The sequence below is a fragment of the Neltuma alba genome, unplaced genomic scaffold (genome assembly GCF_004799145.2).
Source record: "Neltuma alba isolate B1F8T4 unplaced genomic scaffold, ASM479914v2 tig00011274_pilon, whole genome shotgun sequence".
Taxonomy (NCBI): domain Eukaryota; kingdom Viridiplantae; phylum Streptophyta; class Magnoliopsida; order Fabales; family Fabaceae; genus Neltuma; species Neltuma alba.
Window position 1 is genome coordinate 125,650 of NW_021635984.1, and position 72,089 is coordinate 197,738.

Consider the following 72,089-nt stretch of genomic DNA (forward strand, 5'->3'; position numbering starts at 1 on the left):
TACAACAGATTTTTATGGTCAAAACATTCAAGAAACAAAAAAACAATTAAAAAGATTGAAAGAAGAGTATACTCACTCAGCACGACAATTCAAAGGCACGAAGTTGGGTGTTCAAACGGCTGTGGACGGCGGCAAGACACCACAAACTAAATGGAGGAGTTTAAATGGTAGGAAAGGCTGGGGAATGGCTGGTAATGGAAGTTCGTTGGTGTTGGGATAGTGGGCGACCATGGCGCACTGATACGAAACTGTAAAAATGAATAAAACTGAACCCTATCCTCAGTTATTTTAAAACTTTCCATGATAGTTATTAAGAAAACCACTATGGAAAGTATTTTTAATGGCGGTTATTTAATAACTACCGTTAAAAATACTTTCCATGGCGGTTTTCTTAATAACTGCTATGGAAAATCAAGAGTCATGCAACTTATTTACAAAAATGCCACCGCTTTTATTTTCATGACGTTTTTCTTCTTAACCGCTGTTATTTTGCGAAGTTAAATGTCGTTTTTCTAGTAGTGTAATTGCAAATTTTTAACCTATGGGCTTGTTTCGTGAATCGCTTAAATCATAACACTTCCAAATACGTACTCTAAGAGGTTAAAGGAAGAATGTTTCAAACTACATTATTCAAGTTGTAAAAATTCTAAAAAAACAAAGTTGCTGGCCACTGGTGGCCTACCTAACCTCCTATAGCTACCGCCATCACTAGAGCTCTAGCAAATGGCTGGCTTGTGAGGGTGCTTGGTATTCTTTTTTTTTAAAAAAATAAAAATAAAGGGCAACATGATCATTTCAGTAAATTTGTAAATTCTAATTTGGTCACCTATACTTATATTGAAAATTTGCTTATTTAAGCGACCATTTGGGGATTTTTGAAATTTAGGATTCATTTTTATGTCATTTTCCCACATATATTTGGTGATGGGTTTTTATTCAGTAAAAGAAAAAAAATTTTATAGTTGAAACTGAAATTAAAGGTCGAACGTGATCAGCACTATGTGTTTCCGACCAAGTCAGTCCAGGTCCAACGATCATACTTTTATTCCTGCTTGGATGAAGAGAAAATTAAAGAGAATAGAAAACTGAGAAGAAGGTAGAGGAGAAATAAGTTTTCCCTAGTTGGATGGGAAAGAAAATGTGGGAAGAAGAAAAAGTAGGAAAGAAAATAAAGTGGGTCCATGTCTCATTTTCTTTCCAAATTTTCTCTCTTTGTATATATGAACAGATTTGGGGAGGAAACGAGATTTCTGTGACTCCTCCTCACACCTACTTGAGTTTTTTCTTTCTATATTTATCTTTTTTTATTATATTTAAAAAAAGTTATTCACTTTTTTTAATCTTAAAACAATATTTTTTAAATAATTTGGTGTTAAAATATAATAATATGAAAATATATGAAAACCAAATAACTTGATTTTAAATTATTTGATGATGCTAATGTTAGTATAATTTTCCTATTCCAATAATTAATTTGATTTAATTTTAAATATGATATATTTTGATAATAATATTTTAGTCATTTAAATATTTGCTCATTTTCCCCCTATTTTCTCTCATCCATCCAAGTAAAAGAGATGATAATATTTTTTTTCAGTTTTATCTTATCTCTATTTTCTCTCATCCCGTTTTCTTTTCTCTCAACTTTTCTTCTCATCTACGCAGAAAACAAAGGTCCAGCGTCCCATTTGTATCATTGAGAAGCACACTTTTGTAAAAGAAAAGCTTCGGTAAAAAGAAGGAACAACGTTAGTTTTTGTCTAAATTCAAGACAATATTTTCATATTTAATAGAAAAAAATTAATCTTTTGGTCCTTCAGCTATTTACTCACCTATAATTCAGCCTCTCAACTATGACTTGATGCAACTCAATCTTTGAATTTTTCACTCGATTATGACTCAGTCTCTTAATTTTTGTATTTTTTGTATTATTGTCATTGTGATCTCCAACTAATTATGACCCATCCTCCGTAGCAAGAATGGCACCTCCAACTCGGCTTCACGTAACCAAAGAAGATGGGATGACCGGAAAAGAAGGTGAAGACGGGAAAAAAAAAAAAAAAAGATGACGGGAAAAAGAAGACGACGATGCAACGAACCCTGTATAGGCGATGAAGAAGGAGCTGAACTGCCGAGAACCCACTATAAAAATGCTGCAAACTTTTTAAAAGATTTTGGAGCCCAGTACAGTCATCCTATGTGGCCGAACGGTACAGACTTTTTTCCGCGAAGTACTCGTCTTTGGTTTAATTTGTAAGGGCAAGACATGCTACCATGGAACGTGAGGACAACCAGCTCCGACACATGTAATATCATTTTTAAAGATTTTTTTTAAAATCAATCTTCTTTTTTTTTTGGGTTTTAAAGAAAAATCTGGGAAATCAAAGATGTAATGCGATGAATGGCCTAGAAGTGTCACAACATGTGACAATGGGAGATGCCATTTGGTTCGTCATTTCGAAAAACATGAAGATGCAAGAGGAGGACAGGTATAATAGGTGGCTTGTCTTCTTTGTGTGGTCGTTCGCAATTTGAATGTTTTTTTTTCTTTTTCTTTTTTTTTTTGGTGCAATTATATGGCGACTCTTGTTTGTTTCTTTCAGAGATACCTCCCACCATCTTCCCATCTTGCTCAATTCCATATTTGACGGACTTTGAAATTTCTTTACTATTTACTATCATTTTCATCTCATTCCCTCTCTCCCTTCTAGAGATTATTCCCTTTTTTTCTTCCAAACACCCCAATTTGACTCGTCTTTATCAACTCAATTCAGATTCTTCTTCGTTTCCTGTGCTGGGTTCATGGTGTGTTTTCTTTTTATTTTTCCCTCTTCACCTCTTCTCCGGTCCTCCCCCTTGGTTGCTTATGTGGTGCTGAGTTGGAAGTGATTTTATTACCCATTCTTGCCATATAGAATGACTCATGATTTGTTGGAGATGACAAGGATCACAATATCAAAAAAGGCAAAGATAATGGATTGAGTCATATGTGAGTTCAAAGTTGAAGGATTGAATCGTACTAACTCATAATTGAGGGACTAAGTTACAAGTGAGTCAATAATTGAAGAATTAAAAGATTAATTTTTCCTATTTAATATTTAAAGAAAAGTGATTTAACGATAGGAGTAACAGAATGCTTTTATTTTTCGCTTTCCAAACCAACCAAACAAAAAATGGAATCGAAATAATTTGGTTAATTTAATTTGGTTGTTTTCTCTTTTTCAATTTCGGTTTGGTGTTAAAAAATGTACTCAATTCAGTTTTTCAGATTTTACTGAACATCAAACCAAAAACCAAATGCTCACCCCTAAACGTCAGACTTCTGGTTCTTTTAATAGCCAGTAAAGCAACAATATTATATGGTTGTTGGGACAATCTTCGTGCAGAATTTTATATTCAGATTTCGATTCGCGACACAATCTTTTGCAAAAAGATACTTATCATCATTGTTTTCATAGTCATATAAAATGACGCCTTAATCTCGCACGACCACGTAGTTCCTTTTTATTTTATCGAAATTAGACAGGAAATCATATGCTCACGGGTCGCATAGTCCCATGAAACTCGTTAACCACTTGACCCTATAAGTCTCAGTCCCAATGTAAACTTAATTAATTAATATAAATATCATTGACTTCACCAATCTTGTTTTAAATTATTCGTTAAAGTTCTCTCTCTTTCTTTTTCTCTCTATTAATACCCACTGAACCTTGTCACTTAATTACAACAACCTGTGATTAGTTGTCTTTTGCCATCATCTTCAGTTTAAATCGTTTTGCTTTTCAGCATCTCCTGGAAAAGGTGACAATGCTGTCTGGTTTCTTAGGCAGCAGAAAGGGCAAAAAGATCGAAGGGACTGTGGTGTTAGTGAAGAAGAAGAACTCCTTCGACTTTACTGACATTGGCGTGTCTTTTTTCGGTCGTGCAAGTGAGTGCTTAGGCCGAGGCGTGTCAATCCAGTTCATCAGTGCTCCTAAATTTGACTGAGGTTAGCTCTTCCACATTTGATTACTTAGCTTTCTCAATTTTGTATATATGATGCCTTCTAGAATGATTAATATTTTTAGATTAGCTTTTTGGAAGTAATTTCATAGTATTCTGAGATAAGTATATGTGAGGAGTTTTGTTTAGACTTGTGTAAAAACAATTTAAAAAAGTGATTCCCAAACTTCTGTTAAATCACTTAAAAAGTTATTAATGCTTATTTGTCAATTTTACCTCTATAGTAAATGCTTAATCATGTGGGTTTTTGTATTTTCTTTCTTCTTTAAAACTTCATTGATATGGGGTAAAGTTGAAATATTTTATTAAGTTAAAATAGATTCAATGAGTTGACTTTCACTTCTTTCTTCTTTGTGTGAATTAACTGAAAGCATAATCTATAATTAAAAAACGGAGGGTACCGTAGATAGTTTTATCCTATGTTTGGAGTCAAAGTAAAGAAGGGGGAAAACTAAAGGAGAAAAGTTCTCTATTTAGATAATAATATGAAGTTAAAATTTTCATCTTTCAAAACGATATGTATAGTGAAGGGAAAATTTCTTTTTTTTTTTTTTTATTCCCTCCCTTCCAGTCCTTTTTATAGGGTCTAATTAACTACTTTATACAATTTTAATAAGTTAATTAGTTGAAGTTACTTTTTTCTTGGAAATTTCAAAATTGCCCTAAATAAAAAATACTAGTTAGAAAGTTTTATAATTAATTAAGGGTTAATATAATTTTTGGTCCCACAAGTTTATCCTCATTTTAGTTTTGGTTTCTCAAATCTGTTTTCATTTAAAATATTGGTCCCTACAATACAATAAACATATGGACAATTTTGCCTTTAGAAGAACCAAAATCTATAGTTTGAAATTTGAGAAACTAAAACCAAAATGAGAACAAATTTGAGGGACTAAAAATTACGTTAACCCATTAATTAGGCATATTAGGTAGTAAAAATTAATTCTTTAAATGAAATATGTTATATTATAAAACACGCAAAAGGTTCTAATTTCTTCAATATTTTAAATTAAACTTATTAAAAATTTTCTCCTCTCTCCTTCCCTTATAACATGAATATCTTTTTTGGCCAACCCATATTATCGACAAACTGAATATTGACTTGAGCGTTAAATATGCTTTAGCATATAAAATTACTAGAACACCCTCTACTGTTTGTAATTATAATATCAATATATTCAATATGAAGCTTCAGTTCATGGTTCGGAAACTTTTATTTTTGTAGAAAGGGAAGCCAAAGGGAAAATTGGAAAGCTAGCATATCTGGAAAACTGGATTACTAAAGCCCCAAATCTGACGGCTGAAAAATTTGAATTCAACGTACACTTTGAATGAGAAGAAGAAGTAGGGATTCCAGGAGCAATTCTGGTGAAGAATAAGCATCCCAACGAGTTCTTTCTTATAAGTTTGACACTAAAGAATGTTCCACTCGTGGTTGAAAGTGAAATCTACTTCCCTTGCAATTCTTGGGTTTACCCCACAAATGGATACGAAGACGGTCGCATTTTCTTCAGCAACAAGGTAATACCATTTCCACTTAAACTGCAGTAGACTGTTCATATATGGTTCTGTTAATTATTCTGTTGAAAATTTATATGGATCAAAGTTCATTCAACATCCTGAAGTATTTTTCTAGGTGTGTCTTGCATTTGAATATTACATAGTTTTAGCACTCAGAAGTATTTTTTTCAAGATACGTTTAGCACCTTGAAGTATTTTGCAGCGCAATTTTGCCAAGAATATTAAGGTGTTGAGCATGCTTGAAAGAACACGAGGCTACTAAATAAAGTACAAAATATTTCAGAGTGTTGGATATGTTTGAAGAAAATACTTCACTGAATGAATGTTAACCCAAAATATGTCTAACGAGAAATAAAGTTTGTTCAATGTATTGCAGACATATCTTCCCGATAAAACACCAGATCCGTTTCGAAGATACAAAGATGAAGAATTATCCAAATTGAGAGGGGATGGAATTGGAAATAGGCAACTTGAAGAACGTGACAGGGTCTATGATTATGCTACTTTTAATGACTTGAACTGTCCAAAAAAGTATGAATGTCCGATTCTTGGAGGAACCGTTAGAGGGGAAATTAAATATCCTTACCCTCATCGAGGACGAACTGGAAGGTTGTCAGTACAGAAAGGTTAGGTTTCTAGAGATGATTTTCATTGAGATAATTATTATCTGTAATTACATAGGTTATATTGCACAGAAACATCATTAAATTTTGGATTATGAGCAAACAACTATGCCTCGATCTAAAAAAAATGGCAACGAAACATCCTTGCATACGTATTTCTATGAAAAACCTTCTTGGACTTGATTGGTTTGAGGTTTCTTTTCACATAACCTAAAATACAAATTATGGAGTTGTCCTCATAAAATCAAAGTTTGAAGGAGATGTATTTTTTCTTTTTCTTTTGTTTTTTTTTAGGTGAAATGAAGCAGATATATTGATAACCAATGATTATCTCTGCGTCTTCGATGTTGAGAGGAATTTTATTCAATAGCCAAATCATAGTCAATGATTTTTTGACCAAAAAAAAATTCAATGATTCTAATTTGGTAGTTTTCAAAAAAAATTGCCATTCTTATAATTGACTTATAAATACATCATTTTACTAGATCAAGAGAGCAGAGTGACGGTTTTGGGAGCAAATTACGTTCCAAGAGATGAAGAATTTTCTCCATTGAAGAATGCAGACTTCGTCACTTTTGGACACAAAGGTTTTCAAACCTGCTTTGAACGCTCGTCTTGCTGAAAAGTTTAATAACTTTGAGGAGGTTCTTAATCTCTAGGAAGGTGGATTTAAGTTGCCAAAGGCTTTGTTTTGGCCGTAAGTAGCGTTCTTTTACTCCAAAAATTAAAGGAAGTTTTCCGAATTGATGGAGATGAACTGCTCGGACTTCAAAAGCCTCACGTGATTAGAGGTATGCCATCTGTATGAGTGTGTGAAAAGTCTGTATCATTTGATGAAGCAGAAGCATTGAGAATTCTGGATCATGTACATAATGGCAATAAAATAAGTGTTTCTGAGAATCATCGATCATTCCCTTGCAGATAATAAAGATGCAGTATGAAAGTTGAAGAATTCACAACAGAGATGCTTGCTGGAGTGAATCCTATCAAAATTTGCTGTCTCTAAGTAAGCCTAATCAGTTGATGTCAATAGTTAGATGGCACCATGCATATGCAAAACAAGTGAAGATGATATATCAATTGAAAGAAAATGGAGTTCTTGTGGATTAATAAAAGCTTGCTTTAAAGTCTAATGTGTTCAATTATATGTCAAGTACCATGCATATGATAACCTTGTGAGGGAAAGGCAGATGGTACCTTTAAAAGCAAGGTAGATGGTACCATTTGCAAAATCAGGTTTACAATGGAGACTTATCTGTTTCTTTTGCAGGATTGGCCTATTAAAAGCAAGGTGGAAGGTACCATTTGCAAAATCAGTGAAGATGATCTCCAAAAAAATCTAGAAGGGTTATTTGTAAAACAGGTAATCAAACCTAAAAAGTTGTTCTCTATTCCTCTAGAAGAGTATTTTGCTTTAGAATTGGTCGAGTTCAACTGATTTCCTATTCATGTGGTCTCTATATATTAAGAACAATTTTTCTGCATTGATTGGTCAGGCAATAAAAGACCAGAAATTATTGGTACTGGATTACTATGATGATTTCATTTCATACTTGTGGCTTATAAACACAACCGCTGCTTATGATATCAGTTCAAAAGTTCACCCTAGAGCATATGCTACTAGGACAATTCTTTTCTTGCAAAATGACGGCACTTTAAAACCTCTAGCAATTGAACTAAGTTTGCCTCAAGAGGGTGATCATAATAGGACTCCTCAAGTCTACTTGCCTACTGAACAAGGCGTGGAGAAATGGATTTGGATGTTGGCTAAAACCTACGTTGTGACCAATGATGTAATAACCCAAATTTTGAAGCTACAAATTTATAAGATGTTTGAGGGGCATAAATATTTAGTTAAGACCTCAAGAAAATAATTATTCCATGAAAGTCTATTATTGAGTAAGAAATATAGGAAAATAAAGAAGGAATAATTATTAAAAATATATAGTGACCTAAAATAACTAAGAAAAAACTATAGATGACTATTTTGGGAGATAAATGTGCTTATGGATAAATAAAAGGGTAGAGATAATTTAAAATCTATTTTCCTAAATAAAAAGCTTATTTTCTTGAGAAATTCAAGAAAAATAGTTATAGGTTAATTTTTAGCCTCCAAAATTTAGGAAAGTTATTTAGTGAGCCAAAGAAGCTAAAAAGAAAGAAAACTCCTGCAAAATGCTGAAGATCAATTTTAAAAACTATTTAAGATTAAAGTAAAAATTTAGAAAAAGGTAGAATTGAGATAAGATTTATCTTGTGAAGGGAAAAATAACTTTTTGCCTTTTACCCCAATTATACGTGTCTTTCCCCTCGATGGTCATTCCCAAATTTTTACCTCCGTGTCACGTTCTCTGCCTCCTTTTCACTACCTTTAGGCACCTGTTTCCTTGCATCAGATTTCCTTCAACACGCTTCCCTTCTTTTTGTTAGACAAGAATCGTATCCAATAAGCTTGATGGTGTATATTGGAGTGAGAGTCTGAGAGACAGTGGGAGGCCGATTGAGAGATTGAGAACGAGAGAGAGATCGAGAGAAGAGGAATCAAAGTGTGCAGCAGAGAAGAGAAGAGTGGCCGAATTCCACATGCAATACTAGAGTCTAACCAAGGTGAGCCCCTGATTCTTCCTCTAACCTCCATTTCTTCAATTGGGCATTGATTTGAGGGGGAGAGACGACTAAAGTTGAAGCAAGATAATAGATAGGATATCTGAGTAAATTAAAGAGTAGGTACTGTTTGAAATTTGGGCTATTTTTCGGGAATGAATCTTCAATGGCTGATTAATATATAGATAAATGAATGTTATGTAATTGATTATGTTGAGAATGAAGATGATTTATGAACTCCTACTCTCTGTTTTTGTGGTCATAGCAACGGGTTCTGTGAATTTAGTGCTAAGGGGGGAAAAAACGATAGCTTAGTAACAGATGTAAAATCAGTGACCTGCATCTGTTTTGATGCCCAACGTATGATTGCATGTTGATTATTGTGTCTTATTGATGACCTCTGAAACAGGGGTTTGTGTTCTTTGTGGGTGTAGCTTTGTGTTCTGATAGGAAAACGTGAAAGAAGCAAGATTCATAAATCTGATATATGAATGTACATATGTTCACCCGTATGTGTGTGGTTGGATAGTGATTGATGAATTAAAGTTTTGAATATGAGAAATTATTAAGGACTTGCTATTTGCTATTCTTCAACGTTTATCAAGTGTTTTTTTTAAATGGTTAAATTTGTGCTGTAAGTGTTGGAAGCTGATTTTTATTTAAAAGCTGGGAAGTAATCTCAGAAAAAGAAAAATGGTATTGTATATGATTGTATGGCGTTGTGGCCTAATTAATTGGGCCCTTGAAGCTTTAATATTTTTATATATAACTTTCAAATACTACTATTATTGATATTATAACAGTAGTTTAAACTGTTAAAATGCTGCTAGATTTCTTAAGGGAACCCGTGAGTCTGTTGGATGATAATCAAGCTAAGTAAAAGTGATGATAGCTAGTAAATGAGGATGATAATTCAGATTTAAGAAGGATGCTGTCATGAGGCCAAACTGAACCATTGAAGCTTGAATAACTAAGCTGTGTGTGTGTGTGTTATATTATTGTTGCTAGATGAGATGGATGCTGAAAATTGATTTAAACTTGTTAATTGCTGTTTTGGAAGCTGAAATATGTTGGTGAATTTTGCTGATTCATGTTTCAAATTGGATTATTTTATCTGTAGACATTTGAACTATTCTAATGTTTTGAGTTTGTAATTGAAGCAAGAAAAGTGGTAATAAATTTCTATATAATACCTGAAATATTAGATGAGTATTCAGATTGTTAAATATGCTGCTGGTAGATGATAATGACAGCTTTGTGTGTTTGAAGATATTAAAATGGGTGCTCTTCATGAAAGAACTAACATTTAGAAAACTAAAATATATGACTAATTGGCAATTTGAGGAGTGATATTAAATCTGGAAAAAATTTCCTGAATAATCTGGAAAATACTTCATGAATGAGAAATGTGCGATGTACTTGAATGAGATGATTATAGAGTTGTATGAATGTAATAGAATGGATGTGCCGATACATGCTCATTATATTTGAAAGTTGGAAATTGATATAAACTTGTTGTAGCCATTACTAAGGTTAAATGTTACCCACTGTTTATAATGGTTAGAGTGACAACTGAAAGTTAGGAATTCTCAATTCCATTAAGAGTAGTCATGATTGCTGCGTGAGAATTGATTATGTTACTACTACAATCTCATGTTCTGTAATTTAAAGATTAAGGACATAAAAAAGTTACTATTTTATTAAGAATTACAATGTGTGAATTATTAAAGGCTTAATATAATGAAGAGAATAAAAGGCTTAGAGCTAAAGATCCAACAGAAGTTGCTGTTTGGTATTTACAAAGATAAAGTTGCTGATATATAGTGTTAAACAAATGCTCAAGTATAGTCGCTGAATTATATGTTTAGATGTTAAACTGTTATTCTCAGCTATGTGAGTGAGATTGAATGTTCAAAACAGATAATAAAGGAAACCGAAATGCTTGATGAAACCATCCATGTTTGTTAAATGTATAAGAGTGAATTAGACCTGAGGAACTAATTTGAATTTCCTTTTAAATATCTCTAAATGTCAGGTTAATGTTCTATATGGCTATTTATGATCGAAGAGTATTTGAATGATTATTTAAGTTTATTGTTTTGTGTTCCTGCGTACTAAGCAATTATTTAAGAAGCATGAAGAGTTAATAACTAAGTTAAATCCTAAATAGAAATTTTGGGCCAAGATGACCAGCCACCTTAAAGAGAAGAGAGTACACCTGTGCGGGGGTTATAAAAAGGTTTAGCTAGTTATGGGTTAACCAGAATCCCAATTTTACCTATATATGTACTTGTAATGTTAGGATTTAATTGGCATCCTAGCTTATCAAGAAGAAACCAAGAGCACGGTACCCGCATAGGAGAGTAGGCGGAAGGTAGCTTTAATCATCATTTTATATGTTTTGTTTTGACTGCATGTCTATTTGTGCTATAATGCTATAGTTAAGCATGAGAACATGTAAATTGTTTTACTAGTTATTGCCATGGCCATGTGCATGCATTTCGCTGTCCAGTATAAGCACATTTAATAGTTAATCAGTTAACAGCTGTACAGTTATTCAGTTAATCAGATAGCAGCTGCACAGTTATGCAATTAATCAGATGGAAGTTGCTCAGTTATTCAGTTATCAGTTAGCAGTTGTTTAGTTAATCAGTATGTATATGCTCAGTTAACCTCAGTTAATCAATTAGCAGATGCTCAGTTATTTAGTTAGTCAGTTATGCGCAACAGTTGTATGAGATTCAGTTAAATGACAATGAATATGCCTCAGTTAGTTGTTCAGTTCAGTTATTTTGTAAGGTGTTGTTTTCCATGGCTTATTTTGCATGCTCAGTTTTATACCATGCATAATATATGAAATATGATTACTGTTACTAGGATTTTTTGAATCTCACCCCTCCTTTCAATATGATTACCGTTACTGGGATTTTTTGAATCTCACCCCTCCTTTCTATTTAACCATAGGGCCCAGTTCATCCAAAGGAAAAGAGAAGCTGGTGGAAGCTTAGCTAAGGTGGAAGGAGAGAAGAGCTTAGTGTTTAGTTAGTTAATTAATCTTGAATGTTTTATGTGTTTGTTTTCCCTTTTCCATTTGTGATGCTTATATTTCAATTTTGGTGAGGTTATGTAATTTCTACTAATGGGATGTATGTACCTCCATAAGGAGAAGTGTTTGGGGGATAGCTTAGCATAACTTGGGACTTAGCATACATATATATATATATATATATTAATGACCTGTCTATAGTATGAATGGTTTAGGATTTACCAAGTATGATTTATTAGAGCTAAAACAAAAAAGTAGAGTTTTCTAAAGTAGCATCCGTACAGCTCTGATAAATTGTTGTTGCTATTGGATCAAGGTAATACAAATTCAGGTCTTATTATACTGTATAAAATTTTCAAAGTTTAAAGTGTTGAGTCAAAGTAGATAAAAATAAAGTTTTAAAAATACCACCTTTTTAGGGTAAACTCTCAACTATAGTTTTTAAATCTGTTTTCATAAAGGTGTATAGAGTACGATGTTACAAATGACTCGAATTATCATCAACTAATCAGCTATTGGTATTTATAATTTCTTAGTTTTTTGCATGCATGTTAATTTTTCTCCTTTCCAAAAATGATCATTCTAATGTTTTTACGTCAATCACATAGGTTACACATTCATGCTGTCATTGAGCCTTTCGTTATCGCAACAAATCAACAGCTTAGTGTGATTCATCTTGTTACAAACTTCTAGCTCCACACTTCATAGATACTATGAAGATAAATGCCCTTGCTCGACAATTTCTCGTCAATGCAAATGAAATTAGAGTCAACATTTTTGCCAAGAAGATATTCTATGGAGCTTTCATCTAAGGTTTACAAGAATTGGGTTTTTACAAATCAAGCACTGCCAGTTGATATTCTTAAGAGGTAAATATGCTGGAAAAACACTCGTTGATTCTATATCGTATCATATATAATTTTGATTCTATTTTCTTGCTTGATTTAGGGGAATGGTAACTGAGGATTCTACTGCTCCTCACAGCCTTAATCTTGTCATTAAGGACTACCCCTATGCTGTTGATGGACTAGATATATGGTTTGTGATCAAGACTTGGGTCCAAGATTACTGCTGCATTTATTACAAGTCAGATGAAACTGTTCAACAAGACACTGAACTTCAATCATGGTGGAACATGGTGATAAGAAAGATGACCAAAGGTGGCCAAAGATGAAAATCCATAAAAACTTGATAGAATCCTGCACAATTCTGATATGGATTACTTTAGGCCTTCATGCAGCTGTTAATTTTGGACAATACCCATATGGGGGCTATATCCTAAATCATCCTACTATTACTAGACGCTACATGCCTCAAAAGGGTACTTGATAAATCCTGATTTTAATATCTTATTTGATATCTTTTTGGAGATATTTATCAATTAAAGTGGGATAAATTGCATTAATTGTGGGTATTTTGAATCAAATACTGATTGCACAAAATTAGAAATTTAAAAGAAAATCTTATCATATTTTATCTCTTTTTAAATAATTGATTTTGGGCTTTATAATAGTATCTCAATTTATCTTTTGCAGGTCTCAGAAAAGGAAATAAACATAGAAGGAAAGTTGAAACAAAAGGAAAAGAATTAAAAAAAAAAAAAGAAAAAAAGGAAAGAAAAGGATGGAAGAGGGAGAAGGCATGGATTTTGGAAAGATATTAAGTTATATATTAAATCCATCAATTGGAAGAGGGAGGCGATATACACACAATCACGCCGCCAACGCCTATTGCACCACACGCATACACAGCTTCCAAATCCATTTATTCAATTCCATAGACCACGCCGCCACCTCCCCCCACTCCTTTCCTATATATACCACCGTACACACACTCATACACCACCGACTCGCACTCACACACCCTCAGTTCCTTCATAGCCGCACGCAATATCACGCCGCCGCACACTGCAATTATCCACCTCCAGTCTTCACCTATTCTTTTCGGTCAAGAACGTGGCAGCTGCACTCTTTATAATCTTCCATATTCTTCTCTTCCATCTATCCTCCATGACTACTGAATCTTTGGCACGAGTTGTAGCTTGGTTCAAGACTATGAGAGGCTGAGTTCGCTGTGCTCTTTGGGATTGAATTCAATGACTTGAGTTTGGGAGCTACAAAGGGGAGTTTAATTCTAGTCCTTAGTTTAGACTATTTTGTTGATGATTTCTGGTTTGAAGTTTGTTATATTTGGTTTAAAGCTAAGAATTGCTAGTTGTAATTCTTGGTTTGGATTGGAATTGCTGAGATTTGGATTGGTATTTATAAGTTTGAGTACTTGGTTTATACATATATTTATGTTTATGCCTTTGTTAAGTCATTGTTAGTGTGATTTTTTATGCGAGTTGTATAGAAATTATGCTTGAAGTGAATTTAACAAGTAATTAATGTTCTAGTTGAGTATTAATTTAAAAGGAATAACTTATATAAACCAGTCTTAACCACTTAAGTTACTCCCATATCATTAAACAAGCTAGGATAGTCATTGATTCATTCCTCAAGAGCATTCTTGTTATTGATTTCTTACAATTCAAATTTGCATTTTTCATTCTTTCTTAAAAATACCAAAAAAAGTAGTTTAGATTTATTTCTTACTCTCTTAATTAGTTTTATTAATTGAAAAATCCTTTTTCAACCCCTCCTTTCAATTCTTTGTCACTTAGTTAACTAAGGAATTAATAAAAAGCTCCTTAAGAGACTCGACCCGAGTTGTGCTTTACTGCATAATTTGGTTTTATTTTTGATTTAACCCAAGGCGACTAAAAAGGTTCAAATTAGTACTCCTGAATATGAAGAGCTTGAGAGTGACCCAGAGAAAGTTTTCTTGAGAACCATTAATTCCAAGGACCAAGCAATCAATGTGATTGCAATGCTAGCTATCTTGTCCAGGCATTCTTTTACTGAGGCATACCTTGGACAAGCTGACAACTTATCTGATTGGATATCAGATAAAGAGGCAATAGAGGCATTTGAGAGATTCAAAGAAAGAACAAGAAAAATTGAGGAAAGAATTGAAAGAGACAACAATGATGTGAAACTCAAAAATCGATACGGTCCTATTAATATGCCCTACATGTTGCTTTATCCTAATAGTGAACCGGGGCTCACTGGCAAGGGTATCCCAAAGAGTATCTCTATCTGAGTAGGTGATGTCATGAAGGTTTGGCTGTCAGTTATGATGATTATGGTAGTTGTGTCCCAAGTTACTATGTTTTATCTGGTCAACAATTTATTATAACAAGTTGATGTTTGGTTTATGATGCTGTTTTTTGTGTGACTGTTTGTCTCAACCGATCTTTCATATAAAATAATTGACTTTTTTGGCTAAAAAAATTATAATTGACTTTTTCCTTAAGAATTAAATGCAAGAACGTGCTTTATTTTTTCAATATGGGCATGGAACCGGAGGCAACACATGAGGAATGGGCCAGAGACTTTATCAATATAGGACTACAAAAAGTTTTTAAATGTGGTATAAAATAAAAGTTTTTAAATGTGGTATAAAATTGAACACTCGGATATAGATAGAGATAGGGGATTCGTTGCCTAATTTTCCGTCTGCATTTTCATTTCTGCTTGTTAATTATTTTCTTTTGTTGTTAAACTTATTAGATTGTGGCCTATGACTGTCTAATAATTAATAAATATGTAAGTTCTTAAGATAAGAACTAGTTGAATTTAATTCTGAATATAGATCTCAATTCATTTTTTCACTCAATTTTATAATGTTTCCTCTAAAATATCTCTATTGATTATAAAGGTTCCCATCAAGAGATGGTTCTAATACATATGATTAAAAGGAGGCAGCTTATTATGATTTATAAAGGTCAACACACATTTGGTATAATTTTTAGGATAAAGATACTATTTTGTTCTTTATTTAAGATGGCGTAGCTTATTATTTTTTCAAAAGGTATATATATTAGGGATAAAGTTAAAAAAATTATCATATTTTAGGTAGAGTTAATGCACTTCAAAGTTTTAGTTGTGTAATTTTCTACCCATGTTCTTTTAAATTTGGTGCAATCTCACCCTTTATTTATTTATTTAAAATCACCATTTTTCTTTTATTCATCTTAACCATTAAAATTAAAAATTTTGTTTTCTTTTATCAAATTATTGACAACTTTCAAACAAAGTAATCAAATTACAATCACGTCAGAAAACTTAAAAATGAGTCAGACTCTTGCACCAAATTTAATAGATTATGAGTAATATTGCATTACTAAAAAAATTAGGATGGTGCCTAAGAAATAAAACTGGGGTGTTGGATACATCATTACCCAACAAATAATCATATCCATGATTTTTTTTAGACTTTATGTAATTTCGTTTGTAGATGCTTGGCGTCCGCCCTCATCTCCTTTCTAATATTTTGACCCCATATATGTTTGCTTCACATGCGCTTTAAATTGTGTTTAGTAGTTTTTTTTTTTTTTTTGGGTTTCTAATACCTTCAGAGGCAAAGCCTAGCCCCTCTCCTTTGCTCCTGTTTTTATCAAATATTGTATATAAGGCTTCATAAAGAAATATGGTAGTTGGGACAACTTAAACGAAGAATCCTTTTTTGTTGGTAAAGGAGGGAGCCCAAGGTCTAATAAGCAAGCAAAGGATAAGTAATCAAAGTAAAGGCAACATTATCACAATACAAACGAACCAATGTTCAAATCTTGCAAAGAGATCTGGTCATAAAAAAAAATCTTGCAAAGAGAAGGGGACTAGACTCCTCTCCTTTCCTTTTTTCCTCCGCTGCCTCTTTCATATTTTTTTTTTCTTTCTTTTTCTTCCTTCTCAACTCTCCATCAAGCCTTTCCACGTTGCCTCCTCCTTCTTCCTTTTCTCTATCTTTGGCTCTTAAAAATAAATCTCATCTATGCTCCAGGACAAAATAACAAAATCGAAAAGAAAAGGTAGCTGCACAAACACATCTTTATTTCTATTATTTTGATATAATTGATCTTATTGTTAATTCTTATCAGTTTTTCTCAATCAAAAACATTAATTCCTGTACTCATAATCTGTTAATTATGCCTAATATACATATCAATTATATAACATATAAGTTGCAAAAAAAAAAAGAAAAAACCACATAACTTATATTTAGGAACAAATTTTTTCCTATAAGTTACTTATAAATAAAAACAGAGTTTTACCTAACATACCAAGTGCAAATCACACTGGTTGCTTGCAGCTCAAGAGCTCTGGAGTGGCTGGTGTAGTGGGATCACAGGCACATTCCATGGTCATAGAAAAGATGAACATAGAGTGTTTATTTTAATTTGAACCATTTGAATTGATTTTTTATGAACTAAATTTAATTTAAATGTTTTTATATTTTAAATATTTTTAACAACTCAAAAGAAAGATAATCTTATTAATTGATACTTCTTAAAAAATAAATTTATTCTTGCAAAAATTGAAAATTAAAAAAAAATTAAATGTCAACCGTTCAAACCATATTTTTTAGCGGTTGAGATTTTAGCGCAACAACGCCTCTCATGGCTCACCACTGTGATGATGAGTACCGAACTAGGATTGGCCAAGATTATTTAATTTTCTACTAATCTCTCTGAAAGTGGATGATATAACCATCACAGCTCCCCGCCTTTAACTTTATTGACCCAATAGGTAGATGCCACGTAGCAGCATATGACGCAGGCAAAAATGATGGAGATGACGTCATTCATGGCACCTTGGAGAGGAGCCAAGCCCTCATGATGAACCCAACGACATGGAGCCATGTGGTGCCAAACTATTCTTTCTCATTTAACAAGGAAGTCCCGAACAACTTTTCCAAAGTAGACTTTGAAGGATTTTCTCACTCTTATTATTATTATCGTTTATGTAATTTATTTTTAAAAAATGAATTAATTTAAAATATGAGTCGTCTTGAAAATAATTAATGTTTATTTGTTAATTCTATTTAAAATATGAGTTTTTTTTGGTACATATTTAAAATATATGAGTTGTTTGAGAATAATTAATGTTTATCTGTCAATTCTGTCCATATATTTAATACTTAAATGTAACTATTTTTCTTTTTGTTCACAATTTCTTTCAATATGGGTAAAGTGGAAAAAATGTTTAATTTGAAACAATTTTAATAAATTAACAATTAGTTAATGTTATTTACATTGGAGAGAATATATATTTTTTGAAGGGGGACACAAGCATCCGCCCTCCTTAAAACATGAGATTAATTGGATGATTAGAAACCCTCGAACAAATTATTTTTATATTTCATTTGCATACCTTTTTTTTTTAATGTATTTATTTTACATAATTTAAAATTGCTTAAAATAAATAAATTTAACAACCCGTACGACCTATCTTTTTTCTTTTTTGACCACCATTCAGAAGTGGCCCACCTATTTTGTATAGCTGGCGTTAGATAACCAATTTGTGTATATTAAAAAAAATTAAATCAATTATTTATAATAAATATATGTTGTTTTTCTAAAATATTTTTATTAATCATATAAATTAGAATTATCATTTGATTAAAAAAAAACCCTCAATAGATGCAATTACCATGAGAATTGAAAACCAAATGGGTAGATATGAGAGATAAAATGATTAAAATCTTAAATTTAAAATCAAATTAAATATACAACCGAATCTTATATTAATAAGGACCAAAGGTTGTATTTCTTATTTTTAAATATGCACAAGTATATTTTTTGGAAAGATAATTCTATTTAAAATATTATTGGATAATAAATTTAGATACCTTCGAACTTTAGTTTGCCGCTAATCCCAATTTTTATTGGTTATTGGTCAGTTATATTTCCATTTTGCGAGGTGAGGCCTCCCATTGAGGCTTAGCCTATGATTACCCTTGTGTGTGTCTCTCTCTATCTGATTTCATTCTTGCCTTGTGCGGCCACGTTGCTCCTTTTTGTCGATGTAAAATTAATTAATATTCTTTGATTTCATTCTTGCCTTGTGCGACCACGCTGCTCTTTTTTGTAAATTGCCCTACAAAACAAATAGTGTATTAAGGATCAGAGGTAAGATATTATCAAGAACAAAGTAATGATATTATCAAGAACAAAGTACATCACCCTTCTTTCTATTTAACTTAAATTATAATATTTTAAAAACCTATATGAACCTTCTTAAAATAAAAATATATGTTGTATAAACCTCCCTTCTAATTTTAATATTCAACTGTCATCCACTTAATCGTTAGTTGACTGTTAAATCATAGCGTTGACTTATTATTTTGACCAAAATAGCTCTCCTTAGCACACATATTATTTAATAATGATCATTTTATCGCGTATGACATATTTTTATTCAAAATTAAGAAAACATATTCTAATATTTTTTGTTGTGCTATTAAATCAATCACCATACTATAAATTTAATTAATTTTATAATTATAAAATTAAAACTTACTTATGATATAATCTTTTAAATATATGTGTTGACTAACAAGCTATTAGTTGGGGTGGTAAGTGGCCTTACCTTCATAAGGAGAAGAATACAAGTTTGAATTTCAAAAAACATACTTGTTAGGAGAGATGAAAACTCTTTACGTTTTAAGCTTGATGGGAAAAAACATTTGATAAAAAAATATGTTGGCTAAAAATATTTTGCAATTGTATATATGTATTTTTAATTAAATTATAAAGCCGTAAAAGATTCTTTTATTAATATGTTATAATTAAAATTTTTTAAATATATTTCAGCAAACATATCTTTGTTAAAAAACTTACTCAAATTTTCAACTAAGTTAGTAATAATTGAAGTTACTTTCATTTTGGCTAAATTTAGTAAAAATATTAAATTGATCATTAATAAATATTAATGCTAAAAGATAAATTAGATATAATGAGGAATAAATTAGTGAATATAATTTATTTTAGGAAAAATTTCTTCAGAAGACACTCAAATAACTCAAATTCTTATTTGGGTCATTGAATTTGTCAAACTCCTAATCAAGTCACATGATCTATAAAGGGATTTTGAAATTTTATGAAATGACTCTAATATCTATTTCATCATAAGCCAAAAGGGAAACCTAAATTAACATATTCTATTTTGTAGTTAACACATTTCAATTCTAAATTTATAATTTTCTTTTTCATAACACGCTTGCAATAAATCTTTGAATAAAACTTGATGACAATATAACCTTGAAAATTAATAAGTTCAATTACATGGTTAACAAGTTTTAGTTCTAAATTAATAGCTTTGTGTCCCTTTACCACTTGCAGTAAGCCTTTCAATAAAACTTGATTACAATATAATCTTAAAAATCAACATATTACATTTTACAGTTAACATGTTTCAATCTAAATTAATAATTTTCTATTTCCAAAACACACTTGTAATAAGTCTTTGAATAAAATATATCACGATATAACTTTAAAAATTAATAAGTTCAATTACACAGTTAACATTTTTTAACTCCAAATTAACAACTTGAAAATGATAAAGAATTCTCACTTCTTTTAGTTTCTAACGAAAAGGATATTAGAATCATTTTATAAAATTTTAAAATCTTTTTTTGGGTCATGTGACCTAATTAGAAAATTTGATAAATTCGATAACCCAAATAAAGATTTGGGTTATTTAAGTATCTTTTTAAGGGATTTTTCTTTTATTTTAATATCATTTTTAATTACAAAATATACTTAAAAATCTTTTTAGAATATTCCTTAACGTTACTAATGGTCTGGGCCATAATATATATTTTCAAAATAAAAGAGAGTTTTGTGTAATTAAAATAAAATAGAATGCTGAACGGAGTATTTTACTCTATTATCAATGACTTCTAGTTTTTTTTTAATTGCCAGAAAGCAACAAATATGGTTGTTAGGAGAATGTAATTAATTAATTATCATTAAATGAATTTTATATTGAAACTTCTGTTAAAGTATATCATGCGTGGTTCTTTTTTGTAGAAATTAGACCGCAAATTAAATCGCGCGCTCGTAGTCCCACACGCAACTTGTTAGACACTTAGACCTATTACTTTTTGTTAAAAGGCAACGCTGTGATTGAGACTGGGGACAATTGCTTCGCTGTGATGGTACAACGCTGCTAGTCCCCCCGGTTCACGGCAGAAGAGGTTCTAACTAAATCATACGTACTAATAAAAATAATCGAAAGCATTAAATTTATTATAAAATTTAAGTAATTCTCAATTCATTCTTATTAATCACATTAAATTCTAACATTATTTTTTTGACCAGCCATTAAATTCTAACATTATACCACTCTCTTTTTAAGTCACTTGTATTTTAAGTCTGCAAATCCAAAAATATATTAAATTGACAATTTTTTCTTATTTTCCCTTATTAAAGAAAGAATATTAAAAATATGTTTGATGTTTTTTCTCATTTATTTAAGTTAACAAGGGTAAAATTGAAAATCGAACATTAATTACTCTACAAATTACTTATATCTAGAAACGAAATAAACATTAATTACTTTACAAATGACTTATATCTGGAAATAAATTTTTTCTCTACAAATAATTTATAAATAGCATCAACGCGGTGTTGATTTCTATTTTCTCCCACTATTCTTATTAAATATCAGCATATATATGGAAATAATAGTCAATGCATATTGAGACCATCAATCATAAAAAAGATATAAAAAAAAAAAACCCTCTAGAAAACTTCTTGTGATATCTGCCATTGGGAGTATTTCAGTTTATCTGTTTTTTTTAACCGTTTTTTATCCCCAAAAAAAAACAGATGATCATTGACTTGTGGTCTTTTTTTCTTTTTTTTTTTAACTCACTAAACTAACTCTCACTCTCTCTCTCTCTCTCTCTCTCTCTCTCAATCTGTGGCTCCATTAATACTCACTGAACCCTGTCAGTTGCGGCCGGTGTGACAAGTCTTTTGCCTTCTTCAGTTTAAAGCGTTTTGTTGTTTCGGTGTCTTCGAGAGTAACTTGAACGAGGAGGTGACAATGCCGCCTGTTTTTTCATGCCGCAGAAAACGCAGACAGATCGAAGGGACCGTGGTGTTAGTGAAAAAGAAAAACTCCTTCGACTTTACTGACATTGGCGTGTCTCTGTCGGATCGTGTAAGTGAGTTTTTGCGTTTAGGCCGAGGCGTGTCTATCCAGTTCATCAGTGCTTCTAAATTCGACCGAGGTTAGTTCTTTCACATTTCTTTCCTTTCTCTATTTCAAACTTCGTACCATGGTCTTATCCGTGTTTGGATAACAAGTAAAGAAGGGACAAGAAAAATCTAGAGGAGTAAAGAGGAGGGGGAAATAGATCTTTCTCTATTTGAATAAAATAAAATAAAATAACAAAAAAAAGAAATAGTGCAAGAGAAATAATTACAATAGCAATATATTCAATATGAAGCTGGTTGATGATTCACAAACTTTTATTTTTGTAGAAAGAGGGGTCAAAGGGAAAATTGGAAAGCCTGCATATTTAGAAAAATGGATTACTAAAGCCCCAGGACTGACTGCTGAAAAATTTGAATTCAAAGCACACTTTGAATGGGAAGAAGAAGTAGGGATTCCAGGAGCAATTCTGGTTAAGAATAAGCATCCCAACGAGTTCTTTCTTATAAGTTTGACACTAAAGAATGTTCCACTCATCGCTGAAAGCGAAATCCACTTCGCTTGCAACTCTTGGGTTTACCCTACAAATAGATACGAAGAGGGTCGCATTTTCTTCAGTAACAAGGTAATACCACTTCCACTTTAAGGTGAAGTATTGAACTGTTTAATTATTCAGTTTCCGATAAGAAACAACGTTCGTCCAATGTATTGCAGATATATCTTCCTGATAAAACACCAGATCCACTCCGCAGATATAGAGAGGAAGAATTATCCAAACTGAGAGGGGATGGTATTGGAAACAGGCAGCTTCAGGAACGTGATAGGATCTATGATTATACTGTTTATAATGACTTTAACAATCCAAAAAAGTATAACCGTCCGATTCTTGGAGGAACAATTTGGAGGGGAAATTAAATATCCTTACCCTCGTAGAGGACGAACTGGAAGGTCGTCAGTAAAGTCAGGTTTGGTTTCTAGAATTGCTTTTCATTGAGATTTATTATTTTTAATTAGATTAGATCACACATAAACATTATTAAGTTTTGGATTGTAAGCAAATAACCGCCTTGATCTAAAAATGCATTTTGCTGTATCATTTTACAGATCCAGAATATGAGAGCAGAGTGAAGCTTTGGGCCCCAATTTACGTTCCAAGAGACGAAGAATTTTCTCCATTGAAGAATGCGGACTTCGTTACTTTTGGATTCAAATCTGTGACTAAGGTTGTTAGACCTGCTTTGAAAGCTCGTCTTTGTGAAGAGTTTGATAGCTTTAATGAAGTTCTTGCTCTCTACGAAGGTGGATTTAAGTTGCCAAAGACTTTACTTAGGACCGTCAGTCACTTTATTCCACTCCAAAAATTAAAGGAAGTTTTCCGAATTGATGGAGATGAATTGCTCAGATTTCAAAAGCCACAGGTGATCATGTTGGAATGGCTGAACACCCAAGAGGGGGGGTGAATTGGGTGTTGATTAAAATTAAAAATCTTTTCGCAATGTAACGAAATTCATAAGAAATTTTGAGTATAAAAAACAATGAATCGAGATAAGCATAATCACAGTAGTAAAATGGTTTAGCTGGAAATATAAAGAGGTAAGGGAAGAGAAGATGCAAACAATGATTTATCCTGGTTCGGTCCTCACTGACCTACGTCCAGTCCCCAGGCTCCCCCTGAGATTTTCAATCGACTATCTCCCTCAAGTTTAACACGGGTACTTGAGAACCACTACAATCACAAGTTTGATCCGGGCACTTGTGACGCCACTTACAATTCTTAGACTAATCAGTCTATTCAGCAGCAACCTCACACCGAGATAAATACTCCCCCTTACTCACCGTAAGGATACAATCTACTAATGATAATGAAGATTGAATATTTCTTCTCTCAAAGAAGTGATAGACGACTCTTTAAGCACGTTTAGGAAACTCTCCTCTCTATCTTACGAATACATAAGTTTTAATCTATGAAGTACAGAGACAGGGAGTTTTCTTTCGGAGCTCTAAATGAGAATACGTTGCTTCGGCATTTTAGCACTTGATGTTGTAAGCTCAGACTCTTCTTTTTTTTTTACTTGTTTTGAATGCTCTTCTATTTATGGATGATGTTGGGTACTTGACCGTTGAGCATTTTCTTCCCGTTTGGCTTGAAGAATATGACCGTTGAAACTAGCCGTTGGAAGCTTCTGACGAAAGTCGATTCTTCACCTTATAAATTCGTTGTGGCTCTTTACTTGATCGATGTCTTGATCGATAAAGCTTTGATCGATTATATTATCGATTAATTACATGAAGAAAAGATATAGCAGATAGATGCAATTATCGAATAGATTATGGATCATATGATGATCGAACAAATGATCGATAAATGATGAAGCATGAATACAGTGACCCAAAAATGATTTATGCAAGAATAAGCCTTTTCAAGTTATGTTTGCCTTCGTATCCTTTTAATAGAGAGTTATGTGTAAAAGGAAGGCTGAGAAAAGCTTTGAAGATAAAAAGATAAAAGATTTCGAAATCACCGTGAAATGCTGTTATGAAATAAACTTGTACAATGATCGAGCAAGTGATCGAATACTTGTTGATCGAACAGATTATCGATAATCCAAGTGTTACAGAAATGAAACTTCAGTCATTGATGATCGAACAAATTATCGATAATTGGATGATGGATAAGGTTATCGATAAACAATGAGTAAGAATATATTCAGCGAAAAACACAGACTGTGGATTAATCGAACAGGTGATCGATCAATGAATATTCGATCTAGTGATCGATAAAATGAAAAACAGAGATTTAATCTTGTAAGGTAAAGAAACTGATTATCGATCACGTTATGTGAAAACAGGAGTTTCAGGAAATTGAATGATCGATCATTTTATCGATAAATCAATGATCGATTAGGTGATCGAAAAAATGATTCAACATAAGTTAATGCAGTGAAGATAATAATCGATCATTTGATTGATAAATGTTTGATCGATCAATTGCTCGATAAAAGATTTTGAACGAATGGTTTTGACAGAGCACTATATCGAGTAAGAAGACATGTAATATTCGAACAAGTTATCGATAAAGGTCTGATCGATTAAGTGATCGATTATTTCCTGCAACATCTTATATTAAGCAGCTATACCAATGATCGATTAGTTGATCGATCAATCTAGCAAGTTATTGAGCAGACTAAATTATCTATCACATGATCGATAAAACTTGACAGTTATCGATCAAGTGATCGATAAACATATTCATCTATAACGCTATCCAAAAATCATTTATCCAACATGTTACCGATGAAACCTTAATAATATGTATGAAGATAAAAGAGAAGAATTGAGGAGATAATACCAGTAACTCGATGAGTATGTAGTCGCTTGATCAGGCTCGAGTAACATATGATAATGGCTTTTCATTTCTTCATCTCTTCTAGAGCTTTTACTCAATAACATGTTTGAGTAGCATGTTGCTTGAGAACTTAATCGTTCAGTGTAGAACTTCTGGTCTTTGCCTCAATAAATTCGAAGTCTGATTCCAGCAAAACGAAGGTCAATCTTTGAGTGATCATAACTCTTCCAATTCAGCTCCAAATTTTGCAAATGACCTATCTCCAGAAAGCCCTTTGAGTCTACTTTCTAACGCAACAAGAATCACCCCAAAATTCGTTGTAGTTACAAAGTTATCTTCATCACAGTGACTGAAGGTCGGAATCAAGGCGTTAATCCTTACTGCAATGTTTCGAACAACATATCTCCCTCATATGAAACTCTTTGAAGGTGAATTTGGTGTCCACGAACCGTGTTCTGAGTCTAGTTTCATAGGAATCAAGTTTCACCTCAAACGGATTTGTGATTTGAGAGATATTGAAGAAATACCGAACCTATGTCAGAGCTGAACGAAGAACAGAGCATAACAGAGGATGTATTTTATCGATAACTTGATCGATAAATGGATGATCGATCAAGTGATCGATAATTGCCCATGAAAATCACCTCTGAAGCTTATTTTTCATGTTTATATGAAGGGTGACTCAATATATGATGGTATAACTTCCCGGTTGTATATTTTAGCTTCCGACTGAGCCATCCAAACTTCTGATTGAGTATAGCAACGTTTAACATCAAATCTATGAACTTGAATCTTGATATTTTCATTTGATCTTGCAAGTTCTTCTTTTCTCAATCTCTCTTCTTCTTCTTCCTCTTGATCATTCTCCATAACTCAAAGTGTAACATAATATCTCCTTTCTTTTCTTGAGGAAACTACATAAGATAGCAAGTATGATAGTTAGTCAAAATATGAGATAAATAATTTATGTAAACTTTTTGCTCTATTATTTGACATCATCAAAACTAATCATATCTAACAGATCAGAGGTATGCCCCATATATATAAACATATGTATATGTAAGTCTATCATTTCATAATGTTCAAACATTGAATATTCTTATAGATCATATGCATAATAGGAATTGTGAAATGATTCTCTGAGGATCATCATCTATCCCCTTGATGCAGTACAAATGTGAATTAGTGAAGCATTGTGTAGAAAGAAAATGGTTGACAAGAATTTATGTGATGATTTTCTCACTAGTATTCATTGCAAGGGCACTAAATATTATTGAATGGAGTTTTACAGATAACAAAAATGCATGGATGAAAGATGAAGAGTTCGCAAGAGAAATGCTTGCTGGAGTAAATCCTGTCAAAATTTGCTGTCTCCAAGTATGCCTACTTATTTGTAGTCAATAGTTAGATGGAACTATCAATTGAAAGAAAATGGAGTCTTGTCAAATGATAAAAATTTTCTTTAAAGTCAAATTCATGCAATTGTATATCAAGTATCATAGTCATAATAACCCTACGAGGGAAAGTCTTACAATGGAGACTTCCATTTCTTTTATGTATGTCCATTTCTTTGCAGGATTGGCCTGTTAAAAGCAAAGTAGATGGTACTATCTGTAAAATAAGTGAAGATGATCTTGAGGAAAACCTAGAAGGGCGATCTGTACAACAGGTAATCTAATCTAAAACCATGGTTTTTATTCATCCAAAAGAGCATTGTGCTTTAAAATCCATCATGTTCAATTGATTTCCTATATTAAGAAAAAAATTTTCTACATTTGATTCATCAGGCAATGGAGGACAAGAAATTATTTATATTGGATTATTATGATGATTTCATTTCATATTTACGGCTAATAAACACAACTGCTGCTGACGATATCAGTTCTAAAGTTGACCCTAGAGAGTATGCTACTAGGACAATTTTGTTCTTGAAAAATGACGAGACTTTGAAACCACTGGCAATTGAATTAAGTTTGCCCCGAGATACTGATTGTGATGGGACTCCTCAAGTCTACTTGCCAGCTGAAGAAGGCATGGAGAAATGGATTTGGATGTTGGCTAAAATCTACGTTGTCGTGAAGGACTCCAATTATCATCAACTAATTAGCCATTGGTATATATATATTTTACAGTATTGCATGTTTTTCTCCTTTCCATAGTTGTCTATTGATATTTTTACTTACATAAATCACACAGGTTATGCACTCATGCTATTGTTGAGCCTTTCGTCATTGCAACAAATCGACAGCTTAGTGTAATTCATCCTATTTACAAACTTCTAGCTCCGCACTTTAGTGATACTATGAAGATAAATGCACTTGCTCGCCAATCTCTCATTAATGCAAATGGCATTATAGAGTCAACATTTTTGCCAGGAAAATATTGTTTGGAGCTCTCATCTAGGGTTTACAAGAATTGGGTTTTCACAGATCAAGCACTGCCAGTTGATCTTCTGAAGAGGTTAATATCTATCACCAAAAGAAGTCATCATCAATATTAAGAACTTTTTGTTTCTATATTGTATCATATCTAATTTTGACGCTGTTTTCTTGCTTGATTTAGGGGAATGGCAACTGAGGATTCAACTTCTCCTCACGGCCTTAATCTTGCCATTAAATATTACCCTTATGCTATTGATGGACTAGATATCTGGTTTGCGATCAAGACTTGGATCCAAGATTACTGCTGCTTTTTCTATGAGTCAGATGACACTATTCAACAAGACAATGAACTTCAATCTTGGTGGAAAGAACTTGTTCAGGTTGGTCATGGTGACAAGAAAGATGATCAAGGTTGGCCCAAGATGAAAAATCGTGAAGAGTTGATAGAATCCTACACGATTCTGATATGGATTACTTCAGGCCTCCATGCAGCTGTTAATTTTGGGCAGTACCCATATGGGGGCTATATCCTCAACCGTCCTACCATCACTAGACGTTACATGCCTCGAAAGGGTACCCCAGAATATGAAGAGCTCAAGAGTAATCCAGAGAAAGCTTTGTTGAAAACCATTAATTCGAAGGACCAGGCAATCAATGTCACCGCAGTGTTAGCTATTTTGTCCAGGCATTCTTTTACTGAGGCATACCTTGGACAAGCTGACATATCTGATTGGATATCGGATAAAGAGCCCTTAGAGGCATTTGAGAGATTCAGAGAAAGTATAAGAAAAATTGAGGAAAGAATTGAAAGAGACAACAATGATGTGAGACTTAAAAATTGATATGGTCCTGTTAATATGCCCTACACGTTACTTTATCCTAGCAGCGAACCTGGGTTGACTGGGAAGGGTATCCCAAATAGTATCTCTATATGAGTGCGTGATGTCATGAATGTGCTTTTATTTTTTTCCTTTTACTCCTGCTGCTGAAGGTTGTTGAACTTTTTTATCCCTTTATAGTGGTTGTGTCCAAAGTTACTATGTTTTGTCTCATGAACTTGTTGATGTCTGATTATGATGCTGTCTTATGTATGATTATTTTTCTGTATTAATCTTTCTTATAAAACAGTTGACCTTATATATCACTACTACAAAAAGTTAAATAAGTAGCGCATGTTTTGTAGCACTTTTTTGAACTAGTGCTTCAAGTCCTATTTATATTTTTATTTTTTAAAAATATTAAACATCTGTAGTAGGTTTTTGAGGAAGTGCTATAGCAAACTATAAGTCTTTTGTAGCACTTCTTTAGGAATACGCTACATGAGTTTTATTTTTTTTTATTTTTTAAAAACATTAAACAGCTGTAGCGCTTTTTCATGACAGGCTTAAGTTTTTGTAGCATTTCTTCAAGAATGTGCTACAGGCGTTATATATATTTTTTATTTTTTAAAAATATTAAACAACTGTAGCATTTTTTTGAAAAAAGTGTTACGATATGCTATAAGTCTTTTGTACGGCTTTCTTGAGAAATTTTCACAGTTATTATATTTATTTTTTGTTTTTCAAAAAGCATAATATAGTTGTAGGATTTTCTTAAAAAATGTTACAGAAGACAATTATTTTTTAAAAAATAATTATCTTTTACTGCATACGGAAGTGAATAATAGATATCAATATTAGTGGTATAAATCTGAGAAAAACATTTTAGTGATATAAGTGAATAAAAATCAGTATTAATATTACCCAAAAACTATCAGTATTAATAATTATATAATATATTTATGATATGAATATGAATCTTGGGTGGAAAAACAATAAAAACAAAGAGGCAAACTGATATAAGGAACGGATACGGATCGGCTAGAAACAAGTTAGGAAACTAGACGAACGATCGAAGGTAGGACCTTAAGAGAACCTGTCTCTTACAACCCTAGCTATGGAGACACCACAAGGATGATCAGTCCTTGATACAGTCGAGTATTCTCATGAGAATACGAGGCGGCAAGCAAAGCTCACTCAAGAGAAATAAAATTCTCTAAAATTCATTCATTCAAATCTGATCCACAATTACAAAAAACGTAGCCTTACATAGGCAGCAAAAGAACAATCTAGAATAAAAAAAACCTAGGTCATAAATGCCATAAATGTGCCTTAATGATGAAATTAAACCATAACTAATACATAAAGACGCCTTCTTGATGCTTCTTGAATATTCTTGGACCTTCCAAATGGATCTTTATAATTACTATTCACGTCCATAAGCATGCATGGGCCTTTTAGGCATCCATTTGGGCTTGAATATATTTGAATCACGTTCTGAAACTCCCATGGTCCATAACAAAATGCATTTGGGCCATAATTTAAAAGATTATAGCTCTAATGGATTCCTCCAGGCACATATAATTGTGTTGGGCCTTTAATAACATGAGAATTGGCTTCAAATGCTCCTTTTGGGCTCTTAAAACACGTACTCTTGTCTTGCTCAAGGTCCAAGTATTTATACTCCAACGACTCACATGCCATGGTGGCTTTCGGGGTAGCCTTCCATATGTCACATCAAGCTCCGCACGTGTCCATGTCATCATCCAAGAAATGATCCATGTCCTCCTCTATGTAAGCATTCTTGAGTTATAAATTTCTTGAATACTCTGGAGGGCTTGTTGGGCCTCTAATTGGATGAGTGCTACTTGGGCTTCATAACCTCCATATTGTATGCTATCATTCGATACATACGGTGATGGAGGGTTTGGTTTTAGTTTTAATTTTCTAAAAGAAATGAAAAAAAAATCCCGTGGTGTTTTTTAAGAATGAGCTATAGGTGTATTTTTTTTTTTTGGTGAGAAAAATAGAATCACCTGTAGTGCTTTCTCAACCAAATGCCACCGGATGTGCTTAATTTTTTTTTAACCTAATATCTTCTCATGCCCAACTCTAACCCTACCTTCTTTTCTTGTGGCCGCCTTGCTCTTTTCCTCTTCTCCACTTCTCTCTAAAAGTCTTCATCCTTCCTTCTTCTCACTTTCACGCCTTCCTTCTTTCTCTCAGTCCACCATCTTCTCTATCTTTCTCTCTAATGCCTCCATTCCGCTCGGGGCATTTCACTCCACTCTATGGCTCTCCTCATCTTGTCACATTCAGGTTCACTCTCAACCTCTCTGCGTTCTTGTATTCGCATTTGATTGCCTGTATCACTTATTGTTCTTTGTGAATCTTTGTGTTTTTGCCCCTTAATGGAAGATCTGGAAACATAGGAAAGTATTTTTTGGAATTGTGTTTATTTTTTTGTATGATTTTTCATACAAGTCTGAAATTTTAAGCATCTGTGCGTTTTTTCTTTCAAGTGCTTGAATTTTAATCCTTGAATTTTTTTAGGACGTATCTCTTTATAGAGCAAAGATTTCAACATATTATGAGCAACTATACTCAAATTGAAACATTTTCTTTTTTTTGTCTTTTGCTTTTACAAGTTTTTACTCTATGAAGATACGGCAGATTGAAGATTCAGAATGAAAGAATATGAATTTCGGCAGAAACCAACCAACAAAATACCTGGGAGATGAATAGCAATCTCCTAAAAATGGATTATATTTTCTTTAAAAAAAGAGAGCAGCTGTAGCGCTTCTTCAAATAAGTGCTACAACTTATCTTTTTTCAAAAAAAACATAAAGATATATGCTATAGCGCTTTTCAGTAAAAATCGCAAACCGTAGCACTAATTCTTGTGGCGTTTTGAAAATGCTGCCACCTGAACAAAAAAAAAAAAAAAACGCTACAACCTTCTATTTGTGTAGTAGTGTGTAAATATATATATATATATATATATATATATATATTTATAAGAACGTGCTTTATTTTTTTGGTATGGGCTTGTACCGGGAGGCAACATAGGAGGAATGGGCTAAAGGCTTCATCAATTTGGACTGTGAAAAGCTTTTAGGTTTAATTAGAGGTGTAGAATTTGTTGTCTAATTTTTCTTGTGTCCACCCTCTTGTCTTTCCCTCTGTATACTCTTTTGTTGTTGAACTTCTTAGATCGTGGCAGACTTTCTTATGATTAACAAATATGTATGTATTCAGTAGTTTTCTTGTTTATTATTCCTTCAACTGTTGACTATTTGCCAGTGATCATAAGAGGTGGCCAAAATGTTAATATTGTTAAATTCTGGTCCCATGTAATTTGCACCTAAAAAAGTGTCAGGATGTAATCCTTCCTCTTGTTCACAACCAATTTTAGTCCTTTTATGAAAGGAGAATTTGTGTTACTCTTGTGTATTATTTTTCTCTTATTGATATTTGTTCACAGACAATCATAACCCCCCCCCCCACAAAGTCAGTTTGTTTATTTAATGTTTTCAAACCAATAATTTCAGAATTACAAAGCCAATTAAGTTGATCTGATTAATAAATGAATTGAAATATTAGGTTATTGGGTTACACATGAATCATCTCGAAAAGAAAAATGAGAGGGAAGTGCCTAATGCGTGTGTTTGGCCAAATGAGGGATTTTACAAGTACCTCCTCTTATATTTCTCTCCACCTCTCCTACCTCAATTTTCTTCCCCTTCTTCCCCTGTCCTGTTCTACATCACTTGTCATTGTTCATTTTGATTAATATTGAAATCTAAATTGTTAAGCTTCTAATGAAAATTTACTATTTACTCAACAAAAGAAAAGAAAGAAAAAATGTGGCAACATAAACGAGCTTTTTTCCCTTAATGACAGAACGCTACGATGAGACATTGAAAAGAAGAACCGAAAGTCCTGAGTCTTAGAATACAAGTCTGAAATTAAACAACGTAGTTCTACATCCAGCGGGTAGCTCAATTACTAAACTTCCAACTGAAATAAACGATAACATGCAACTACAAATATAGCTGAGTCAAGAAATATATAACATGTTTGGCATCTAAGAAAAAAAGCCACGAAGAAGTTTGTAAAAGTTGAGCATCGTATATATAAGGATAGCGATGCCAATCACAGTGGAACTTGTTCTCCAAGTGTCTCGGAAGTACCCCAAATTGAGAGCAGCCATTGCATGATTCCAGGGGCTTTCGTAGTGTTTATTCAGGTCATCTATAACACCCTTATAACAGGTCCCATTGGTCATGACATTCTTGTACAGATCATTAGCTAGGACGGCCACTTCTTTGTTGCTCCCAAGTTCATGGACAATGACTTCCTTCTCAACCAGCAATTCCACGTCATCTCTGTTGTGTATGAGAGAGTCAAGGAGAGAGATATAATTGCAGACATAGGGTTTATCTTCATAATGACACTGTTCCAGGGCCATGAGGTTCCTTAAAACACATTCTGTTGTGTGGTCTACTTTGAACTGGGGCATTCTTAAAGAGGCTTTGAAGCATCTCAAAGCTGGCTTGCAACCCAAGCAGAGAAACCAACTCAAAATTGGATGTTTCCTGAATTTTATACGAAGTAACCCCTTTTCCTTAACTGTTTCAAAGCTTACTCCTGCTCCTCGCAACTTTGCTGCACTCCTTCCATTTGTGGAAGGAAAGGGCTTGAGTTCCAAATCATGACATAGAAGGACCTATCATATTAGTTGCCATCCAGAATGTGTCAGTTTGTGTGTTTCTCATCTTATAGCCATTTTCATTGTAGATAGCATTCCCATTGATCCCTGATAGATATAAAGTATTGATCCCTGATATATATAAAGCTAGATAACTAATTTGCAAAAATTAATAAAATTAGTTAAATTAATTATTTATTAAAAATATAAATTGGTTTTCCCAAAGGATACCGTCTTTAACCATTTGTACTGAAATTACGCACTCCTTACTAAAAACCCTCTTAACATGTGCAATTAATATGGAGTATATAAAACTAATTTATTGAAAATATGCTATATAATATTTGTTTTCTTATATGTGAACCAAAATGAATTCGTATCCATAACAATACGACTAAAAATAATTATCATATGCAGCATCACGACAAGTAAAATAAGCGACAGTATAATAATAGAAATAACAACAATATTGATGGGGGTAAAAGCTTATTACATAGAAAAAGTCAGAGACATTTGTAATTACTATTGTTTATATATTCGCTTTCACTATTGCATGCAAAAGACTTTTCTTTTTCTTTTTTCTTAAGATATTAGGTAAAGCTGTAAATACCTGATCAAATCAGTGAAATGTTTCGCATTATTGGTCCCGTACTCCTGCAATCTTGCAGAATACCTCTTTTGGGGGCCATTAGCTGAACGATTATTGCCACTTTTTGATGAGATCTTGGAATCCTTATGAGAAAAAAAAAAGTGGTTAAGCTATTAATTTAGTCTTGAAATAAAATATATTTTTACTGAAAAAACTTAATTAATGCCCCATCAAGTGCCTTTAATAACAAGTACTACTTTTTATCCTTGTTATAAAATCTAATTTATAGTTTAATTTGAAGTACAAATTAAATTTTATATTAATAACCGTATTATCTATCTATTCTAGGATGTGTCTAGTTGGAGCGACAGAGGGAGTACTAAATATGAAGCTCCTAGATTTTTTGTTCCAAAACCAGTAAGAAGAAGAGGACATAATTTACTCTATCTGGAATGAGTTGTTGTATTTCAACTCAGAAAATGGCCTCTTTGCATTGGAAAAGTTGTCTACTCGATGCGTGTTGCAGAAGGAGCAGCTTTGATTAAAAGGTTGAAAAACAAAACTTGCAGGGACCCTAGGCTAAGTTGTATAACACACACAGACACGTGTATCACGTTCATTAATGGCTATTTTTGTTGATGTGGTTTTTGACTGTTAGCTAGTAGGTATGACTTATGACACTCGTCTATACAGATTTTGGCTTTTGTACATACTAAAAGAAATGGGAAAGTTAAAAAAATCATTTGGCATATTCAAATATTTAATTTGTTAATGCATGTGTTCTCCCTGATTGTTTATCAACTAACAAATTACTATTAATTAATGTATAGGGGTGACCATTGACTTTTTCGTCATCCTCGTTTAGATTGTGGTTGCATCACACTTCAGCTGGTTATAAGTCTAAGAAGTGGGACAGGCTAAGAATACAAAAAACTTAATGTAAATATTGTCCTTATAAATATAGGATATTTAAGTTTATATTTAGCTCTTTAATTTTATGCAATATTAATTTTATTTTAAACTTTTAATTTTATAAAATGTCTTTTCAATTATGATATAACACTGTTAATAAAATGCTGACAATGAAGTTTCAAATATTGACAAAACAATCTTAAATAATAATATATTAAGTTTAATTTCAAAAAATAACAATAATTGCCGCAAAAATCGTGGTTTAAAACAAATATTATTAAGATTAAATGACTGAAAAGTAGAGAAAGAACCTAAGGTTTTCTCATGCCGTTTCTTTTTCTTTTTAAATGGTACACGCCCATAATTTTAAATGAGCTATTAAGCACGTGTAGCAACTGCAATTACAGGTGTCCGCCTCAAATAACCCTACTTCTGATCATAAATAATTTACTATGGCTAGTTTATTCTATCAACATTATTTAAATAGCACAATTATCAGGGTAACTTTTGTAAATTGAAAAAACAAAACTATTATTGACCTTTCTTTTCTCAAAGTCTAACGAAGCTTATCCATACCTACCAGGACTTCGACACTAAATTTGCCACGCACAAAAGTAACTTAATGCTACCCAGATCTTTGGCATTATAATAATCACCACATGGGTTTTGCTTCCCCCAACATGATTAGTCACTAACTTTCTGGGAAACGAAATCTAGGTCTACACCTTAGTCAGTCCACTACAATCCGTTTCCCCATATGTTCACATTTGTTGATTTGAACTATGTGGGATCGTTCTTTGGATGAATTATCTTTGGGTTAAGCTACAAATTTACTTCAAAAGTTTTCATTTAGGAATACTCAGAACCCAAAAAAAAAATTTTGTGCAAATTAATTTACTCTGAAAGTTTAAAATTATAGTAATATTATCCCCTACTGTTAAAAATAGTAATAATCAATGTTACTATTTTAACTATTAATGTTAGTTTTTTAATAGTAAGAGGCAATATTGTTACAATTTTAAACTTTCGTAACAAATTTGCACTCAAAATATTTTCAAGTGCCCAACACTCCTAAGTAAATACTTCTTGACAAATTTGCATCTTAATCGATTATCTTTTCCAAAATAATTATGTAACTTGTTACCTCCCTTGATCATATACGCATGATCATGTTGATGAGGAAACATTGCACACTTAAGTAGATAAGTATATCATTTTATTCATGAGGAAACATTGCACACTTAGGTAGATAAGTATATCATTTTTTTCTCTTTTTTTCTCATCATTAGAGGAAGCTAATAAATGAAAGAATTTTTATAATACTCCAAAAGCACTTATTCACTTAATTCAAAACAAAACTCTTCTCACATGCTTAATCTATATACTTCATAAATTATGATTAAAAAAAATACTTTTAAACAATCCTATAAAAGTCAGTTGCAATCAATATCCAAGTTCTTGATAAGGGGATATAAAATGCATGTGGTGCTGAAGTCCTTGTGGTACAGCGATCTTAGGCTCACCCTTTGAGGTGCAAGGTTTTGGTCAATCCCGCCTTGCCAAGCGGTTTCGCTTGTCAGCTCAAAAGACTAAAAAAGTGCATATCGTTCTCTTTCATTTCTATGGTTCTATATGGTCAAATACATATTGCCAAAACCATTTCAGGAGCGAAAAATTAAAAAAGTTAAAAACCCCTTTCGACATTGTTGTGGATAATACTCAGCAATATATACAATTCGGCAACTAAACAAAGCAATCCACTCAACCTAACCGAAGCAGCACGAATAAAGAAATGCTAAAGGAAAATACAAACCACTCCACATTATTATATTCCAACAACTCTTCCATTTCATACGCTCTTTCTCTTCTTTGGCTCAATTAATCTTCATCATCATCTGCATCATGATCAATACAACCATTATTCACCATCTATCCTCCTCCTCCTCCTCTTCTTCCTCCTGATTTCTGAGAGCTGAAGCTTAACATGTAATAAACCCAGACCGGCTTGTTAGAAGACGCAATTAGTTAATGTATATGCATTAAAAAAAAAAAAACATCATCTGTATATCTTTATTTGGTAAGATTATTGAGTGTCATCCGCGGATTGTGAAGACTATAATCTCCGTTAGGTAAGACTATGAATGAGTTTCCAACATCGAACGAAATTTATTTTCAATGTCGTCATATGAAGTTATTTTTTACCTCTTACAAAGTTACGTCACTCGACTGCACATACCCTTTAAAACAAGATTAAAAGGCCTCCCCAACGTTAAAAGTGTATTTTAAGAAAGTGAAAGAATCACTCATGTGAGGTTTTTTTTTTTTTTTTTGACCTGAGAATCACCCGTGTGAGTTCAGAGTTATATATTCTTGCATTTTACCAATATTAAAGTACTGTTTGGTATGAGGGACATCAAAGGGAGGGGAGGGGAAGAAAAATTTTAATGAGCTCTATTTAAAAAAAATTAGAAAAGTGGGGCTTTAAAATTTTAATAAAGAGAAGAAGTAATATGAAAGAGTAATATAAATTAATTAGGAGCTTTTAACCCCACTTCTTTAATTTTTTAAATTGAGCTTATTAAAATTTTTCCTCCTCTCCCCTTCTCTCATTTTCCCTCATACTAAACGGACTCTAAGCATCAAAACACAGAAAATAATGGGCAATGATTATTGATTATGCATGCAAATGGCTTCGCACAATGCTGAGTAGGGATTATGGCATTATATATGGAAATGAGACATATTTGGAAGGAGCAGGCAAATGGTCGATACCAGAGGTAGCTTAACGGGATTCCAACACAATATTTTCTTCTCCTTCATCATCGGAATGATCTTCTGGTCTGTTAGCTCCTTTCAGCATATCAACAAAAGATAGGTTGTTCCTTTCAGAATGAGCTTCCTTAGCACCAAGCTTTGGCCCTTGATCCATTCGTGAAGATTCTCCTACCTTCATCGCATGGATCTTAATCATTTTAGAGCTTCTCCTAAGCAAATCATCTTCCTCAGTAGAAAGAGAGGCATGAGAGAAAGAATTCCTATCAAAAGCACACCAGAGCCATTTCTCTCATCGACCAAAATAGACTAAAATTATGGTAGTTGGGACAACTTAAAGAAAGAAATTCTTTTCTGTTGGTGAAGGAGCATGCCCAAGGCCTGACAAGAAACCAAAGGATAAGAAATCAAAGAAAAGGCAACACCAATAGAAAGGACTTATCTTCCACAATATAACAAATCAGGGTTCAAATTTCCATTAGGAGAGATGGACTGGGCTTCTCTCCTTTTCTTTTCCCCTCTGCTGCCTCTTTTATTTCTTCCTCAACTCTTTACCAAGCCTTGCCATATTGCCTCTTCCTTCCTCCCCCTTAAACATTTCATCTATGCTTTTGTCTTTGGCTCAAAAAAAAAAAAATCATCTATGCTCCAACCTCTTTAGTCGGTCTAATATATTTGTTGAGACAATTGAAAACGGTATTTACATGTTCCACGATCCGTTAGCTTTTCCTTGAATCATTGGGTTTAGACGTTATTTTGAGGATCTTTAATCATCTTTTAAATGGGAGCAATATACCAATTTTTTTTTAATTCCTTTCCATCAAAGAATTGTACAACTAGATGGTTGATTCCCAACACAATAACCAAGCCAAAAGAAAAAAAAAAAACAAAAAAGAAAGGTAGCTTCGCAATCACATCTTTATTTCTGTTATTTTGATATAATTGACCCCATTGTTAATTCTTATAAGTTTTTCTCAATCATCAATAATTAGTTCTTATACCCAAGAACCATTTAAAATGGTTTATAAGCAGTTTTTTAATCATGATTTATAGAATACAAAGCAAGTATATGAAAGGAGTTTTATTTCGATTTATGTAAAACGTCTTTTTATAAGAAATGTGATTAGAATCTGTTAATTATGACTAAGGTAAATATCAATTGTACAAGATATAAGTTACCAAAAATACCAAATAACTTATACTTAAGAACAAACTTTTTTTTTTCTATAAGTGAGTTATTAATAGAAATAGAGTGGTACTAAATATACTAAGTGCAGATCACATTGGTTGTAATACCAAGGTGCCCCATCTTGCAACTTATAAGAGCTTTGGAACGGCTGGTGTAGCGGGACCACAAGCCCATTCCATGCTCATAAACAAAAAGCATAGAATGCTTATTTTAATCTAGACTACCCGAATTGATTTTGAATAATTTAGATTTAATTTAAATAGTTTTTATATTTTAAATAATTTTTTAGAGTTTAAAATAATGATAATGTTATGATTAATACTTTTTTTAAAAAATAAATTTAGGTGGTGTTTGACAACCATAAAACATGTTTTTTTAAAAGCACTTTTTTACAAATTAAGATAAACTCCTTCATATATTTATTTTGTATACTATAAAAGTACTTTTAAAATTATAGTTTTGATTCCATCCAAACACTCTCTTATTATTGCAAAAATTACAAATTAAAAATATTAACTTTGAACCATTCAATTTATATTTTGACTGGGTGAGATTTTATTATAATAATAATGACTCTCATGGCTCACCGCTGTCATGGCGGGTAGGATTGTGCGCGATTGTTGTTGTTTCTTGACTCCAGCTTTCTACTCATCTCTTGGAAAATGGGCGGTGAGAATCATGAATGCTCCCCACCTAAGCTTTATTGACCCAATGTGTGTCTGCCACGTTGTATGATTTGTTGACGTCATTCAGCTGATATAATAATAATGGAGAGGATTGGAGGACCTATTGCCCTAAAAAAAAAACCAAACAACACGCACAGCACAAACTGTTCTTTCTCTTTTTACCAAGGAACCAAACCACAAATAAGAGCAAAGGCACACCTTTTTTATATTCAAATTTTGACTAGCGGCACAAATTTTGGTAAAAATATCCTATTCTGTTAAATTGTTTTCGAAAGAATGACTTGATTTAAAATATAAATTGTTTTGAGATTAATCAATATTTATTTACTAATTTTGTTTCTATAATTAATGCTTAAATATAATTTTTTGTGTTCTTTTCTTTTTTCTACAACCTTTTTTAATATTGGTAAAATTCAAAAAAATTAATTTGAAACAATTTTAACGAATTAACTATTATTACATGATTCTGATTAATTAGTTAAAGTGATTTATATTATGAATTGGGAAAGAATATATATATATTTATAGAAAACAATGCCTTGATTGTTTTTTGCGAAAAAAAAAAAATTTACTCCTGGCCTAACCCAGTTTTCATGAGAAGGGGGATGGACTTAAAATATGAGATTAAGTGGGTGGTTAGGAAACCTCCAAAAAAGTACTGCTGTTACTTTTATATTTCATTTGTATAACTTCTTTTCATGTATTTATTAAAACGGTTGGGCCCCAAAAAATTTATTTATTAAAATGACTTAAAATAATTAAATTTAACAACCCGTATGACCACGCTTTTTATGTATTTTTTTAAATTCTAAAAAAACTCTTAATGAATGCAATCACTATAGGGATTACTGAAAAGCAAAATAGATAAATATGAGAGATAGAATGGGTTAAAATCTTAAATTTAGAATCAAATTGAATCTACAACTAGCTCTTATATTAAAAACTGGAGATAATATTTCTATGTTCTTTTTTTAAATATGCACAAGCATTTTCTTATCAGAGATAATCTTTCTTGAAGCATTAGAAAACACTAAGTTTAGGCACCTGTCAAATTCAAATTTTAGTTTACCAGGTTATAGGTGCTATAATGGAGAGCTAATCCCAAATCTTATTGGTTATTGATGAGTTATATTTCAACATTGAGAGGTGAGGCCTATCATTGAGGCTTAGTTTATCAGTATTAGTCTCTCTCCCTCTCCCTTTCTCTGGTTTCATTTTTGCCACGTGCGACGACGTAGCTCCTTTTTGTCGATGTAAAATTAATTAATACTACCTCCGGTCCTAATTATAAGACCCAGTTGACTTATTTGAAGAGATTAAGGAAGTAAGTTAAGTTAGTTATTTGTAATAAATGAGTGTTGTCATTCCTAAAATATCCTTGCTAATTAAGTATATTGGCTAGAACTATCATTATTAGAAGGATTATCTTGGAAAAAAATACATAAATATGAGAGACAAAATGGATTGAGGTCTTATAATTAGGACCAAACAAAAAGTCAAATGGGGTCTTATAATAAGGACCGGAGGTAGTACACTATTAATACCTCCGATGTTTAATATAAAAATTGAACTATAAAATAAATTCTATATTAAAAATAAGAAGGAGTATTATCAATGACATCTGGTCTATTTTTAATTGACAGAAAGCAACAATGTGGTTGTTAGAAGAATATGACTAATTATCTTCATATGGAAATTTTCGCAAAAGCATATCATGCGTGGTTCTTTTTCGTGGAAATTAGACCGCAAATCGGGCGCTCATAGTCCCACACGCGACTTGTTAGATCATTTTTTTTTTGTGAAAAAGCAACGCTATGATTGTGGGGACAATTACTTAATTGGCCCAAGGTTCAAGAACCAAGGATATATAGTATTGCTCCCTCTGCTTCATGGCAGAAGAGGTTGTAACCAAATCATACGAAATATTAAAATAATTGAAAGCATTAAATTTGTTTAATTACATTAAATTCTAACACCATACCATTCTATTCATATTTATATGTTATTTGTACCTCAAGCTCACAAATAAAAAAATACGCAAATAATTTTTTTTATATTTTCCTTATTAAATAAAAGATGTTATGAATATTTTATATATTTTTTCTCACCTATTTAATTTAACAAGGGTACAATTGAAAAAAAAAAAAAGGCATTAATTACCCTACAAATGATTTATATGTAGAACAAATTTTTTCTCTACAAGTGACTTATAAATAACAAAAAGACCGTATTAATTTCTGTTTTCTCTCACTATTCTTATTAAATATAAGCATAGAGTATATATAAAAAATATATTTAATGATCAAAGCATATTTTTTTGTGATAGTTTTTTTATCAAAAAAAGGACAGATGATCATTGACTTCTGGTCTTTTTTTTATTCATTAAACTCTCTCTCTCTCTCGCTCTATTAATACTCACTGAACTCTGTCACCTGCGGCCTGTGTGATTATTAGTCTTTTGCCATCTTCAGTTTAAATCGTTTTGTTGTTCAGTGTCTTCGAGTGAAACTTGAACGAGGAGGTAACAATGTTGTCTGGTCTGTTAGGCAGCAAAAAGGGCAGACAGATCGAAGGGACTGTGGTGTTAGTGAAGAAGAAAAACTCCTTCGACTTTACTGATGTTGGCGTGTCTCTGTTGGATCGTGCAAGTGAGTGTTTAGGCCGAGGCGTGTCTATCCAGTTCATCAGTGCTTCTAAATTCGACCGAGGTTGGTTCTTTAACATTTCTTTCCTTTCTCCGTTTCAAACTTCGTACTGCAGTTCTACAACTATTTTTCTCGGAGATTTTTTCAACTTCATGAATAAGTTTTTTAATGCTATTAACAAGTTCGGTATAGTAAAAAAATTTAAAAAAAGATGACATTTTTACAACTTTAGTAACGTGGTTAATAAGTATTGTAATGCTATTAACAAATTCAATATGGTAATTAACAACCAGTTTTCTAGAAAATTCAAAAAATGACATTTTTACAACTTTAGTAACCCGATTAACAACTCATGTAATGATATTAACAACTCTTTTAATGCCATTAATAACTTTAATAACAAGTCATGTAATGATATTAACAACTCTCATAGCTATAATGGCTATCTAATAAATGAAATTTTTTTTTATGTATGACCTTCATAGGGAAATTTTGTTAACGGCGCTATGAGAGTAGTTAATATCATTACATGATTTATTAACCACACTACTGAAGTTATAAAAATGCCATTTTTTGAATTTTTTTGGAAAACCTATTATTAACTGTTATATCGATATTGTTAATAATGTTACGAAACTTCTAAATCGGGTTATTGAAGTTTAGAAAATGTCACTTTTAAATTTTTTGAAAAACATGTTGTTAACTGCTATACCGAACTTATTAATAACATTAAAAACCTTGTTAACCACATAACTGAAATTGTAAAAATTTTCTAAAAAAATAGTTGCTAGTAGTCAAAGCTTCGGTGACCCACTGTCGGAGCTCCAATGATGGTGGCCAACACGATATCTGGTAGCCACCATAGGCACAAGAACTCCAATGACCGGCTGGCCAGTGAGGGTGTTTAGTATTTTTTTTTTCAAAAAGAAATAAAGGACAATATAGTCATTTCAACAAATTTGCAAATCTTAATTCGGTCACTTATACCTAAATTGAAATTTTATTTATTTAAATAATGATTTGGGGATTTTGAAATTTATGAATAATTTTTTTGTCATTTTTCAAAAAAAAAAAAAAGAGGCATGGGGCCTCATTTGTTTTCTCCTGAAAATTTTCTCAACTATTGTCTTCTCTCCAATTTCATCCTCAGTTCCCATTTTCTCTTCATCCAATTAAACCTTCTTTTTTTTATTTTTGCTCGGAATATCAGCTGCAACATTCGTTCCAAAGAAAGATAAAATATGTCAAGGATGGTCTGTTAATCTCTCATCAGCTCCCTAGCTACTCTCCAAATGCAAGGCTGATGTTGATAATAAAGCATTAAGATTAAGTTTCATGTTTATTTTGATAACGCAACTTGTGTTCTTAAAATTGTCAGTTTCTGAGAGCTAGGCAATATGGGATGCATCTATTACTTTTTTACATAGTAGAGCACTTTTGTTCTTCTATGACAATTTCTTCTATTCATGTTTTAAGTTTAACAGTTCCTTTTTTTCCTCCCTTTTTTTCATTTGTTTATTACTTGTTCTAATTAATTATTTTGCATAAGTTAAAAAAAGTTAGCCCACCTCAATTGTTTATCGTAAAATCTCAAAATTTCACTAAATAAAAATAATTACTTAGAGGAGTTTGCTTAATTAGTTAGAAAGCTTGATTGTTAGGTAAGGATATTAGATTAAAAAATTAATGCATGTCACCAAAAAGAATTAATGCTTAAGACAAAGCATATTATATATTATGAACATGTAAGAGTTCTTTATAATGAGGATCGGGCATAGTATAAATTTTGCTTTGAGCTACAACAGTCTTAAAAGAATAAATGGTAAAGGTGCATTCAATACCCCGATATTTTTCATGGTGCATCCAATACTCTGATCTTTCTTTCTTTGTCTTTTTTGTGCACTTGGCATCCTAATTTTATTTTTAGTGCGTCAAGCATACTAATAACGTCTTATAAAAAGCACCAAAGGCAATCTAAATTTCATACTCTTATAAAAAAGATTAGAGAGAGTATATGATATCACCCTATTAACACATAGAAAATTGGGCATTATATACTAACCTGGTTCTATTTATAAGTTATTTCCAATATGTTTCACATAAACAAAGAAAAACCTTAAAATACATTAACTCTTCATTAAAATATAACTTTTCAACTTTACCCCCATTTAATATTTACAATAAAGGACAAAATAGTACATTCACAGTAAAAATTTTATGAAGTAAGTTATATTATAAATAGGACCAAGAAAAACATTCTCTCTATCTTATAAATAGGACCAAATGAGTATATATATAAAACATATAAATTTACCAAAACACCTCCTATTGCTTAATAATTATAATATCATTATATTCAATATGAAGCTTGTTGATAATTCCAAAACTTTTGTTTTCGTAGAAAGGGGAGCCAAAGGGAAACTTGGAAAGCCTGCATATCTGGAAAACTGGATTACTAAATCCCCAGATCTGACAGCTGAAAAATTTGAATTCAAAGTACACTTTGAGTGGGAAGAAGAAGTAGGGATTCCAGGAGCAATTTTTATTAAGAATAAGCATCCCAATGAGTTCTTCCTTATTAGTTTGATGCTAAAAAATGTTCCGCTCGTCGGTGAAAGTGAAATCCACTTCCCTTGCGATTCTTGGGTTTACCCTACAAATAGATACGAAGAGGGTCCCATTTTCTTTAGCAACAAGGTAATATCACTTCCACTTTAAGGTGAAGTAGACTGTTCATATATTGAACGGTTTTATTATTTAGTTTCTGACAAGAAACAACGTTCGTCCAATGTATTGCAGATATATCTTCCCGATAAAACACCAGATCCACTCCGCAGATATAGAGAGGAAGAATTATCCAAATTGAGAGGGGATGGAATTGCAAATAGGCAACTTGAAGAACGTGATAGGGTCTATGATTATGCTGTTTATAATGACTTGAACAATCCCAAAAAGTATGACCGTCCGATTCTTGGAGGAACCGTTGGAGGGGAAATTAAATATCCTTACCCTCGTAGAGGATGAACTGGAAGGTCGTTAGTAAAGTCAGGTTAGGTTTCTACAATTGGTTTTCATTGAGATTTATTATTTTTAATTAGGTTAAATCACGCATAAACATTATTAAGTTTTGGATTATAAGCAAATAACTACTTCGATCTAAAAATGCATTTTACTTTATCATTTTACAGATCCAGAATACGAGAGCAGAGTGAAGCTTTGGGCCCCACTGAGCAGAGAGCAGAGACGAAGAATTTTCTCCACTGAAGAATGCAGACTTCGTTACTTTTGGATTCAAATCTGTGACTAAGGTTGTTAGACCTGCTTTGAAATCTCATCTTTCTGAAGAGTTTGATAGCTTTGATGAAGTTCTTGATCTCTACGAAGGTGGATTGAAGTTGCCGAAGACTTTACTTAAGGTTGTAAGTCACCTTATTCCACTCCAAAAATTAAAGGAAGTTTTCCGAATTGATGGAGAAGAATTGCTCAGATTTCAAAAGCCACAGGTGATTAGAGGTATGCCCCATATATATATGTAGGTCTATCATTTCATGATGTTCAAGCATTGAATATTCTAGGTCATATGCATAAAGGGAGTTGTGAAATGATTAAAATAAGTGTCTCTAAGGATCATCGTCTCTCCCCTTGATGCAGTACACACATGAATTGGTGTAGTGTGCAGAAAGAAAATGGTTGACAAGAGTTTCTCTAACGATTTTCTCACTAGTATTATGCAATATATCGATCATTGCAAGGGCACTAAATATTATTGAATGCAGTTTTGCAAATAACAAAAATGCATGGATGAAAGATGAAGAATTCGCAAGAGAAATGCTTGCTGGGGTAAACCCTATCAAAATTTGCTGTCTCCAAGTATGCCTAATTATTTGTGGTCAATAGTTAGATTGCACTATCAATCGAAAAAAATGGAGTTTTTTTAGATAATAAAATTTTTCTTTAAAGTCAAATTTATGCAGTTGTATATTAAGTATCATGGTTATGATAACCCTGCGAGGGAAAGTCTTACAACAGAGACTTCTATTTCTTTTATGTATATATCTATTTCTTTGCAGGATTGGCCTGGTAAAAGCAAGGTAGATGGTACTATCTGCAAAATAAGTGAAGATGATCGAGAAAAACCTAGAAGGGCGAATTATACAACAGGTAATCTAATCTAAAACCATGGTTTCTATTCATCCAAAAGAATATTGTGCTTTAAAATTCATCATGTTCAACTAATTTCCCATATTAAGGAGAAAATTTCTACATTTGATTCATCAGGCAATAGGGGATAAGAAATTGTTTATATTGGATTATTATGACGATTTCATTCCATATTTGCGTTTAATAAACACAACTGCTGTTGAGGATATTAGTTCTAAAGTTCACCCTAGAGCGTATGCTACTAGGACAATTCTGCTCTTGAAAAATGATAAGACTTTAAAACCACTAGCAATTGAATTAAGTTTGCCCCAAGATGGTAATTGTGATGGGACTCCTCAAGTCTACTTGCCAGCTGAACAAGGCATGGAGAAATGGATTTGGATATTGGCTAAAACCTACGTTGCGGTGAACGACTCCAATTATCACCAATTAATTAGTGTAACGCCCCAAATTTTATGACTTAAGATGAACAGAAAAGAGAAAATTATTAAAATTATTTAATAGCCAAATAAAATTGGGAAAAATTATGGAATATTGATTTTCAGGGTTTAGAGATATTTTGGAAAAGTTATTTCCCCAAAAATGGCTTAAATAATTTTAATAGATAATTTTAAGGATAAATGGTTTATTTTCTAAGAAAATTATGGAAGAATACTTAGAGATTTGTATCTAATCTTAGAATTTTAGGATAACCATTTGAGGTGGTAAAGAAGGTAATTGAGGCATAAAATCCTTAAAATGATTTAAGGATTAATTTTTGGAATAAATAGCTATTTTCTTGGATAATTGAAGAAAAATAGTTAGAATAGGATTTTGACCCAAAGATTTTTATGGGAATTAATTTAAGGGTCAAATAAGCTATTGGATAAAGGGAATTTCAAATTACTCTTTATGGATTAAATTGTGGAAGTATTCATTGCTTCAGAAAGAAAAATAGGAGACAGGTGAGATTGGAAATGAGTAGTCATTTTTACTCCTCACACACACACTTCACAAGTGTGCTTAGGCCTATAACCATCAGAATACACGCGCACCTCCCTCATTTCACTTCTGTTCATGCAGAGAATAGAGAGAGAGCATGAGCAAGAGGGACCAGAGGTGCGTCACCGGCGAGAGACCACAGGAGATCAAGAGCCTGACATGCCATCGCTGTTCTGAGCTTGGGTAAACCTCGTAATTACCCTTCCATATTTATTTCTTCCAATCTGCGTTTAGATTCAGCTGCAATGGTTGAGTAAGAAAGTCTGGGTAGTGAGAGAAACTCCTCATTTAAGCTGGAAACTTGATGACGATGAGCGAATGGTGTTGGTTGATGATGATGGTGTAAGATTTTTAGGTTGCATGTCCCTTTCTTAGTCTCTGTGTTGCTGTCCGAATCTGGGTTTGATGTAGGGTTTATTCGTGCTGTCAAGATTTGGAGTTAATGAGAGGTAGTGGAGTATCTTGCATGATGCTAGATACCTCTATTTTGGGTTGGCCGAACAGAATGAAATTTCTGCAAGTTTGAGTTTCAAATTCGTTGCTCTGTTTTTAAGTCTACCAAATAGGGGCTTTGATCTCTACAAATTTAAGCTTTGGTTCCTAGTTTATTTAGTTATAGGAGTATGTTTTTGGTAGTTATATGTGCTTTCTTCTTCCTCTGTTATGGCTGTCAAAAACAGAGACCGTGGTTATTGGTGGAGACGCTGTGTTATGCAGGGAGAAGCACTTAGTTGCATTATTTGTGGTTGCATGTAAGTGAGTGCTTTGTTTTTGGTTAGGTAGAGCAGAGATTTTGGAGTGTGCGTGTGCATATATATATATATATATATATATATATATATGGGAAAGCCATGAGAGGTATGGAGTCGAAAACATTGAAATTGAAATGGTTAATTGGGAGGAAGTTTAGGGATGATTATATATATATATATATATCTACGGGTATAGGTGTTTTGGATCTGAAAATAGTTGAGGAAAGGTTGTAACCGTGGAGCATTGTCATTATTACTGTTATAATATATAGGCTAGGTGGTGGCCGAATAAAAAGGGAAGAACTGAAACTTATATATGTGGGTGAAATTAATTTGAGGTCGAGGGAGATTAAAGAAGGATAGAGGCATGGGTTCATGGAAGTGACATGTAAATATGGAAGAAAAGTGAGTTAATTAGATAAGGAGTTAATGTTTGGTTTTTAATAAATATGAGCAAATGAAATGTTTAGATGCCTATGGGAAAGAGAAAAAGGAGAAATCAAGATAGGATGATAGGCTTGAATTGTTGGTGTAACATTGGTTTAGGTGTTCGAATTATAAAGAGATTAAGAATAAAATTGGAAGGAGAATAAAGGGATTAAAAAATATGGTTTATAATCAGTTCTGATTTTAAGTTATTTAAATGGGGACTTCATATTGTTGATTTGAGGTTGTTACATTGAAGGGGAGAAAGAAATTATTAATTGAAGGGTGTACATAGAAGATTTATCTTGAGGTTTGATTGATAGAACTTAAGTGAATTTAATAAAGCATTACGTAAATGAACTTGAGGTGAATAAGAATGAGTATATATGTGTGTGTCGGCCAAAGTTGTCGTAAATAAAAAATTGATTAACAAGAATTTAATTGTTTGAAGTTTGATTGAGGTTTCCAAATGGTGGTTGAAAATTTTAACTGGTAGATTAATAACCATGATATTTATAAATTAATTCAAAGGTACACATAAGGAAAATTTTCAATGACACAGCCAATGGTTAATATGGGATAAAAGTTGTTATTAATAGAATTTGTGAGAATGGTTATTTGAGGACTGTAAATTTAAAATTAAGGATATTGAAGGATGTATAGAGGTTGAATTGCTTAGGTTTCCTAGTTGGGTTTCAATATTGATTAGATGAATATATTTGTTGTAATGTGTGTCTTGGTCAAAAATTAATTAAAATTAAACTTACTTGATTGAGACTCAAGTAAGCAAACTTGTACGTAAATAGTTAGAATAGGTGGGGACCAGTTACTAAGTAAAGTAACTGTTTGGGTTGAGATAAAGAGAGAAACCCCTCACAATGAAGATATTGAATAAGAAAATTGTCCAAGATGACTAACTATTATGTAAGGGTAGAATTTAAAGAAATTTGGAATTTAAAGGAGGTCTAATTTATAAATTATATTGGATGAAGCATTAATCTACCCTTACTAACATAATAGGTTTTGATATCTGCAAAAGCCCATCGAGGAAGCTAAAAGAAAGGAAGAAACTAAGGTCTAATTTTGAAGCAGAAGGCTCAGGTAGTAGTTCTTTCCTACCTTACACTTATGTATGATTACTACATGTCTGTTTGTGCCATGTTGCTTTTCTAAAGCATAAGAACATGTAATCCTTAATTCCTTGCATGGACTATTTAGCCGTGATCACGTGTAACTGATGGATATAGGGCAGTATTTGCCAATTATTTGTGCATTATTTATTCAGCTTGTCTATCTGTCATTGTGCATAAATGCTTAATTGCATTAGCTTGCAAGGTTATGTTCCACTTTGGCTTGTTTTGCATGCTTTATGTAATTTGCATTTGTGTTTGCTGGAAAGTACTACTACGAGGATTTGTTCAAATCTCACCCTCCATTCCTATATTATACAGCCAGGGCAAGCAACTCTAAGGGTAAGGAGGTTGTAAGAGCTAAAGGTAAGCATGTATGAAGAGGAGGAATGCCTGCTACTTTTGTACTTATGGAATAATTATTTTGGTAGATAAATAACTAACTTATTAGATATTTAAGGGCAAGTAACCTCTACTTGCTTGTGTTCATACTATTTTGTATCCTCCATAAGGAGGTATGCACTGCTGGTGCTCAGGTAAGGTCAAGATGACCAGTGTAACTACCTATATATGTAGTATTATTTTATGTCTGTGTGCCTACTTTATTAGTACTAGGAGCAGGGTTCAAGTGTAGATCACTCATCAGTTATTCTAAAGGTTTGAAATATTTGATTAACGGATTCCAATGTTAAAAAAAAATTCTCAGTTTTTCCTAGAATAGAAACATGGCTTTCATTGATACACAGCCCTTAAAATAACATTATGAGAGTATTAGAAAGTTAGGTGTTGCAATTAGCCATTGGTATTTATATATACACACACACACATACATATTTTTTACATTATTTCATGTTTTTCTCCTTTCCATAGTTGTCAATTGATAATTTTACTTACATGAATCACAACAGGTTACTCACTCATGCTATCATTGAGCCTTTCATCATTGCAACAAATTGACAGCTTAGTGTGATTCATCCTATTTTCAGACTTCTAGCTCCGCACTTTAGTGATACTATGAAGATAAGTGCACTTACTCGACAATCTCTTGTTAATGCAAATGGCATTATAGAGTCAACATTTTTGCCAGGAAAATATTCTATGGAGCTCCTATCCAAGGTTTACATGAATTGGGTTTTTACAGATCAAGCACTACCAGTTGATCTTCTGAAGAGGTAAATATCTATCACCAAAAGAAGTCATCATCAATATTAAGAAGTCTTTGTTTTTATATTGTATCATATGTAATTTTGATGCTGTTTTCTTGCTTGATTTAGGGGAATGGCAACTGAGGATTCAACTTCTCCTCACAGCCTTAATCTTGCTGTTAAGGATTAACTTGATGCTGTTGATGGACTAGATGTCTGGTTTGAGATCAAGACTTGGTTCTAAGATTACCGCTGCTTTTTCTATGAGTCAGATGAAGCTACTCAACAAGATAATGAACTTCAATCATGGTGGAAAGAACTCATTCAGGTTGGTCATGGCCACAAGACAAATGATCAAGGGTGGCCCCAAATGAAAAATCATGAAGAGTTGATAGAATCTTGCACAATTCTGATATGGATTACTTCAGGCCTCCATGTAGTTGTTAATTTTGGACAATACCCATATGGGGGCTATATCCTCAACCGTCCTACTATCACTAGACATTACATGCCTCGAAAAGGTACCCCAGAATATGAAGAGCTTAAGAGTAATTTAGAGAAAGCTTTGTTGAAAACCAATAATTTAAAGGACCAAGCAATCCATGTTACCGCAGTGTTAGCTATTTTGTCCATACATTCTTTTATTGAGGCATACCTTGGACAAGTTGACATATCTGATTGGATATCAGATAAAGAGTCCTTAGAGGCATTGGAGAGATTCACAGAAAGTATAAGAAAAATTGAGGAAAGAATTGAAAGAGACAACAATGATGCGAGACTTAAAAATCAACGTGGTCTTGTTAATATGACCTACATGTTGCTTTTTCCTAGCAGTGAACCTGGGCTGACTGGGAAGGGTATCCCAAATAGTATCTCTATGTGAGTGGGTGATGCCATGAATGCTTTATTTTATCCTTTTACCCCTACTCCTAAAAGTTGGCTAGCAAACTTTTTAATCCCTCAAATTGTACTGTCATGCTTTAGTTTGGTTATTAGCTAGGATGATTACAGTAGTTCTGTCTGAAGTTACTATGTTTTGTCTCATGAACTTCCTTATGTGTTGATGTTTGATTTATGATGTTGTCTTATGTATGATTATTTGCATGTGTTAATCTTTCTTATAAAATAGATATGTAAAAGAGCATGCTTTATTTTTTTTTAAAGTATGGGCCTAGACCCAGAGGCAACATATTAGAAATGGGCTAGAGGTTTTATCAATTTGGGCTATGAAATGTTTCTAGGTTTAGGTAGAGGTGTGGAATTTGTTGTCTAATTTTCCTTCCGTCCACCAATAGGGGTTAGGTCTGGCAAAAGTGGCTAGTTCTCTATAACGTAGTGAACCAAGGTTTAAATCCCGCCAGGAGAGATGCCCATATTTGATGCCCGATAGTGCCTCGAACAGAATCAATATATATAAATACTCTTCCACCAAGCTGATCTTCTCATTTGGCTTATTGATGGCTCTCCTCACAAAACACTATTCATAAGCTGTCTGGTTACCATCTTGGACTGCATTTAAGTTAGCTTCTTTCATTGATATATCTGGCTTAGCAAAGTACCTATTGTGTCAGCTCATCAGAATTTAAAATTCAAATACTATTCAAATGGGCTTCTATTTCTTGCCTATTTCAATACTTCATATCTCACTTTCGATGAGTCAAGCATTAGGATACATGATATTTTGAATTTAGGATTCCTAACCTAACTTCTCATCTCTGAGCCTAGGCTTCAACATTCAAAGAGCCTCCTCCCTTTGATCTCTTCTCTCTACTCCCTCCATCAATTTCTTCCTCCCCTATACTCTCTCCTTCATTGATTTCTTCTTCTTCTGCACAATTTTCTTCATCTTCTTCCACTTTGATAAATGATTCCATGTAAGATCACAGCCAGGGGAGGGGAACAAAAGAACTACCGCTAAAGACCAACCTAAGGACAGTCGTTGTGCTCTGTCCTCCCGCTGCAAAAAAGGGTCCTTTCATCAACCACACTAATTCAATTATGTAATGGAATTTGTTAGTTGTCTTCCTTCATATCTTCTCTCAAATGCATCTAACGGTTTTGTGGAGTCTCCACAAGTACTCTACCTATGCAATCTTCCCGTAGGATTTAATACTAAGGCACAATGGTTGTGGTACTATCCAGGTGTGAAGAACCTCGGAGGTGATTGCAAGGAGCAGAGATCTCACACAGCGTCTTGAACAAAGACCAAACACTCGAACGTGAGAGCAAGGCATCACCTAATGAATGGACGAAACCATGCTTTCAGTGTTGATTGTTAATTTTTCTCATTTTTTTGTTGATCTTTTGACAACTTATTCTCTTTCGTGTGTTTATTGGTTCTTGCCCTGTTTTGCTTTTATGCATATATACTCCATTATAGAACCATGATTCAGGAAATCCATAGTGCAATGCAGTAAACGTTATACATTTTTGTCATTTTCTGTTTGTTCTGAATGCACTTTATGAATCATACTGCGAAATCCTTGCCAAACCAGTTTTAGTTAATAAAGAATTTGATAATTATCTTCTCTTTACTGAAATATGTTTCTTGATATCACATCAAGAGTTAGCAGATTGGTCGACTTCTTTGGTCTTTACTAACAATGATTTGCTCTCTAGAAATGTAATGATAAATGAAGAGGAAGGTATTCACAAAATCTTGATGACAAGCATATTCAATAGTGCACTCTAATTTTGCCAATGAAACTATGGTTCTGATGGATACTTTTGTAGTTAGCATGCTCTTGCTTTAGGGAGCTTTTTTATTAACAATTCATTTTACAATCTTGCATTACTTTGTGAATGGAAACTTCCTGCCATGAATACAGAGAGTAATGCCATGAATTAATGTACTTTTTTCATGGATCAGATTTTTGTTGTGTGTTGAAGGATATTGGGACCATGGGTTGGGAAATCTCTGGTGAAGCGCATGAGACCAAGCTAGGAAATCACTGAGAGAACTTTTTTTTTTTGTGTGATCGACAGTCATTATGTTAGTGGCATATGAAAGTCTGAGTTGAATTTGCATAGATGATGCAATAAACTATTCGTTTACATGGATAATCTGTCAAAGTATGAGCCTGGACGATGTAGGGACATGCTCCTCTTCCATTTAAGCTCATATTATATTGCTTTCTACAATTGAAACATGGTTAAGGCCACCTGATATCCAAATTTCATATAAAAGTATTTTTTCCTTTTGGTATAAGTTTCTCATCACTTTATTTCTACATAGCTTATATGGGAATAGTAAACTATACCTTTTTTATTCTCACCTTTTAATATACACTGGTATGGTCTGTTTCTGATATGTTTCCATATGTGGTCAATGTTCTCTTACTTTATGATAGAAATGAAGATGTTGTTTATCTTCTACTAAAGGTCGAGGCATTTAATTAATCATGCATCAGCTTTTGGACATTGGAGTTGCAAATACATGGAAGAGGAAAATATGCTGAATCATATTGCTGATACGTTTTGATTCTCCACTTTGACAGTGTTAAAGTTGGATCAGTTGTTGTCGATACAGCTGTATAAAAACTTGGACGACCTAACAAATCATGTGTTAATGGCGATCTCTATGCAGTCTTTATGTTTCCCCTGAACTTATTGTTATAAAAAAGATTTTAGTTGAGAATGTAGCAATTGCAGCATCCCAATGTACACAGGTTTCGCAATGTCAGCCCATTATGCTTCAGTATATGCATTTAATTCCCTTGCACAGTTGTAAGTTATGATTCTATATGAGTATAAATTTGCTGATATAATCACGTTGACTCCTTTGCTTGCATGCAAAGATACACTCGGATTTCTGTGGGCTGCTGAAGGCATCTTCATAAGCTCCTTGAGTGGTACTATTACAACATGAGTATCATTTAGTAGTTATTAATGGGTATAGGCCAAAAGCTTACGCAAGACACTAGTTCTTAAGCATATGAAAAGGATCCTAAATTTAATTTAGTATTCATGTTTCTTAAGTCACATAGGATAGAAATAATACCTGAATCTATTATATAATGATTTTGTCCAGTATGATAGGATTGATTTTGATTATTACTATTGCTGATAGAGCAATAGATCAAATATGGTATGATTAGTACTCCTTCCGGTCCTAAATATAGGACCTATTTTTCCGAAGGCGTCTTTGGGATGATCTTGTAGTTCTTACAGGGTGATCTCATTGTTTTGGGTAATCTTCTAATATATACTCTTCTGGTCCTAAATATATGACTTATTTTGTAGTGTAATTATTGATAAAAAAATATGGCGCAAACTACACAAGTAAACGTTGCTATATAAAGTAGCTTCATAACAGCACATTAAATAATTATGTCTAATTATGACCCTCAAGATATCCAGTTATATAAGGATCCATGGTTTGGTCAAATATTAGACTAGAGAATTAAAGCTAAACTTATAAAATGAGGGACATATTTTTGCTCACACTCAACCTCGGTATTTAGCTATGTATGAAAGCCATGTATAATTAGAAAGGAATCGTTTAGACGAGGCAAAAAATGCAAGTGCAGGCGATAAGAAGCCACTGAATAAATAGATTTCAATACTTAAAGGTTGAAATTGTTTCTCATCTCAGGTTTATGTTATGTTTGTCCAGTTGATACGGACTTTGAAGAAAAAAATGAAAGGGGATGTGTGTGTTGTGTGATATGAGTGGATGAAATAAAAACAAGCGATAGGGCATACATTTAATCGAAGTTCCACATTAATACTTGAAGGAAATGCGAAAAATACTTAGTCATAGGTGTCTGATGAAGAGGACATGGAGAAAAATTTGATTCATTTCCTCCCTCCTTAAATATAATTCTCCCTCTTTAAATTTTAATATAAAAGTTTTAAAACTATTTTTTTTTTGCCAGAAGTTTGAAAACTAATTTAAATTATTGATGTTTTTATGATTTAATAGAATTAAGCATTAATTTGGAAGTGAATGCTCCCCGTGCAATGCATGGACAGCACACTCTAGTTACCTCCAATAAGAGGATATATAGCTGTGCCTAGCAAACAAACAAACAAAAAAAAAACAAGAAGAAAGTTTTCTTCTATCCACCTTCTTCCCTTTCCCTTTGTATATTCTTTTGTTGTTGAACTTCTTAGATTGTGGCCTGACTATCTAATAACTGATAAATATGTATATATATTCAGTAGTTTTCTTGTTTAGTACTACCTCTAGTCCTTAATATAAGAGCTAGTTAACTAATTTGGATAGATTAATAAAATTAGTGAAGTTAATTATTTGTAATAAATAGATGTTGTCTTCTCTAAAATACCCTTGCTAATCATATGCATTAGATAGAACTATCATTTGATGAAATCTTTAATACGTGGAACTATTACAACAACTACCTTGAGAAAACTTGATAAATATGAGAGACAAAGTGAATTGGAATCTTATATTTAGGACCAAATTAAAAGTCAAATTAGCTCATATATTAAGGATTGGGAGTAGTATTCCTTCTACTGTTGGCTATTTGTAAGGTGATCATGAGAGGTGACCAAAATGTTAATATTGTTAAATTCTGGTCCCATATAATTTGCACCTAAAAGTATCAGGGTGTATTCCTTCCTCTTGTTCACAAGCAATTTTAGTCCTTTTATGAAGTGAGAATTTGTGCTATATTATATTTCTCTTATTGATATTTGTTCACAGAAAATCATAAGCCCCCCTCCCAAGTGATCAGTTTGTTTATTTAATGTTTTTAAACCAAAAATTTCAGAATTACAAAGCTAAGTTGATTTGATTAATAAATGAATTGAAATATTTGGTTATTGGGTAATATATATACATGAATCATCTCGAAAAGGAGAATGAGAGGAAAGTGTCTAATGTGTGTGTGTGTTTGGCCGAATGGGGAAGTGATTGGGGAAAATGTTTATTGGAGACGAGGAGGGAAGGCCCAAATACACACCCAAAAAAATTAGTGAACGTGGCGAAGTTGAAATGTTGCTTACCAGTTACCATCATCCTATCCGAGAGGTCTTTTCCGAAGAATTCAAGAAATAATTTGGGAAAATTAAGAAACAATAAAGTATAGTACCTCGTTGATCGGATACAAAATGTAACTTTATTTTATCTTAAAGATTCAGCATTTTCTGTTTTATTTGGTCAAGATTTATTTAAATATTGAGATTTAAATCACAAGTTAGAGCTTCCTTACCACCTCTTCATCATTAATGAAATTACAAGTGCCTCCTCTTGTATTTCTCTCTACTTCTTCTACCTCAATTTTCTTCCCCTTCTTTCCCTGTCCTGTTCTCATCGTTGATTTTAATTAACAGTGATATAAAACCTTTTTTCGTTAGTGACAGAACGCTACAATAAGACATGCAAAAGAAGAATCGAGAGTCCTGAGTCTTAGAATACAAGTCTGAAATTAAACAACATAGTTCTACATCCAGCGAGTAGCTCAACTACTAAACTTCCGACTGAAATAAAAGATAACATGCAACTACAAATATAGCCGACTCAAGTAATTTGTAACATGTTTGGCATCTAAGAAAAGAAGCCATGAAGAAGTTTGTAAAAGTTGAGCATCGTATATATAAGGATAGCGATTCCAATCACAGTGGAACTTGTTCTCCAAGTGTCTCGGAAGTAAACCAAATTGAGAGCAGCCATTGTATGATTCCAGGGGCTTTCGTAGTGTTTATTCAAGTCATCTATAACACCCTTATAACAGGTCCCATTGGTCATGACATTCTTGTACAGACCATTAACGAGGACGGCCACTTCTTTGTTGCTCCCAAGTTCATGGACAATGACTTCCTTCTCAACCAGCAATTCCACGTCATCTCTGGTGTGTATGAGAGAGTCAAGGAGAGAGACATAATTGCAAACATAGGGCTTATCTTCGTAATGATACTGTTCCAGGGCCATGAGGTTCCTTAAAACACATTCTGTTGTGTGGTCGACTTTGAACTGAGGCATTCTTAAACAGGCTTTGAAGCATCTCAAAGCCGGCTTGCAACCCAAGCAGAGAAACCAACTCAAAATTGGATGTTTCTTGAATTTTATACAAAGTAACCCCTTTTCCTTAACTGTTTCAAAGCTTACTCCTGCTTCTCGCAACTTCGTTGCACTCCTTGCATTTGTAGAAGGCAAGGGCTTGAGTTCCAAATCATTGACGTAGAAGGACCTATGCCATCAGAATGTGTCAGTTTGTGTGTTTCTAATCATCTAGCCATTTTTATTGCAGATAGCACTCCCATTGACCCCTATATATATAGGAACTAGGTAACTAATTTTCAAAAATTAAGAAAATTAGTTAAATTAATTATTTATTAAAAATATAATTGGTTTTCCTAAAAGATACCATCTTTAATCATTTGTGTTGAAATTACACACTCCTTAACAAAAACCCTCTTAACATGCGCAATAATACGGAGTATATATAAAACTACTTTATTGAAAATATGCTATATAATATTTGTTTTCTTATATGTGAACCAAAATGAATTCGTATCCATAACAATATAACTAAAAATAATTATCGTGTACAACATTACTACAAGTAAAATAAGCGACAGTATAATAATAGAAATAACAATAATATTAATGGGGGTAAAAGCTTATTATATAGAAAAATCCATAGAGAATTGTAATTACTATTATTTATATATTCGCTTTTCTATTGCATGCAACAAGACTTTTCTTTTTCTTTTTCTTAAGATATTAGGTAAAGTTGTAAATACCTGATCAAATCAGTGAAATGTTTCGCATTATTGATCCCGTACTCCTGCAATCTTGCAGAATACCTCTTTTGGGGGCCATTAGCTGAACGATTATTGCCACTTTTTGACGAGATCTTGGAATCCTTATCTGGCTTCAGTAGGGTTTCAACAGGATCGAACCTTGCATATGGATCAAAACTCTTGAAGTACTCGGAGGCCAGATCAATAAATCTTTCATATACCTGATAAGTCTCAGGGACGACAGTTGTATATAACTTATCCAAGATGTAGAATGGAATCTGGTTTTCAAGTACCATCAAGTCTCTCTGGATACTCAGTTTCAGCCAAGTCTGGTTCAGTATAGGATCATCTTTATCCTTCTCCTCTGATGAAAACCTCAGAAACAGCTCCATGATGAAGACGGAATCCAAAAGCAGCATACTCACGAACTCTTCAATCTTGATCTGCTTGAACTCCTCAGCGTAAAGATGGCGTATGACCTGTTCTTTATTTTGCAAGAACTCTTTGAAATTGGTCATTCGTTTGTCGTCGCTGACACGAAACCAGAAAAGATGAAAGTATCGCAGTTTCTGCTTTTGCATTGGAATTAGCTTTTCCTGGCCATAGTGAATGGGTCCTATTGAGATCAACTGAGGAGTATAGGCTTCCTTGTTCAGATCTCGAAGAGTGCATTGGACTCTGTAAATGTCATGCTGGAATGTGTCCACTTCTTGTTGCTCCCCTAGCCCCTTTATGTCTATCTTAATTTGCCTCACCATTTCACATTCATTTACCGATTTCGCACCACAGTCTGAATCAGATGCCATTGAGTCGGAGCCTCTAAGCAAGTAAGAAGAGAAAGTGATGATAAATACATTTTAAACCAAAAGCCATATTGTAGTGTTCAAACTTTTCTTCTTTTGGGGGCGGGGGGGGGGGGAATACTACCCTCTAGGACTTAATATAATATCTGCTTTGTAATCAGTTTTCTTTATTAAAGTGAGTTTTACATTAAAGACATGAGGTAGAAGCTAGTTTGGAATATATATACCCCATCTTATTCTTATTGTAAGGCAACGTTAACTACCTCATCCGAACTTAAAAAAGGTGGTTAAGCTATTAGTTTAGTCTACAAATAGAATATATTTTTATTGAAAAAACTTAATTAATGCCCCATCAAGTGCCTTATGATAATAAGTACTACCTCTGGTTCTTGTTATAAAATCTAATTCATAGTTTAATTTGAAGTACAAACTAAATTCTATATTAAAAACAGTATTATCTATCTATTCTAGGATGCGCCCGGGAGCAGAGGGAGTACTAAACATGAAGCTCCTAGATTTTTTGTTCCAAAACTATCAAGTTCTTGTTTTTTCTCATTCTTTCCTCTCTGTATATGCTTGCTTGAGATCAGTAGAGCAAGCAGATTTGAAACTGAAATATAAATCACTTTCACTTGCAAAAATTATTGAAACATAAACATTAATTGCTTTCAAAGTCCCAGTAATTGATCCCTAAAAGAAAGATGGATCACGAGGGAGAAAAACGAAATAGCATGTAAAAAAAGGGGTTATTAGTCAGAAAGATCACCAAGAGGGAGAACATCAAACTGCAACACACACACACACACACACACACACAGAGATCAGTGTATCATGCAAGAAAAGAAAGATATCAAGAAACCCGCAATTTCTCTTCAAAAATGGGAGCAAAGTAAGAAGAAGAGTACATAATTTACTCTACCTGGAATGAGTTGTTGTACTTTCAACTCAGAAAATGGCCTCTTTGCATTGGAAAAGTTGTCTACTCGATGTGTGTTGTGGCAAGAACTCAGTGCCTCTATTTATAGTGAAGAAATTAACACCGCTTTTTTTTCCTATATGACAGAGAGAGAGCTAATAATTTGAGTTAAAATATTAATGTGACAAAAGTGACGGTTGGATCATTCACATTTGCAAGAAGGAGCAGCTTTGATTAAAAGATTAACAAAACTTGCGGGGACCCCAGGCTAAGTTGTATAACACACACAGAGACACGTGTATCACGTTCATTAATGACTATTTTTGTTCATATGGTTTTTGGCTTTTAGCTACGTAGGTACTATGACTTGTGACACTCGTCTATGCAGATTTTGACTTTTGTACATGTTAAAAGAAATGGGAAAGTTTAGAAAATGATTAGGCATATTCGAATATTTAATTTGTTAATGCACGTGTTCTACCTGATTGTTTATCAACTAAAAAATTATTATTATTAATTAATATATATGGGTGACCATTGACTTTTTCGTCATCCTCGTTTAAATCAGGATAGAGATAGTGGCCCTCCGATGGATTGTAGCTGTTTCACATTTCAACTGGTTATAAGTCTAAGAACTGGGACAGGCTAAGGATATAAAAAACTTAATGTAAGTATCATCCTTATAAAAATAAGATATTTAAGTTTTCATTTAGCTCTTTAATTTTATACAAGGTTAATTTTATTTTAAACTTTTAATTTTATAAAATGTCTTTTCAATTACGATATAACACGGTTAATAAAATGCTGACAATGAAGTTTTAAATATTGACAAAACATTCTTAAATAATACTACCTCTAGGCTTTAACATAAGACCTAGTTGACTAATTTGAAGAGATTAAAAAAATTAGTTAAGTTAATTATTTGTTATAAATATGTGTTATCTTTCCTAAAATATCCTTGCTGATCATATATATTAATTAGAATTACCATTTGATAAAACATTTAACATGTGCAACTACTACGAAGACTACTTTTGAAAAAATAAATAAATATGAAGCACAAAGTGGATTGAAATCTTATATTTAGAATCAAATTAAAAGTCAAACAAGCTTTTGTAATAAGGAATGGATGTAGTAATATATTAAGTTTAATTTTAAAAAATAACAATAATTGCCAGAAAAATCGTGGTTTAAAACAAATATTATTAAGATTAAATGACTGACAAGTAGAGAAAGAACCAGAGGTATTCTCATCTGTTTCTTTTTCTTTTTAAATAGTACGCCTCCATACTTTTAAATGAGCTATCGAGCACGTGGAGCAATTGTAATTGCAGGTGTCCACCTCAAATAACCCTACTTGTGATCATAAATCATTTAGTATGGCTAATTTATTCTATCAACGTTATTTAAATAGCACAATTATCAGGGTGACTTTTCTAAATTTAAAAAATTACTATTACTGGCCTTTCTTTTCTCAAAGTCTAACAAAACTTATCCAGACCTACGAAGACTTCGACACTAAATTTGCCACGTACAAAAGTAATTTAAAGGTACCCGGATCTTTGGCATTATAATAATCATCACATGGGTCTTGCTTCCCCCAACATGATTAGTCACTAAGTTTCTGGGAAACGAAATCTAGGTCTACACCTTAATCAATCCACTACAATAAGTTTCCCCGTATATTAACATTTGTTGATTTGAGCTATGTGGGATCGTTCTGTAGATGAATTATCTTTGGGTTAAGTTGCAAATTTACTTTGAAAGTTTTCATTTAGGAATGCTTGGCAGTCAAAATTTTGTGTGTGCAAATTTATCTTGAAAGTTTAAAATCATAACAATATTGCTCCCTATTATTAAAAACATTAACAGTCAATGTCACTATTTTAACCGTTAATATTAGTTGTTTAACAGTACAAGGTAATATTGTTACAATTTTAAACTTTTAGGGCCAATTTGTACTTGAAAAAAACTTTGGAGTGCATAGTGCTCCTGAATAAAAACTTCCTAACAAATTTGCATCTTAATTGATTTTTTTTTTCAAAATAAATATGTAATTTATTACCTCCCTTGATCACATACGCATGATCCTGTTGATGAGGAAACAGTGCACACTTAGGTTGATAAGTATATAATTTTTTTCCTCTCTTTTTCTTATCATTAGAGGAAGCTAATAAATGGAAGAATTTTTATAGAACTCATCAGCAGATTCCTTACTTGTTTGGATCCCGAAACTGATTTTTGAAGCCTAGGTGCTTTTTCACGCAATTCAAAATAAATTTTTTTTTCACACGGTTAATTCATATATTTCATAAATTATGATTAAAAAATACTTTTAAACAACCCTATAAAAGTCAGTTGCAATCAATATCCAAGTTCTTGATCAAGGGGATATAAAATGCATGTAGTGCTGAAGTCCTTGTGGTACAGCGACCTTAGGCTCACCCTTTGAGGTGCAAGGTTTTGGTCAATCCCACCTTGCCAAGCGGCTTCGCTTGTTAGCTCAAAAGACTAAAAATGTGCATATCGTTCCCTTTCATTTGTATGTTTCTATGTGGTCAAATACATATTGCCAAAGCCATTTCAGCAGGGAAAAATAAAAAAGTTAAAAACCCCTTTCGACACTGTTGTGGATAATACTCAGCAATATATACAATTCAGTAACTAGACAAAGCAATTCAATCAACCTAACCGAAGCAGCACGAATAAAGAAATGCTAAAAGAAAATACCAACCACTCCATAATATTATATTCCAACAACTCTTCTTCCATTTCATACGCTCTTTCTCTTCTTTGGCTCAATTAATTATCATCATCATCATCTGTATCATGATCAATAGGACCATTATTCACCATCCATCCTTATTCTCCTCCTCCTCCTCCTCCTCCTGATTTCTGAGAGCTGAAGCTTAACATGTAATAAACCCAGACCGGCTTATTAGAAGACGCAATTAGTTAATGTATATGCATTAGGAAAAAAAACACGTCATCTGTAGATCTTTATTTGGTAAGATTATTGAGTGTCATCCGCGGATTGTAAAGACTATAATCTCCTTTAGGTAAGACTATGAATGAGTTTCCAACATTGAACGAAATTTATTTTCAATGTCGTCATAGGAAGTTATTTTTTACGTCTTACAAAGTTACGTCACTCGACTGCACATACCTATAAAACAACATTAAAAGGCCTCCCCAACGTTAAAAGTGTATTTTAAGGTAGTGAAAGAATCACCCATGTGAGTTCAGAGTCGTATATTCTTGCATTTTACCAATATTAAGGTACTGTTTGATATGAGGGACATGGAAAAAAGGGGAGGGGAAGAAAAATTTTAATGAACTCTATTTAAAAAAATTAGAAAAGTGGGGTTTTAAAATTTTAATAAAGAGAAGAAGTAATATAAAAGAGTAATAAAAATTAATTAGAAGCTTTTAACCCCACTTTTTTTAATTTTTTAAATTGAGCTTATTAAAATTTTCCCTTCCCTCCTCTCGTTTCATTTTTCCTCATACCAAACGGACTCTAAGCATCAAAACACAGAAAATAATGGGCAATGATTATTGATTATGCATGCAAATGGCTTCGCACAATGCTGAGTAGGGATTATGGCATTATATATGGAAATGAGACATATTTGGAAGGAGCAGGCAAATGGTCGATACCAGAGGTAGCTTAACGGGATTCCAACACAATATTTTCTTCTCCTTCATCATCGGAATGATCTTCTGGTCTGTTAGCTCCTTTCAGCATATCAACAAAAGATAGGTTGTTCCTTTCAGAATGAGCTTCCTTAGCACCAAGCTTTGGCCCTTGATCCATTCGTGAAGATTCTCCTACCTTCATCGCATGGATCTTAATCATTTTAGAGCTTCTCCTAAGCAAATCATCTTCCTCAGTAGAAAGAGAGGCATGAGAGAAAGAGTTCCTATCAAAAGCACACCAGAGCCATTTCTCTCATCGACCAAAATAGACTAAAATTATGGTAGTTGGGACAACTTAAAGAAAGAAATTCTTTTCTGTTGGTGAAGGAGCATGCCCAAGGCCTGACAAGAAACCAAAGGATAAGAAATCAAAGAAAAGGCAACACCAATAGAAAGGACTTCTCTTCCACAATATAACAAATCAGGGTTCAAATTTCCATTAGGAGAGATGGACTTGGCTTCTCTCCTTTTATTTTCCCCTCTGCTACCTCTTTTATTTTTTGTTCCTTTTATTTCTTCCTCAACTCTTTACCAAGCCTTGCCATATTGCCTGTTCCTCCCTCCCCCTTAACTTAAACATTTCATCTATGCTTTCGTCTTTGGCTCAAAAAAAAAAAAAAATCATCTATGCTCCAACCTCTTTAGTCAGTCTAATATATTTGTTGAGACAAGTGAAAATGGTATTTACTTGTTCCACAATCTGTTAGCTTTTCCTTGAACCATTGGGTTTAGACATTATTTCGATGATCTTTAATCATTTCTAAAATGGGAGCAATATACCAATTTTTTTTTATTCCTTTCCATCAAAGAATTGTACAAATAGATGGTTGATTCCCAACAAAATAACCAAGCCAAAAGACAAAAAACAAAAGGTAGCTTCACAAACGCATCTTTATTTCTATTATTTTGATATAAGTGATCTTATTGTTAATTCTTATAAGTTTTTCTCAATCATCAGTAATTAGTTCTTACACTCAGGGGCCATTTAAAATGGCTTATAAGTAGTTTTCCAATTATAATTTATAGAATACGAAACAAGTATATGAAAGGCATTTTATTTTGATTTATGTCAAATGTCTTTTCATAAGTGATTTCAAACATTATTATAATCTGTTAATTATGACTAATGTAAATATCGATTGTACATGATATAAGTTGCCAAAAATACCAAATAACTTATATTTAAGAACAAACTTTTTTTCTATAAGTGAGTTATTGAAGTTAACTTACCCTTAATTTGCCACTTTGGGGTTACTCCAAAAATTAACCGAATTAATGCAATATAGTGCACAATCTGGGTCGTATTCACTTTGAGGAGCTGAAAATGAAATCAAATCCTAGTAAATAAATGCAAGTTACCTAAACTATAAAAAAGAATTTTTGATTTGATAATTGCTAAGTAAACACCTTGAATTAAATTGAAATTAAAATATTTTTTGTTTTTATATAAAAATAATTAAAATGAATGAAGATTAAAGAAATGAAAATGAAACACAAATAACAATGATAATAATCAATTCTCCAATTCAACAACGCAGGCAATCCTCACTCCAAAAAATACAGGAGTTAAAATAACGAATTAAGAATTATAATTAAGCTTTTAATCCAACAACCGAGTCACCTCAAATTGCCACCAAATATTTTCCTAAAATCCCAACTTACTAACTGCAACCAGAATAATAAAATGGGATTAAGGATGCTAAAAACCAATGCTTAATTAGAACTCTTAAATCCAAAACAACAGAATTAAAGTTAGCCTAATGTCAAATGAGAATATATTATAAGCCACCTCAGAAATAAAGTTAGCCTAATGTCCAACAGAATTAGAGACAATATGATCCAAGATTCTAAGCCACCTCAGAAAATCAGAATATATTAATTCCAAAATCAATACAAATGTCATAACCACAACATTGTAATTGAAATCAAAATTATAAACAGCCTAATGTCAAATGCTAAACAATAATCCAGCTACAATAATCTCCACAGATAATCAGATTTAACAATACAAAACTTTCTAATAATCAGAATAACTATCCTAAGACCTAGGAATTGTTAAACAATTATTAGACAGGAAATTAAAATAACTAAACTCCCCTTTGATGATCTAAGCTCCTTCCATTGTTGTTGGATTAGAGAATCATGAAATTAGCCATGGTTTGCCATCGAAAATGCCACCTCCAGCAGTCTACCATATCCAGCCATGAAGAATATCGAAGGAAGAGTGGAGAAAACAGTCAGCTCCCCTGGTCTGCGTCTGCCGTCACTCTGATTTCTCCCTCTCTCAGCCGCCGTCCCGCGTGTGTGTTGCTGTGTGTGTCTCCGTCGAGCGCCCCCTGCCACCAGGAAGGTTCAACGGAGAAGGAGCTTAATAGAGACAGATCGAGCTCCTCTCCTCCTGCCTCTGTCGCCTCTGTTCTGCTGTGTTTGGTCTTCTTTCTTTGCCGCCGCCCAGCTCGCGTTCCGCTTATGTGCTTCGTCCTCTGTTCGTGCTTCGGTTGAAGATGATAATAATGGATATTTGGGGTGCAGCGTTTTGCTCCCCCCTTTTATTATTTTATTATTATTTTTTTTTTATTTTCAAAACCTTCCAAAAACCTGCAAGCAAAAATTCAAAGATAAAGTAGCATTAATTGTCCTCAAAAATCAATTAGTCACAATTAAACCAAAATATGACAATTTTGCCCCTATAAAATAATAATTCAAAATAAAACATATTAAATCAATTAATCAATCAATTAAGGTCAAAAGGGACTAATTAAGTTGATAAAACTATATAAAAAATATCAAAATATATAAAAATAATTGAGTTTGTCAGTTATTAATAGAAATAGAATGGTACTAAATGTACAAAGTGCAAATCACATTGGTTGTAATACCAAGGTGTCCCATCTTGCAACTTATAAGAGCTTTGGAATGGCTGGTGTAGCGGGACCACAAGCGCATTCCATGCTCATAAACAAAAAGCATAGAGTGCTTATTTTAATCTAGACTATCCGAATTGATTTTGAATAGTTTAGATTTAATTTAAATACTTTTAATATTTTAAATAATTTTTTAGAATTTAAAATAATGATAATGTTATGAATAATACTTCTAAGAAATAAATTGCAAATTAAAAATATTAACTTTGAACCATTCAATTTACCTTTTGGATGGGTGAGATTTTATTATAACAATAATGGCTCATGGCTCACCACTGTCGGGTGGGTGGGATTATTGTTTCTTAACTCCAGCTTTCTACTCATCTCCTTGAACATGGACGGTGAGAATCATGAATGCTCCCCACCTATAATTTATTGACCCAATGCGTAGCTGCCACGCAGTATGTATTACGCAGACGAAAGGAGTAGGGATGACGTCATTTATGTTACGTTGATATAATAATAATGGAGAGGACCCATTGCCCTCGTAAGAACCAAACAACGCGCACAGCGCAAACTATTCTTTCTGTTTTCACCAGCGAACCAAACCACAAATAAGAGTAAAGGCACACTTTTTATATATTCAAATTTTGACTGGCGGCACAAATTTTGGTAAAAATATCCTATCCTATTAAATTGTTTTCAAAAGGATGACTTGATTTAAAATATAAATTGCTTTGAGATTAATTAATATTTATTTATTTATTTTGTTTCTATAATTAATGCTTAAATATAATTTTTTGTATTTTTTTCTTTTTTTACAACCTCTTTTAATATGGGTAAAATTCAAAAAAAATTAATTTCAAACAATTTTAACGACTTAAATATTATTACATGATTCTGATAAATTAGTTAAAGTGATTTATATTATGAATTGGGAAAGAATATATATATATTTATAGAAAATGATGCCTTAATTTTGTTTTTTGCGGAAAAAAATTTACTCCTGAACTAACCCAGTTTTCATGAGAAGGAGGATGGACTTAAAACATGAGATTAAGTTGGTGGTTAAGAAACCTCCAAAAAAGTACTACAATTACTTTTATATTTCATTTGTATAACTTCTTTTCGTGTATTTATTAAAACGGTTTTGGCCCAAAAAATGTATTTATTAAAATGACTTAAAATAATTAAATTTAACAACCCCTACGACCACGCTTTTTATGTATTGTTTTTTTTTTCCAAAATACCTTGTTAATCAACTATCTCTTGCTTTTAAAAAAAAAAAACTCTTAATGAATGCAATCACTCTAGGGATTACTTAAAAGCAAAATGGATAAATATGAGAGATAGAATGAATTAAAATCTTAAATTTAGAATCAAATTGAATCTATAACTAATTCTTATATTAAAGACTGGAAATAGTATTTCTATGTTTTTTTTTTAAAATATGCACAGGCATTTTCTTATCAGAGATAATCTTTTTTTTGAAGCACTAGAAAACACTAAATTTAGGTACCTCTCAAATTCAAACTTTAGTTTACCAGCTTGTAAGGGTTATAACGGGGAGCTAATCCCAATTCTTATTGGTTATTGATGAGTTATATTTCAACATTGAGAGGTGAGGCCTATCATTGAGGCTTAGTTTATCCGTATTTGTCTCTCTCCCTCTCCCTTTCTCTGATTTCATTTTTGCCTCGTGCGACCACCTAGCTCCTTTTTGGCAATGTAAAACTAATTAATATACTATTAATACCTCCGATGTTTAATATAAAAATTGCACTATAAAATAAACTCTATATTATTAAAGATGAGAAGGAGTATTATCAATGACTTCTGGTTTATTTTTAAGGAGTAAACTTAGGTCAGGTTGGTTAGGTCAAGTAGGTCCATGAAGCCAATCAAAGTGTGCCACCTATATTAATTATCCATGTCAGCACTTAACCCAATACCCACCGCTAGTCCTCCTGTTAAGTATCAACATATAGTAATAAATAAAAATCAATGATCAGCCGGCTCATATTCATATCCATATCGGCTCCTCACTCAAAATGCTGTTCTATGAACAGTAACAACTTAGCTTATAAACAGTGACAGCTGCATATGGCTCCACCATTTTTTTTTCCCCTTATGAGGTTGTTCTCATCTGTCATATTTTTCACCTACTATGCCTGCTTCTCTGTTCAAATTCAAAATTGAGGCTCTATTAATTTGTTTCCTTTTCCCCTCATTTTCTTCTTCTCTTCACCAATGCCGGTGAGGGACGGGGGGAGAAAATTTTCTGGAAGCTTCATTCAATTCCACCTTTGCTCAAGTCGTTGCTCCTCTTTTGAAGGGAGAATTTTTTTTTTTTTTAAACATAATGCTCTGCTCTCACCCTCTATATTTGTAATCTCTCCTTGTCTCATCTATTTTTCTCTTTCTTTTTCATTTCTTCTTCTTCACAGGCTTCTTCATTGGCCGAGAGATCAACTAGAGGGGTCTTCAACTTCGTCTCTATTTTGGCTGATTGATTTCTCACCTACAAATTCGCTACTTTTGCTTTAAAGGTGGGATTTCTCCATGCCCTTTTCTTATTGCAAGCATTTTTTCCTTTCCATTTCTTCCGTGCTTATTCTCCTTTATTCTTCTTCATCCTATATTTCCCACCATTTTATCTATTTATGCTTCATGATTCATTTATGAATCATTTTTTTTCATTTTCAAAAAAAAAAAAGAGGCATGGGGCCTCATTTGTTTTCTCCTGAAAATTTTCTCAATTTTGTACTTCTCTCCAATTTCATCCTCAGTTCCCATTTTCTCTTCATCAAATTAAAGCTTCTTTTTTTCTTTTTGCTCGGAATATCAGCTGCAACATTCGTTCCAAAGAAAGATAAAGTATGTCAAGGATGGTCTGTTAATCTCTCATCATGAGCCCCCTCGCTACTCTCCAAATGCAAGGCTGATGTTGATAATAAAGCATTAAGATTATGTTTCACGTTTATTTTGCTAACGTAATATGTTTTCTTAAAATTGTTACTTTCTGAGAGCTAGGCAATATGGGATGCATCTATTACTTTTTTACATAGTAGAGGACTTTTGTTCTTCTATGACAATTTCTTCTATTCATGTTTTAAGTTTAATAGTTTCTTTTTTTTTCTTTTTTTCATTTGTTTATTACTCGTTCTAATTAGTTATTTTCCACAAGTTAAAAAAAGTTAGCCAACATCAATTGTTTATCGTAAAATCTCAAAATTTCACTAAATAAAAATAATTACTTAGAGGAGTTTGGTTAGTTAGTTAGAAAGGTTAATTGTTAGTTAAGGATATTAGATTAAAAAATTAATGCATGTCACCAAAAAGAATTAATGCTTAAGACAAAGCATATTATATATCATGAACAAGTAAGAGTTCTTTATAATGAGGATCGGGCATGATATAAATTTTGCTTTGAGCTACAACAGTCTTAAATGAATAAAGGGTAAAGGCACATTCAATACCCCAATCTTTTTCATGGTGCATCTAATACTCTGATCTTTCTTCTTCCTTTTTTTTTTTTTTGTGCACTTGGCATCCTAATTTTATTTTTAGTGCTTCTAGTATACTAATAGCATCTTATAAAAAGGACCAAAGGCAATTTAAATTTCGGACTCTTATAAAAAAGATCAGAGAGAGTATATGATATCACCCTATTAACAAACAGAAAATTGGGCATTATATATATATTCATTTGATTCTATTTATAAGTTACTTCTAGCATGTTTCACATAGACAAAAAAAATCTTAAAATGTATTAACTCTTCATTAAAATATAACTTTTCAACTTTACCTCTATTTAACATTTACAATAAAGGATAAAATAGTACATTCATAGTAAAATTTTATGAAATGACTTATATTATAAATAGGACCCAAAAAGGCCTTCTCTCTGTCTTATAAATAGGACCAAATAAGTATATATATATAAATATATATAACATATAAATTTACCAAAACACCTTCTATTGCTTAATAATTATAATATCATTATATTCAATATGAAGCTTGTTGATAATTCCAAAACTTTTGTTTTCGTAGAAAGGGGAGCCAAAGGGAAACTTGGAAAGCCTGCATATCTGGAAAAGTGGATTACTAAATCCCCAGATCTGACAGCTGAAAAATTTGAATTCAAAGTACAGTTTGAGTGGCCAGAAGAAGTAGGGATTCCAGGAGCAATTTTTATTAAGAATAAGCATCCCAATGAGTTCTTCCTTATTAGTTTGATGCTAAAAAATGTTCCACTCGTCGGTGAAAGTGAAATCTACTTCCCTTGCAATTCTTGGGTTTACCCTGCAAATAGATATGAAGAGGGTCGCATTTTCTTCAGCAACAAGGTAATGCAGCCTCCACTTTAAGGTGAAGTAGACTGTTCATATATTGAACTATTTAATTATTCAGTTTCTGACAAGAAACAACGTTCGTCCAATGTATTGCAGACATATCTTCCCGATAAAACATCAGATCCACTCCGTAGATATAGACAGGAAGAATTATCCAAATTGAGAGGGGATGGAGTTGGAAATAAGCAACTTGAAGAACGCGATAGGGTCTATGATTATGCTGTTTATAATGACTTGAACAATCCCAAAAAGTTATGACCGTCCGATTCTTGGAGGAACTGTTGGAGGGGAAATTAAATATCCTTACCCTCGTAGAGGACGTACTGGAAGGTCGTTAGTAAAGTTAGGTTAGGTTTCTACAATTGGTTTTTATTGAGATTTATTATTTTTAATTAGGTTAAATCGCCCATAAACATTATTATGTTTTGGGTTATAAGCAAAGAACTGCCTCGATCTAAAAATGCATTTTACCGTATCATTTTGACATTTTACAGATCCCCAATATGAGAGCAGAGTGAAGCTTTGGGCCCCATTTTACATTCCAAGAGACGAAGAATTTTCTCCACTGAAGAATGCGGACTTCGTTACTTTTGGATTCACATCTACGACTAAGGTTGTTAGACCTGCTTTGAAATCTCGTCTTTCTGAAGAGTTTGATAGCTTTGATGAAGTTCTTGATCTCTAGAAAGGTGGATTTAAGTTGTCAAAGACTTTACTTAAGGCCGTAAGTCACCTTATTCCACTCCAAAAATTAAAGGAAGTTTTCCTAATTGATGGAGAAGAATTGCTCAAATTTCAAAAGCCACAGGTGATTAGAGGTATGCCATATATATATATATGTAGGTCTATCATTTCATGATGTTCAAGCATTAAATATTCTAGGTCATATGCATAAAGGGAGTTGTGAAATGATTAAAATAAGTGTCCCTAAGGATCATCGTCTATCCCCTTGGTGCAGTACACACGTGAATTGGTGTAGTGTGTAGAAAGAAAATGGTTGACAAGAGTTTCTCTAACGATTTTCTCACTAGTATTATGCAATATATCGGTCATTGCAAGGGCACTAAATATTATTGAATGGAGCTTTTGCAGATAACAAAAATGCATGGATTAAAGATGAAGAATTCGCAAGAGAAATGCTTGCTGGAGTAAACCCGGTCAAAATTTGCTATCTCCAAGTATGCCTAGTTATTTGTAGTCAATAGTTAGATTGCACTATCAATTGAAAGAACTGGAGTTTTTTTTCAGATAATAAA

General features: G+C 32.8%; 4 pseudogenes; all 4 read left to right on the forward strand.

Moving 5' to 3' along the window:
• Positions 1-2,397: 2,397 nt before the first annotated feature.
• On the forward strand, positions 2,398-14,937 carry LOC114763287 (seed linoleate 9S-lipoxygenase-3-like; annotated as a pseudogene).
• A 6,791-nt stretch (positions 14,938-21,728) lies between these two features.
• LOC114763288 (probable linoleate 9S-lipoxygenase 5) lies at positions 21,729-28,408 on the forward strand (annotated as a pseudogene).
• A 13,362-nt stretch (positions 28,409-41,770) lies between these two features.
• Positions 41,771-51,366, forward strand: LOC114763289 (linoleate 9S-lipoxygenase 6-like; annotated as a pseudogene).
• A 19,125-nt stretch (positions 51,367-70,491) lies between these two features.
• Positions 70,492-72,089, forward strand: part of LOC114763290 (seed linoleate 9S-lipoxygenase-3-like) — a 4,986-nt pseudogene continuing 3,388 nt past the window's right edge.